Genomic DNA, 60,948 nt, shown 5'->3' with positions numbered 1-60,948 from the left:
TCGTCTCATGTTTGGAATACTGATTCCTTGGACAACATAGTACAATGTTATAAGCGAAGCTTCTCTATAAATAAGTCCTAAAAATGTAGGTACATCATTATCCCGTATTTAAGCGGTTCTGCATCCAATTGATTTACAATTTTGTTTAGACTTTTACTCCATTTATATTCTCCTTATTCAGTTCTAACTTTCTACAAGTGTTTTAATAATTTGTAAAAAAATTTAACCTAAACAGAAAAAAAACACTTTGATAGCACAAACTTTATTTATTATACATTAGAGTTATGAGTTATTTCAAATTAATTAGAAATTTATAATTTATCACAGTTTAGAGAACAAATATAATATTTTGGTGTACTCTAATCTGCCTTAAAAAGTTTCTCAAAATTTGTTGTTACAATTTTAAGATAATATTAAGATTAAAGGCAAAAATTTTATTTTGTCATTCAATTACTACTGTATATTGCCATTTTTCTGTTCATTTCATTGTTGCCAGCTAGTTGTCTGTTTGTTGTTTACTTGCCAATGCCAGCGAGGAGGTTGCCAGCGATGGAGCCAAGTGTACCAGCGCCAGCTCCGGCGGCCAGACCAAAAACAGCAGGGGCTAGAAAGAAAGAAATTTATATATGTTATCTATAGGCAGGATCCAACGCAGAACTCAATGTGGAAATATTTCAAAGTGGTAAACAATAACATTCTGATCATGCGGTAGGAAATATACAACTAGACAACTAGTTTATGTATGATGACCTATATGAGAGTTGGTGTCGCTTCGGGTTGAAGACCTCTCCACGCACCTTGAAACATACTAAGCAAAGCATGTTATAATTGCAGTGTCGAAACGATGATAAACCAAAACTTTTATTTTACGAAATTTGTTGGAAGTCCTATCTTTACAAGTTGCGCCTGTTCATGGGCCACGGCAACCCCATTACTCTTCCTATTGATGTCACGCACCAGCAGCAGTAGGTGCTCTTTTAACGTCTTGATGCTGTATGATCCAGACTTGAACCCGACACCTTCCCAAGGGCAAGCCACATGTTACCAATTATGCTAATGCAGTGTATACTGAAATATTTTAGCTGTGTATCTTGAATATAAGCCGAGAAAATCCCATCTTCTCCCCCCCCCCCAAAAAAAAATAAAAACAATCTTGATAACTTACCAAGAAGAGAGCTGAAGTCAAAAGATGGGGCGGGTGCGGGTGCAGGAGCGGAGTAGGTGGGTCTGTAGTAGTTGTAGCTGTATGAAGAAGGTCTGCCAGACCATTACATTTTTTAAGCAAAGTTTTTCTACAATTAGGGTAGGTCTGTTCGTCTGTCCATACGTCCGCCTGTCTGTATGTGAAGGTTTGCTCTTTTCATTAATTTACACATGTTATAATTGTTCTATCGATTTTAAACTTTGCATGATGATTCATGTAACAGTTAGGTACAATCTATAATCGTTACTAGAAAGTCCTTACGTCCATTTAAAACATGTTGATTTTTTAGTTTTGACAATAAATTTTATGTGATATAGTTATGCTTTTTATCTGATATCTGGAATAATGATTCCTAGAACAGCGAGGTACAATTTGTATTATAATATAATTTTAGTTAACGCCCTATGTCAGATAAAATCTCGAAAAGTGAACTAAAAATTACTAAAAAAAAACTAAGACAAAAATGATTTCCTAGAGTAAGAATAGCTTCCACCGCCACAGTATCTGTTCAGCTTGGAGAATTCCTCTCTAACTGAGGAGTTAAGTTCGATCTAAAAAATACACTAGTTTTATTTTTGGCTTGGTGTGGAAATATATAGAGGATATAGGTTATATTAAGGTTACAAATATTGAAAATTTAGTCATCATACACTATGAATGTTAGGTTTAAGCATAACACATCAATGTATCTGTTTAGCAAGGAGAATTCCTCTCTAATGGAGGAGTTTAGTTCAATCTAAAAAAATAAACTAGTTTTATTTTTGTCTTGATGTGGAAAATTTATAGAGGAAATAGGTTTCATTGAAGTAAAAAGTATAACATGAGTATCTAGTCATCATATACCATGAAAATTAGCTAAAGGAATAACACATCAATGTATCTGTTTAGCAAGGAGAATTTCTCTTTAATGGAGGAGTCAAGTTCAATCTAGGAATGCACAAGTTTTTCTTTTGTGTAGTGTAGAAATATATAGAGGAAATAGGTTACATTAAGGTTACACATATTACAGGAATATCTAGTCATCATATATTATGAAAGTTTGGTATAAGCATAACACATCAGAGTATCGGTTTAGCAAGGAGAATTTCTCTTTAATGGAGGAGTTAAGTTCAATATAAAACATACACAAGTTTTCTTTTGTTTGGTGTGGAAATATATAGAGGAAATAGGTTATATTAGTATTCAGAAGTATCTAGTTCTAGTATATGTTCAGCTTGGAGAATTCCATTAAATGTCATAATTGTCCTATAGATTTTAAACTTTGCATGATGATTCCTATAACAGTTAGGTACGATAAAGGAAGTGTAGCAACTCTATATTCGTTACCAGAACGTCCATACGTCCATTTGAACCATGCTGATTTTGACACAAAAAAAATTGTACTGCATTATTTATCCTATTTATCTCGTTTTTGGAATAATGATTCCTAGGACAACAAATGGACCCTTCCATCTGATTTTAGAGCTTTGCTTTTATGCATGTTGTGATCCTTGTTAATTTTGCTACCTGTGGAAGCATGTAGGGCTTGACTTCCAGCTTGGCCTCAGCCCCGCAGGACAGGCTAACACTGATCAGTAGAACAGATACCTGTACAAATATATGTTTATCACAAAATATCGGGACACCTATCAAAATACTACTCTATAAGTATATGTGTTTGTCCTTCTTTCTATTCTTTCAATTGTTTAATTGGGTATAGGAAAATTTGTCGTCAGTTCAGGTTAATAACACGGTCCTCATTTATTAGTCAGTTTGTTTTTTGTCGATATTTCTTGGACGGGTGGTCGTTTCCTTCCCCCAAAAAGTTATAAACCTGCCCAGAACTTATTAGAAGCTACATTGTAAAGGAGAACCGTTTCAGTTCAGCGGTTAGCAAGATCCTGCGGTACAAATAGATAGACAGATACACAGAGATCCTGTTATTTTATTATATACTAGCGGCTTCGCCCCTAGCCTAGGGGCTTTGCACTAAGAGGTTTGATTAACTTATTTTTGTGTTACTTAAATTTAAAAAGAAAAAGTTAATTTTAGTTTTAAAAAGATTTTTTTTTTTTTTGGGGTGGGGTATTTTTAATTGGATACCCCAACCCCCAAGAATATAGCTTGAATCATCACAGGACCAGTAGGTATATTTCCTGTAGAGTAGATCCTAATCGGTTCAGTGGTTACTGAGATCTTAATCTTCAGATAGGCAGACGGACAGAAAGACTGACAGACAGACAGAGAGACATAGTACTACTTTGTATTATAGATAAATATAGCTTACCAAAGATGCCAACATGTTGAAGAATGAGACAAGTTTAGTTTCATATTTCAACTCTATTTATAATATATTCAATTTTAAAGGATTCACAAACATATGTTTACTGTGCGTGCCTAGAAAGTTTGTATCCTATTATACAAAAGTAACAGAATGTCTATCTGTACCGAAGAATCTCTCCAAGGGTACCAACGCCATACACAGAGAAATCGCCTCTAGAACCCTCCCCCCCCCCCCTAAAAAAAATATATTTTAAAACTAAAATAAAAAGTGGGAGTAAGGTGGGGATCGCCCACCCTAAAAAAAAATAAAAAATAAAAAATTGAGTTATATAATTCAACTCCTCCCTCCTCAAGTGCCCCTAGAAACCTCTAGGGGGCGTAGTATATAGGGCTAGAGTATAAATATTGTACTACCGGGGGAAGTGCAGTAAAATAGCCAAATACAACGACGTCCAAGCTTTTGGCGACTTTGTTTTTATTGAATTTTTACTTAATATTTGTTGATGTTCGTTTGTCTATCCGTCTGATTAGTTCAGTTTCTCTTTGATGGTTACTGTCATCCTTGTTTATTTAAAAATTAATTTTTTTTATTGATACAAAAATTGTCAGGTAGGGAGGACACATTTGGCTGTTTATTACACTAGTTCCCAAAGTTGTCTACTAACGTTTTCATAATTGTTGGCTTAACAAATTTGTGGCCTTTTATTGGATTTTGATTGGTTTGTTCATTAGACTGAGTATTTCAATCACTAATTGTAATCATTAGAAGGGGTAATTGTATGTATCATCATTGGAGATGTACATCAGTTTATTTGTCATTATTTTATCCCTTTAGATCTCTGAAAAATTGTACTTTTTAACAGGTGTCGTCAAATAATATCGATGCATTGTCAATATTTGATTGAATTTTTAAATTGATTTCTTTTCTACTTTGATGTTGCACATATTTACTTCAGGCAAAAATAGATAAAAGAATTAAAGTAACATGATAGAGGAAGCAATAGCGTAGGGAATATTAAAACACCCAAGTCGCTATAAAAGAGCAGGAAACTATTTGCTAGCAGACGAAAAATGTCCCCAACACTAGGTTTACTGTCTGGGTTATACATCTAAACTTATACATTCACTGTCTATAATGTTTCCCTTATAATATTTGATCATTTTAAAATTGGAATTTTGGAGAATACTGTTGATGGTGGTTGACCTTATACGCCCCCCAAAAATAGCCTAAAACCAGTACAAGGACTGCAACATCGCCAGTCTAGTTAACCTGTCAAATTAAGAATCATTGTGTATGTCAACAGTTTATATTAATTATATACAGAAAGAGAGGGGACAATGAGCTGTTTATTACACTAGTCCCGAAAGTTTTACAAGGACGTTTTCTTAATCGTTAGTATAACAACGTTGGGGACTTTAACTGAATTTTGATTGGTTGGTTTATTAAGTTGAGTGTTTAAACGTTTCAATCCCTAATTTTAATCTACAGGGGTAATTTTGTGTGTCATCATTGGGGATATACATCTGTTTATAGGCCACTGTCGTATCCTTTTAGACCCCCGGATTATATGGCATTAAATGATCATAAATGACATAATGCACTGTCGAGATGTCGTTTTTTAATGAAAGTTTTAATGGTTCCTTTTTGGCATTTAATACTTTTTAAGGCATAAAATTATAAATACAGTGTTTTATTGACATAATAACATCAGAAAAGTTTTAAAATGGCATTTACATACTTTATACTAAAATCATTCTCGTTGATTAGAAAACTTTTTTTTTAATGTGGCTTATTCATTATATCCCTGAAATGCGATACCTAGATAGAGCTAGTTCTTTACGTCAATGGATATAGAAAATGAGTGGATACAATAATAGGGGAAAATTGGTCGTCAATTAAAGTCGCTAACATGGACATTATTTTTTGTTTAATTTATTTATCCAGTATGAGAGGATGGATGGGGGCATAGACGTCCAAGGGGGGGGGGGTAAAGGGATGATTACCCCCCCCCAAAAAAAAAAAAAAATAGATTTTAAATTTTTACCCCCCCCCCCCCAAATAAAAAAAAGCCTCTATGAAATAAAGATTACCCCCCCCCAAATAAAAAAAATAAAATAAAAAAGCTTGGACGCCCCTGGATGGGGGGATCGTTATTTTAGCAAGCTACAAGTTTCACTTTAATAGAATAATTGAAAATCTGATATAACATCCAAGCAATAATATTTCCAACACTATTTCTTTACGTCATATTGATGTCAATTATTCAGGGATGAAGAAAGAAAAATTAATAAAGATTAGAATAATAACTACAGTTTGTTTTTTTAAGAGAACTTTTTTGAAAGCAACTTTACCCCACTTATAATTATCACAATTTAATGATTAAAGGCTTATTTTCTTCGTTTTTTAAGACAGTTAATAGAACAACTACAAAAAAAACAGTTGATTCAGTTCTGACACTCTACAAGTGTTAATGTTCTTTTGTCCTACCGTTTCAGAGCTTTACTTTTACGGATGTTGTCATCCTTGATTTTTTCAAAAACTCGCTATGGAACCAAAGAAGATAACTTTATCTTCTTTGTATGTAACCAAACAAAGCGGCTACCAACAGGGAGGGAGGGAATATTGAGCTTTTTATTACACTAGTCCCCAAATCTTATAATAGGGTTTTCTTAATCGTCGGCATAACAACTTTGGTTTTTTTATTGAATTTTGATTGGTTGGTTCATAAATTTAGATGTCTAAACGTTTTAACCATTAATTGTAATTTACTGAAGGGGTTATTTAGTATATCATCATTGGGTAATTAGAGTAAAACGCTAGAAAGGGAAGGGCTTGAATAACTATATCTCCCCATTGCAGTGTCCATGTGCCGATTCTCAATTGGGTCATTGAAAATTAACCAATAGTGTCGGTTATATTAACACAGCTAGGTAGCAGAAAACAATTTTGTTTCTACGAAAAAGGTCATTGAAAAAGGGAGGGAGGTAGTTATCTGTATATACATCTATACTAAATGTAGATCTGTTATTGAGGATGAACATCAATTTATCATCCATTGTCTAATCCCCTTATATTCCTGGGCTACCAAGCCCAATTTTTAACCCACTCTCCCTCCTAACCCCACCCAAAAAAATTACAAGTTTATCAGTTTACTTTTCTCTAAAATGTTATTAATATTGAGATTTAAAGTGAAATTCTTGTAAATGATAAAAAATAGTAAAAAATCATTAAAATACATTTTTCACCTTGATTAATCAAAATTAAATAAAATAAATATAGAGATAAGTTTTATCATGTTGACTTAATTCTTGTTAAAACAAGAAAAATATTAAAAATATTGGCGCAACATCAATTTCTTTCTTTAAAACTTCTAAAAAGAGGGGGTTTCTTTTAAAAAGTCGTTGTTGGTGTAGCGGGTTTGAATCTTGGCCCACACCGCGTCAAAACTGCTGCCATATGTGTGCAATATAATTAGTAAGTGAAAGTGGGAATGCCTGGGCCTAAAAAAATGTGCAACTCATTTCCACGCACAGTTAGAACTTCTAGACAATGTTTGGCAATTAAAATTTGTTGCAATTTAATGCTCTGGGACCTACTTTTGTTTATCATCAAAAATTTCAGGCATAAGAGTAACAATTATAGAGAAGCTTCGTGCCTATCAACAATAATATTATCAGGGCTCGTCAGCCGCGTGTCAGTCACCTGTAAACCTCAGAGTAATCATAATCAACCTTTTACATTTTTAAAAATCAGCATGAACTCTAAACCTGACCCAATTTTGGCAATCCCACTTTTCTCTTAATTTCAAAGCATCCATATGGGTTTTAATGACGCGCAACTGCCGAGCCCCGAATTTTATAGACGTATATTTTTTATATCTTTTTTCAATGTCATTAAACACATTACGATAGTGAATTATTAGCAGAAATTAATTTAAATGTTTATTTACAAAAAAATAGTATTAATTTTAAACTTAAAAATACCTAATATTTTTGTAGCATAGCAACTCTACAATTTTTGAATTGTTCGTTATTCTTAATAATTTCAAAAAAAAGATATTTCAAATCATTTAAAGGCCACTATTTGAATATTGTATTGTATTATAGACAGCTTTCCACGGATAATAAAATGAGAAATAAAAAAGTTTTAAACAAATATTGTTATTTTAATATTCGTGGAAAAATTGTCTGCAATAAATTACAATACATAATTTTTCAGTATGGCTTGGAAACTGTTCCAATCCAGCGGATATTAATCGGTTTCAAAGCCATTCTAAAACTATATTTATTTAGTTATCTTGAGATATTTATTATTTATGACTTAATTTAATAAATTGTTATCTTTTTACAACAATTGATATATTATTGATGGATGTTGCATCAGGTGTTCATGTACTCTATACCCCCCCCCCATCCAATGCCTTTTCCCCATTCCCTCTCCTTATACTGGATGAATGAACTGACCAATAAATACGTACCATTGTAGCAACCTAAATTGACGACAAATTCTCCCCTGTCATTATATCCACGTATTCTATATCCATTTTTACAACATTATTATTTTAGCTCACAGCAATTAAAAAATAAAAATATTTTTTTTAGTAGGTTTCAGAATGTGGGGTGGACGGCTACTGGTCCTGTTTAGCTGCTTGGCTGCTGGGGCGCTGGCATCAAACAGTTTTGACGTATGTTTTATAGCTGTGGTGTAGCTGCGCTTTTTAAAAGCAAAGCTTTTTAACATAGAAGCAATTTATGTAATTTCCATATGGCTTCGAAACCGATTAATATCCGCTTCAGTAGAACTGGTTCTCAGCTATACTAAAAAATTGTATTAAAGACAATTTTCTATAAACTTTTTGTGGCTAAAAATCTTAAACATGCCACATAGTAAGGAAAATCCACACTTGAAAAATCAAACCTTTGTCTTTCATAGCCACTGAAAAATAATATTTGTGTTATATTTTGTACAGACGGACAGACTTTTATCAAAGGGGGACTGTTCTATTAGAATTAGACACCATTAAAAGTTATTCGATGACATATAGGCTATAAGGACGGGATACACCATGAGATCTTAATTGGTGAATTTCTGATTCAAATCCTGTTTAATTGCTGGTCATTATTATATTGTCACAAGCCCAAAAAACGAACCTAGCAAAAGTGTCGGACTGATTATGACGTAAAAAAATAATTAGCCAATGAAAGGCCACTATAAATTTTACCATTGGTCAATAATGGCCTCTCATTGGCTATTTTTTTCACGTCATAATCAGTCCGAGCTATTACTAGGTCCCCAAAAACAACCAACCCTATGATTGCACGACCTTTGTCTGTAGTCCTCATTGTGCATGTTAATGAAGCATTCCCCCTTTTAACTTCTTTAGCTATGACACGGCGTCGAGACGAGATTCGAACCTATCACCTTCCCGAAAACCCGCGAATTTACAATTACGGGTTTTTGAATATCATTATACGAAATTAACAATAAATTTCATTGAATAGGATAGACTCCGAGATGCAATATGGTCCATTGTCCAGAATCCAAAATCAGTTAATCTTACCACTTTCCCAGGTATATCCATATATAAAGTAACAGGATCTCTGTGAGTGTGTGTGTCTGTCTGTCTATATGTAGCAGAAACAAAGATCTCAATATCTCAATATCCATATTCTGTCTGTATGTACCAAAGGATCTCGCCAACAACTATACCGATATGGTTCTCCTTAAAAATGTAGCTTCTCATAGGTCCTGGGAAGGTTTATATCTATTTTAGGGTAGGGAACCACCACCCTCCCGAGAGAAATTGCCCCTGCCAGAAACAATACCTCCCTCCATAAAAATAAAATTTTTATTTTTTTCTCAAACTAAAATCAATAGGGGTGATTTGGGGGTCAACCTCCCAACCAAAAAATCTCCCCCCCCCCCCTAATTTTTTTCTTTTCTAAAATATAAAATTCGATTATTTAATTCAACTCCCTCTATCCTCAAATGACTTATAGGCCTCTAGGGGCGAAGCAATTAGTCCTTATATAAAAGTGACAGGATCTTTTTTACTTTTCCTTTTCAACTACAAAAGTGTAGCGGTCGTTTTTACCTGTTCTCCAACTTCACCTTAGGTGCCCCTAGCAGCCTCTATCATTGGGCAAAACCGCTATAGCCAAGTTCAAAAGCTAGAATATTAAAATAATGAACCTAGTAAAAGTGTCTGACTCTGATTATGACGTAAAAAATTTAGCCAATGAGAGGACACTATAAATTTTACCATTGGTCACTTACAGTGTATACTGGCCTCTCATTGGCTATTTTTTTTACGTCATAATCAGAGTCAGACACTTTTACTAGGTTCAAAACATAAGGAAAAAGGATAAGAGGATGAATACTCACCCCTTTTTCATGGTAAAATACTACTTCCCCATCCCTAAATTTAGAAGCAGACGAAAATCAAAAACCGCCCAGGGCTTTTTGTAAGTCAATCATAAATAATAATGTGAATAAAAAGAAAAGCGATATTTAGCAAACAGCCGTGGGCGGTCAGAATCAGCTGAATGTTCATTATGAAAAAAATTTCCCCCTTTTTAGAAATAGAAGGATTCATCTTTCATGAACAAATTTTTTTAAATAAAAATAAAATTCTATGTAATTTTTAATTAAAACATTAAAACGAAAATATCTAATCTAATATTCTTGCCCTAAATATGGAAATAGTAAAAAGTAAAAAAATATTTTTTTAAATAATTTTTAATCCTCCCATTTGAAAAGTAGTGGAATAGCAATAAATTTTAGCGCGGCAACAGGGCTAAGTAGGCCTCTAGGCCCACTGCCTATTTTCGTCTTCTAGTTGCTTCGATTCCTCTCTTTTATTTTTTTCTCTATGGTTCAAAATAATCTTAAATTTAGAGGAGTTGAATGCTTTGAAGCCTTTTGCCAGACATCTTAACATGAAGGTATTTTCTCGTTTTCATTCGAATCCGGTGGATAGGAACCGGTTCTCATCAATACGAAAAAACTATGTCTAGCATCGTATTATATCCAGCTTTCTACGAATATAAAAATGTACAATCATAAGATTAAAACCAGTTTTTTAGTCGGTGCCTTCGACACCTCGGGGCTAAAAAAAACTAGTTGTTATTGTACATTCTATATCCGCGGAAAGCCGTTTATAATACGATGCGAGAAATAACTATTATTATTATCAGGGACAAGGATTCTGTGATTCTGAAAAACAGTTTCAAGTGAAAATTTTTCCACAGCAATCTATCTCCTCCCCCCCCCACTTCTTAACTTCTTTCTTTGTAGTTACACAAAACAAGCTTTACGCCAAGTGACGTACCACAAAATATCCAAATTTTCAGCAAATGCAAATGGATATACTTTGCTGAATCATAGCCCCTGATTAAATGTTGCGAAGCTTCTCTGTTTTGCTTCAATGAATCGCTGAAAAATGTCATGTATGACGTCATAAAACCACGTCTAAATCTATTTTTAGGGGTTCCTTTACAACTTCTCATCTCATTATTCCTTTTTAGACGTATTTTTATGACGTCACACATGACACTTTCCAACGCCATGTTTCAGTCTTATATATTAAAATCTTCATTTTATAGAAGGCATTGTTTCCTTGTTCCATAAAGAATAAATGGACTGTGAATGTGGATAGTAAATAATCCCCCCCCCCCCCCCCTACACAAACTTAATTTTAAAGAATTTTATCACAAGACTTAGATAAACAAAAATAATAAATTCAATAAAAGAAACTCGCTTATGATAATGTACCTTAAAACATAAGTCCAAAAATCTGATGAAAAGGATAATTATATCATACTAAAAAAGTTAAAAAATCAGCATGTTTTCAATGAACGTACGGACAATCTGGTAACAATTATAGAGCTGCTACGCTTTCTAAATCAGTCCTTGCTGTTATAGAAATCATTATGCAAAGTTTTAAATTGATAGGACAATTCTGACATGTCTAAACTAATGAAAAGAGCTATCTGTTTCGAACAGACGGACATACCCTTCGCTTTTACCAAATCTTACAAGCAAATGAAACATTGAATGTACTTATTTAGGAGCCTAAGGAAGTCCCACGTGAAGTGAAGGACCTAATCTGCAGTGCTTGTATTGTTGGAGTTGAGGCTATTGTAGGTAACTAGTAACCCACCGTCAAGGATGTCCAATCTTTTTTATTTGTAACTATACAAAGTGTCTCAAAAATCAGCCATGTGATGTCATAAAAAATGATGGAGATGAGAGGAGAAGTGGTAAAGAAAACCCCAAAAAAAGACATGGATAACTCTTCATTTTTATGACGTCACATGGCTATTTTTGTTGAGACACATTGAAAAGATACTTTTATTTGAGGGGGGGGGGGATAAAAACTTCAATAGTAAAATGGGGTAATATTTATATCATATTGAGGTATTGATTTCACCCATTTACCCCCCCCCCCCCGGCCCCCCCCCCCTTCGACATACCTGTTTACTGTGACATTAGTGTAATTGGTCACATATCCGCAATACAGCTATCGACGAGGTGTTGGGATTAGGTATGTTAAATCAGGCACATGACATTCATAGTATGAATTGGGGAAATACCTTGGCTCTTAAACAGGCTCAAATTATTCTTATGCTTTTCAGATGGTTGGTTGTTGTCCATAGGAGCCTCATCACATTCCAGGAGTCATTTTAGAAACTATAGTTTTCATTAAATAACTTTTTACCCTTTTTCAGATTTGTTTCTTCTTGGCTACGATATTGTTTCAATTGAAGAGGTAAGACAAACGAACATTAACCCTTGTAAAGTGTCAGAACTGAATAAGCAGAACATAAATTTGTATATGTCTAAACAAAATTGTAAGTAAATTTGTTGCAAAACTGCTTAAATACAGGATAATGTTTAAGGATAAAAAATCTACCAAAATGAAACAATATCTTATGTTAAAAACCCTTTTATGATTTTATTTAATTTTAGTACATTTTTCATGCGATTTTGGAGGATTTCGAGTGAGCCAATTTTTTTTTAAAGAATCCACCTCTGGATACTGTTTAAGGACATAATTACATTTTAGGACTTGTTTATAGAGGTGCTTAGATTATAATATTTTACCTTGTTGAAATAGGAATCAGTAATCCAAAAATCAGATGAATAGGATATATACATCAAATAAAAAGTTGTTGTCAAAGTAGTCAATAATCATCATTTTTAAACAATTCTAACTTGTCTAAACTAACGAAAAAAGCTAACTGTTACGAACGAACGGACCGGCAGACCTACCCTAATTATAGAAAAAGCTTCGCCTTAAAAAATCATAATAGAAGCTTGGCTGTGGTTAAACTTGATCATTCTTATTTGATTTGTGCAGAGGTGTATTTTTTATCCATTTCTGTCGTCTTCGTTCAATCAATCAGTGACATTAAGTATTTGGAGCGTCTTCACTTAATGTCACTGATTGATTGAACAAAGACGACATTAATAGATATAAAAACGCACTGTGCTCAGGTGGCCCTGATAGTGTGTGACCTGTTCAACATCGAGGACCATGACGTGTGTGACGGAGCTATTCACAACTATGGGCCACAGCTGGAGTATATCCTAGAGAACAGACGTCTTACTGGCCAGCATGCTTGTGCTATAGGTATACTTTCAAACTGCTCTATGATAAAACAAGGATTACAACATCCTTAAAGTCGAAGCTCTAAACATCCTATCATTCCTAAATTAAAGAAAAGGTCTAACTATCATGTACGGACATACATACACTCATTTAGAAAGCTTCCTTTTTTAAACTTTGTAAAATAGCAGACGACCTACGCTTTAGATGGACATACAGACTTTGTTCTACTTTTTATTATAGGTAGATAGATAAATAATTTGTATTGTTACTTATCCAGTATTGGGAGATGGATGCGGAGATACTGAAGGAGTTAACAGCTGGACAGTTGACCTACCCAGTGATCCTAAACCAGATGTCCAGCCACCTATGCCTCCTAGCCTAGGTAAATAGCTGGATAGTTGACCTACACAGTGATCCTAAACCAGATGTCCAGCCACCTTTGCCTCCTAGCCCAGGTAAACAGCTGGATAATTGACCTACCCAGTGATCCTAAACCTGATGTATGACCACATATGCCTCCTAGCCCACGTAAACAGCTGGATAGTTGACATTTCCAGTGATCTTAAATTAGATGTACAGCCACCTATGCCTTCTAGCTCAGAAAAAAAGCTGGGTAGTTGACCTACCCAGTGATCCTAAACCAGATGTGCAGCCACCTATGCCTTAGCCCAGGTAAACAGCTGGGTAATTGACCTACCCAGTTATCCTAAACCTGATGTATGACCACGTATGCCTCCTAGCCCACGTAAACAGCTGGATAGTTGACATATCCAGTGATCTTAAATTAGATGTACAGCCACCTATGCCTCCTAGCCCAGGTAAACAGCTGGATAGTTGATCTACACAGTGATCCTAAACCAGATGTACATCCACCTATGCCTCCTATCTCAGGTAAACAGTTTGATAGTTGACCTACCCAGTGATACTAAACCAGATGTACAGCCACCTATGCCTCCTAGCTCAGGTAAACAGCTGGATAGTTGACCTACCCAGTGATCCTAAACCAGATGTCCAGCCACCTATGTATCCTAGCACAGGTAAACACCTGGATAGTTGACCTACCCAGTGATCCTAAACCTAAAATACTGTCACCTATGCCTTCTAGCCCAGGTAAACACCTGGATAGTTGATCTACACAGTGATTCTAAACCTAACATACAGCCACCTATGCTTCCTAGCCCAGGTAAACAGCTGGATAGATGACTTACCCAGTTATAATAAACCTGACATACAGCCACCTATTCTTCCTAGCCCAGGTAAACAGCTGGATAGTTGACCTAACTAGTGATATTAGTCAAATGTATTATTTTTAGATTCCCCCACAATGAAGATCCTCCAAATTTCCGATGTTCATCTTGACCTGAGCTACACCATTGGTTCCAATGCAGGTCACAGTGGGGTCAAAGCATTAAAAAATATTTTAAAAATCCAATCTTTTATTTTGTTTTAGTCCAGATATGTTGTTTAAATTGAGTTGTAATTTGAAACTTCAAAATTATTCCTACTGCTGCTATTTTTGGTGGTTGATAACATAGACTTGCATGGTTAGGACTTTAGAAAAGGTTTTGAAAATAAATCTCCATTGTCTTCTAAATAATAGACTACACATTTTCATTCTGTTTATTACACTATTGAACCCACTGTGCAGGTTGCGACCTGCCCAACTGTTGTATGAATGTTACCGGCCTCCCAGATGTTCCTGAAGATGCTGCCCAATACTGGGGGGATTACAGGTATGATAAATCTATAAATATAGATGTATAACCAGATAACTGGCTGGATTCTTCTGTTGTAGACCTGTTTCGTCTGCTAGCATATTGCTTCCTGCTCTTTTGTAGCAAATTGGCTGTGTTAGTATTCCCGACGTTATTAGTTGATTTTCAAAGAACCAATTAAAAGTTGGCACAGGGTCTTCAGGGTGGGGACATATATTAAACCCCATCCCCCTCTATTGTTTTACACTAATAAAGGTATGATTGACATTTAATTGTAAATTTTAATTTTTAAGGGGGAGTTGACACCTCTCAACAAACCCCTACAGCACGCCACTAATTCTGATCTAATTTTAGGTTTAAAACTTGACCATATTTTAGATGTGATTTACCAGCATGGACATTCAAGAAAATCGCCGCCCAGATTAAAGAAAGACACCCCGATATTGATTACATTATTATGACAGGTAAGAATTTTTCAATAGAAAAATTTATATTTTCAGTATAGCTTTTAAACCGATTGATATCCGCTGGATTAGAACCGTTTCTAAGCCATTCTGAAAAATCATTTAAATCATCGTATTACAGACATTTTCCATGAGCATCAAAATAGAAATAATAAAGATAATACTAGTTTCTTAACACGGGCCTTCGGCCCCTTAGATCTAACAAAACTGGCTTTAATCTTATGATTTGTAATTTTAATATTCGTTGACAGCTGCCAGTAATACGATGCAATAAATAACTATTCTACATAATATTATTCTCTAATGTGATTAACTCATTTGATTTTTTTGTTTATTTTAAGGAGATTATCCCGCCCATGATGTGTGGATTCAATCCAGACAGAATAATCTTGCACACACCAAGACTGTTGTTGATACAGGTCGCTTAAATAGTTTTGCGCAATTTTATCAAATCGCAGATTTTCCAGTATTGCTTAGAAATCAATTAGAACCGGTTCTGAGTCATACTGAATCAACATGTATATCATTGTATTAAACACTATTTTCCATGAATATTAAAATAAAAATCACAAAATCAGTTTTTGTTAGCCCAGGCCTTCGGCCCCTAGTGGCAAACAAAACTGGTTTAATTTTTGTAATTTTTCATTTCGATATCGGTGGAAAGCTGTCTACAATATAATGAAATTAATAACTTTTCCTACTTTTTTTTTTCAAAATTAAAGACTTTATTTTCTTGGCCATGTCCAATAAAACTTTTAAGGATGGCTGTACTTTCTATAAAATCTTTCAAGCTAACTAATTAGAATTTTTGTTAAGTAAATGAGTTTTTCTCTGGAACCCCAATCTATCCTTCCATGGGCAATCATGAATCTTTCCCCTGCAACAGTTATCCCACAAGGTAAAATATAATCTAATCATTTCCAGCATGGCTTCAAAACCGATTAATATCTTGAATAAATAACCTTGATTTTAGTAATGTGAATGGACCAGATAATCCTGAATAAATAACAATGGTTTTAGTAATGTGGATGGACCAGATAATTTTGAATAAATAACCTTGATTTTAGTAATGTGAGTGGACCAGATAATCCTGAATTAATAACCTTGAATTTAGTAATGTGAATGAACTAGATTATTCTGAATAAATAACCTTGATTTTAGTAATGTGAATGGCCCAGATAATCCTGAATAAATAACCTTGATTTTAGTAATGTGAATGGGCCAGATAATCCTGAATAAATAACCTTGATTTTAGTAATGTGAATGGATCAGATAATCCTGAATAAATAACCTTGATTTTAGAAATGTGAATGGACCAGATAATATTGTATAAATAACCTTGATTTTAATAATGTGAATGTACTTGATAATCCTGAATAAATAACCTTGACTTTAGTAATGTGAATGGACCTGATAATCCTAAATAAATAACCTTGAATTTAAATATGTGAATGGATCAGATAATCCTGAATAAATAACCTTGATTTTATTGATTTGAATGGATCAGATAATCCTGAATAAATAACTTTGATTTTAGTAATGTGAATGTACTATATAATCCTGAATAAATAACCTTGATTTTAGTGATGTTAATGGACCTGATAATCCTGAATAAATAACCTTGATTTTAGTAATGTATTGTTAATGGCCCAGATAATCTTGAATAAATAACCTTGATTTTAGTAATGTAAATGGACTAGATAATCCTGAATAAATAACCTTCATTTTAGTAATGTGAATGGACCAGATAATTCTAAATAAATAACCTTGATTTTAGTAATGTGAATGTACCAGATAATCCTGAATAAATAAACTTGATTTTAGTAACGTGAATGGCCCATATAATCCTGAATAAATAACTTTGATTTTAGTAATGTGAATGGCCCAGATAATCCTGAATAAATAACCTTGATTTTAGTAATGTTAATGGCCCAGATGATCCTGAATAAATAAACTTGATTTTAGTAATGTGAATGGCCCATATAATCCTGAATAAATAACCTTGATTTTAGTAATGTGAATGGCCCAGATAATCCTGAATAAATAACCTTGATTTTAGTAATGTTAATGGCCCAGATAATCCTGAATAGATAACCTTGATTTTAGTAATGTGAATGGCCCAGATAATCCTGAATAAATAACCTTGATTTTAGTAATGTGAATGGCCCAGATAATCCTGAATAAATAACCTTGATTTTAGTAATGTGAATGGCCCAGATAATCCTGAATGGTTGTACAACACCCTGGCTGAATATTTCTCTGATTGGCTCCCCCAAGAACAGCTTGACCAATTCAGGTGAAAATTTATTATCTTGTTGGTTGGGTCGTTTTTTATCGCTTTCTGCAGATATTTAAATGAAAAAATATAAGATTTAAACCAATTTTGTTAGCCCCGAGAATGTAAATGTAAACAAAGATCAGCTGATTGCATACATGGTACTGGTACGTGATTGCCGCGTAGACTTATGATAATTTTAAAGCAAAAAGTATCCTTATTAGATCTTTTCATGAAAATACCTATCCTCGAATTTCATTCTTCTGCTAACCTAAAAAGTTACTTTAGGGGCCTAGAAATACATGTACAAAATTTCAACTCTTTATCTCTACTGGTGACCTAGCGCCAGGCATGTAAAATATCAACAGATAACGGTAGCACGGCGGTTTTAACAATATCTCAGTAATGTGCAGGTTTTAAGCTCTTCTGCATATTTCAATTTAAACACATAAAGCCAAAGATACTATATCCAAAAAATCTTTTGTCAAAGTCTACTCTACACCTAGCGCCAGTCAGTTTTCTAAAATCATGCATTTTATACCTGTGAAAAATGAAATCGCCAGCGCTAGGTGTAGAGTAGACTTTGACAAAAGATTTTTGGGATATCATAAATTAGGCCTTACGTGTTTAAGTTGAAATATGCAGAACACCTAAATTTACCTTCCAAGCCATTCTCTATGCATTTTAATTTTTTTTATGAAATAACGGGATTTCAAAACTGCCTTTTGAAAAGGCCTAAAAAATATCTTTTTTTGTCCATTTTTTCACTGTTTATAGTTACAACTTATTAAGATATTATTCTCAGTTAAAAAAAAATTGGCGCTTCCAGCACCAAAACCAGCAAAAACAGGCAGTTAAACTTCTGTACCCCTACTTAACCCCCTAACAGACCCCCCCCTCTATCTCGGCTCCTGTTACAGATAGAGACGTAAAACTTTTTTCTGGTGGTTATGTGTATTTTTAGAGAAAATTACTTTTCTAGTCATAGCGGTCAGACCGCTCCTTATCCGCTTTTTAGCAGCCAGCCGCTAAATATTAAAACTGCTGTAGAGCAGCCAATATTAAAGCTAAGAAAACCAAATTTTATGACGAACTATTATTTTTTATAACAAAAAAATACCTTTTCTGACCATCGCCGAATAACGACAAATAACGGAAACCGCCAATTTTGGCGGTAAAATGGCGGTTGGTGGCGCTAAATAATATTTTTATCTGTTTATAGTTACAATTTATTAAGATATTATTCTCAGTTAAAAAAAATTTGCGCTTCCAGCACCAAAACCGGCAAAAACAGGCAGTTAAACTTCTGTACCCCTACTTAACCCCCTAACAGACCCCCCCCCCCCCTCTATCTTGGCTCCTGTTACAGATAGAGACGTAATACTTTTTTCTGGTGGTTCATGTTTATTTTTAGAGAAAATTACTTTTTCTAGTCATAGCGGTCAGACTGCTCCTTATCCGCTTTTTAGCAGCCAGCCACTAAATATTAAAACTGCTGTAGAGCAGCCAATTTTAAAGCTAAGAAAACCAAATTTTACGACGAACTATTATTTTTTATAATAAAAAAATACCTTTCCTGACCATCGCCAAAAAACGACAAATAACGGAAACCGCCAATTTTGGCAGTAAAATGGCGGTTGGCGGCGCTAATTAATATTTTTATCTAAGATAACCAAATTTTATGATGAACTATTATTTTTTATAACTACATAAGTTTTGTTGTCCCTCATTTTTATATTATTTGTCAAAATTTATTCAGAAGGTACCATGTGATCAATCATATATATTTATTCATACTTTTCTACACTTTTTGTGTGTCAAATCAGATTGATTCCTAGATTTTCAAGTTCTTGGGAAGGTGGTGTTACCCTCCCCCAAATTAGTTATAAACCTTCCAAGGACCTAAGAGAAGCTACCCTGTTATGGGGAACCATATCAGTTCAGCAGTTAGTGAGATCCTTCAGTACAGAGAGACATAAAAACAGACATCCTGTTATCCCCCCTAAATAAAATATCCTTCCCCCCCCCTGCCTAATAAACACATTGGACGTCCTTGAAGGGGAGAATGGTAATATTACTACAATTATTTTTTACACTATATCAATATTAAATATTTTACAAAAGTTTATATAAAGACAACCATAGACACAATTTTTCTCACTATCACTGATTATAAACTTTTTTTTGTTAGATACTATAAAAATAGGTCCTTCACTTCTTCACTTATTGTATCCACCTTTCAACTAAAATCAGAAGACATTTCTAAAATCATTTTATGCATACTAGCACATAAGAATCACCAGCAACTTCGTTTTCTGTCCATGATCCAGAATCTTTCTATCAACAGTTAAATTTTGAAAATAGATCTTGCATTTGAAAAGGAAAATAAGAAAGATAATATGTAATAGGATAGAAAAGATCATCTTGATGTTTTTAATAATTAAATTTGTATATTTTGATTTTGTTTTTAACCCTTTGTAGACAAATTAATAATGTTTCTAGGATCATGGAAAGAAAACAAAGTCATTCCTAAATTAGGACAGAAGTCACCTTCCTAGGAAGGACATAAGTAGCCTTCCTTATGTGAGAATTTGTTAGATGAAGGGAATAACATGCCTCCCTTAAAAAGATTTTGCAAGATTGAGGACATAAGCAGCCTCCCTTCACCTCACAAAACCTAGCTTTTTGATCCTTCACATAGCAAAATCTTGCATAAAATTGTTTTTTGGTCCATCACATAGCAAAATATTGGAAAACTTAGCTTTTCTGTCCTTCACATAGCTAATTCTTGCAAAACATAGCAAATTCTTACAAAACATAGCAAATTCTTGCAAAACATAGCAAATTCTTACAAAACATAGCAAATTCTTGCAAAACATAGCAAATTTTTGCAAAACTTAGAAAATTCTTGAAAAACTTAGCTTTTTTGTTCTTCACATAGCTAATTCTTGCAAAACATAGCAAATTTTTGCAAAAAAATAGCAAATTCTTACAAAACATAGCACATTCTTGCAAACATTTTGTAAGAATTTGCTATGTTTTGTAAGAATTTGCTATGTTTTGTAAGAGTTTGCTATGTTTTGCAAGAATTAGCTATGTGAAAGACAGAAAAGCTAAGTTTTCAAGAATTTTCTATGTTTTGTAAGAATTTGCTATGTTTTGCAAGAATTTGCTATGTTTTGTAAGAATTAGCTATGTTTTGCAAGAATTTGCTATGTTTTGTAAGAATTTGCTATGTTTTGAAAGAATTTGCTATGTTTTGTAAGAATTTGCTATTTTTTGCAAGAATTAGCTATGTAAAGGACAATAAAGCTGAGTTTTCCAAGAATTTGCTATGTTTTGCAAGAATTTGCTATTTTTTGCAAGAATTTGCTATGTTTTGCAAGAATTTGCTATGTTTTGCAAGAATTTGCTATGTTTTGCAAGAATTTGCAAGAATTTGCTATGTTTTGTAAGAATAATAGTTCGTCATAAAATTTGGTTTTCTTAGCTTTAAAATTGGCTGCTCTACAGCAGTTTTAATATTTAGCCGCTGGCCGCTAAAAAGCGGATAAGGAGCAATCTGACCGCTATGACTAGAAAAATAATTTTCTCTAAAAATACACATAACCACCAGAAAAAAGTTTTACGTCTCTAACTGTAACAGGAGCCGAGATAGAGGGGGGGGTCTGTTAGGGGGTTAAGTAGGGGTACAGAAGTTTAACTGCCTGTTTTTGCCGGTTTTGGTGTTGCAAGCACCAATTTTTTTTTAACTGAGAATAATATCTTAATAAGTTGTAACTATAAACAGTGAAAAAATGGACAAAAAAAGATATTTTTTAGGCCTTTTCAAAAGGCAGTTTTGAAATCCCGTTATTTCATAAAAAAATTTAAAATGCATAGAGAATGGCTTGGAAGGTGAATTGAGGTGTTCTGCATATTTCAACTTAAACACATAAGGCCTAAGATATGATATCCCAAAAATCTTTTGTCAAAGTCTACTCTACACCTAGCGCTGGCGATTTCATTTTTCACAGGTATAAAATGCATGATTTTAGAAAACTGACTGGCGCTAGGTGTAGAGTAGACTTTGACAAAAGATTTTTTGGATATAATATCTTTGGCCTTATGTGTTTAAATTGAAATATGCAGAAGAGCTTAAAACCTGCACATTACTGAGATATTGTTAAAACCGCCGTGCTACCGTTATCTGTTGATATTTTACATGCCTGGCGCTAGGTCGCCAGTAGAGATAAAGAGCTGAAATTTTGTACATGTATTTCTAGGCCCCTAAAGTAACTTTTTAGGTTAGCAGAAGAATGAAATTCGAGAAAGGGTATTTTCATGAAAAGATCTATTATATATAAGTAAGTAAGTGTTTACCGAAGAATCTTTGTAACCGCTGAATCGTTATGGATCTCCTTTTCAATGTAGCTTCTTATATATCCTGGTAAAGTTTATAACTATGTTGGGGGAGGGTACCACCACCTTCCCAAGAGAAATAGCCCCTAGAAGGAATGTACCCCCTAGAAATAATTTTAAAAAAAATGAATTAAAATTTGGAGGTCAAACTCAAAGAGAGGCCTCTAGGGGCGTAACCGCTGCTAGTATCTATATTTATGATTTTGTTTTCAGGATTGATGGATTTTACAGTATTGAAGTTAGCCCTGAGTTGAAATTGATTGGAGTAAACTCCAACATGTGTCTCACATACAACTTCTTCTTGTTTCTGGAATGGCAGGTAATAGTTATTTATTGCATCGTATTATAGAGAGCTTTCCGTAGATAGTAAGGCTGAGAACCGGTCTTAATCCAGCGGATATTAATCGGTTTCTAAGACATACTGGAAATATTATGAATTTGTCATGTTCCCCCAAACCACTCCTCAATTAAAAAAAGAAGAAATGAAATGCCAGAGAGGGAGGGGACGTTAGACAAAAGATTTGACCGGTGCCCAAAGTTATATAACCACGTTCTCTTATTCGTTGGCTTAAAAACTTTGGGTATTCTTATTGAATATTGAATGGTTGCTTTCAAACTAGAAGTGTCCAAACTTTTAATCAATAAGTTTAATCTACTACAGAAGGGGTAAATTTGTTTATCATACTTGACTTAAAAATATTTTTTTGGGGGGGGTATGGTATTTTTTTTATGTGTCTGTTTCTTACTTTGTTTCAGGTTAAGTTAGGTTAAATTGGGTACAGGATGGCCCAGCATGGCAATAGAACCGCACGAACAGATGCTGTAAGTTTAGAGCCTCCCGTAGAGGTTAGATATAGGAAACCTAACACCTCCTTTATATTTACAGATCATTTAAAAAATAAAGAGATGGCTTCTTCTGTACTCGATAGACCCCATGGAGGAAAGCATTGTTTAGCTTATTTAGTAGATGTGTTAAGAGCCCTAGCAAAATTGGGGATAGATGTCACAGCTTTTGGCCTACCCATTTTATGGACGTCATAATAAAGAGAAAGGAAAGGGGAAAGAACCCCCTTAGAAGAGAGATGGGGTATATGGTATTTCTTGACGTCAATAGAATAGGTAAGCCAAAAGCAGTGACACCTATCCCCATTTTGCTAGGGCACAATAGACAGTTACGCCTATCTATCAACATCTCAGCAGATAGGTATACCTAACTATTAACAATATAACCTGATTAATTTGCAAGGACCCTGGAGCAGAATTGGCTTGGCTGGTTCAGGAACTCTTGGCTTCAGAACAAAAAGGGCAAAAAGTTCATCTTCTTAGGTAAGTCTTTTTTTTTAAAGTAACAGGATTTCTATGAGTCAGTATCTTTGTTTGTATAGAATGATATAGTTAACCACTGGACCTATATTGTTCTTCTCTTAGAGGTTCCGGGAAGGTTTATAACTATTTTTTTGAAAGGTGAACGACCACTCTACCAACAGAAATTAAATTGAAAGTGGGGGAATGTAGGCCTCTAGGGGCGTAGATGCTAGTAAATAAATAAAAATTTAGGTTTCTTATCTACTTTTGAGTGTTTGACTTTTGTGACTGATTAGAGTATATGACCTAGATTTACTCAGCTGCCAAGTTTGGAACCGCTAGTAGGGATGAAACAGTAGTAAAATTTGGAGCCGCAGCCGCTTTTGTCCATGGCATTTACAGCCGCAGTCTTCTTAGCTAAGAAGACCCAAGCCGAAAATACCGCCAGACGGCCTAAATTTTGCAGTGCGGCTGCCAAGCCCTACAAAATTATCCCTTCTTTTGATTGAATTGATGGAAAGGTTTTGGAACTGCTATTTTGTACCAACTTCAAAATTATTAAAAGTCTCCAAAGGTTATCATAAAACTTTGGGGACCCGTATGAATTGAAGTCCATTAATATTCCCTGGTCATAATAATAGTAGTACAGATTTTGGGATCATGGAAAGAAAATTAAGTAGCAGATTTCGTCGTATTTTCATAGCTTTAATCGTTAAAAATTACCCAACCTAACCTAAAATAACCCACCAAATGCTACTGTGAAAATACGACGAAACCCGCTACTTCGTTTCTTTTCCATAATTCAAAATTTTTGTGTTTTAGCCATGTTCCTCCCGGTAACGATGATTGTCTCGGATCTTGGGGTAGAGAATTCTCCAAAATTATCAGCAGGTAAAATAAATATAGAAAGTCTATATGGACATTGGACAATTTATTATATAAACCAAAAGGAACAATTCAAACACATTGTTGGGTAGTACGTGTACACATTTTCTTACAAAAGAGTATTTATTACATTTTTGGTAACTTAAATTTTTCTCATATGTACAGATTAGATCTTTTCATGAAAATACCCTTTTTCGAATTTCAATCTTCTGCTAACCTAAAAAGTTACTTTAGGGGCCTAGAAATATATGTACAAAATTTCAGCTCTCTATCTCTTCTGGCGACCTAGCGCCAGGCATGTAAAATATCAACAGATAACGGTAGCACGGCGGTTTTAACAATATCTCAGTAATGTGCAGGTTTTCAGCTCTTCTGCATATTTCAATTTAAACACATAAGGCCAAAGATATTATATCCAAAAAATCTTTTGTCAAAGTCTACTCTAGACCTAGCGCCAGTCAGTTTTCTAAAATCATGCATTTTATACCTGTGAAAAATGAAATCGCCAGCGCTAGGTGTAGAGTAGACTTTGACAAAAGATTTTTGGGATATCATATCTCAGGCCTTATGTGTTTAAGTTGAAATATGCAGAACACCTAAATTCACCTTCCAAGCCATTCTCTAAGCATTTAAATTTTTTTTTTGAAATAACGGGATTTCAAAACTGCCTTTTGAAAAGGCCTAAAAAATATCTTTTTTTGTCCCTTTTTTCACTGTATATAGTTACAACATATTAAGATATTATTTTGAGGTAAAAAAAAATTGGCGCTTCCAGCACCAAAACCGGCAAAAACAGGCAGTTAAACTTCTGAACCCCTACTTAATCCCCTGACAGACCCCCCCTCTATCTCAGCTCCTGTTACAGATAGAGACGTAAAACTTTTTTCTGGTTGTTCATGTGTATTTTTAGAGAATTACTTTTTCTAGTCATAGCGGTCAGACCGCTCCTTATCCGCTTTTTAGCGGCCAGCCGCTAAATATTAAAAAAGCTGTAGAGCGGCCAATTTTAAAGCTAGGAAAACCAAATTTTATGACGAGCAATTATTTTTCATAACAAAAAAATGCTTTTTCTGACCATCGCCAAAAAATGACAAATAACGGAAACTGCCAATTTCGGCGGTAAAAAAGGGTTGGCGGCGCTAGTTTTATCTGTTTATGATCACAATAAAGACTACATACAAAAATTGGCTGGTCTAGAGCTGTTTTAGAATTCCGCTACTGGCAGCTTAAAAATGGCAAAACTACAGGTAGGAAATAAAAAATCAGTTAAAAATCGGTCAAGGATACTAGCACATAAGAATCTAACTTCGTTTTCTTTCAATGATCCAGAATTTGCTATGAACAGTTAAATTTTGAAAATACATCTTGTATTTGAAAAGGAAAATAAGAAAGATAATATGTAATAGGATGGAAAAGATCATATTGATGTTTTTAATAATTATGGAGATGCGACATCCAAATTTCAAAATTCTTTGAACGTACGAACAAGACTCTTAAAGAAATGCTTCGCATCTAGTCCACTTACTTATATTCTCTATAAATTTAACACCATATAAAACTTTGATCTAAATAATGATTGACAAGCCATAGTAATTATCGCGTGCACCTCAGGCACAAGACACAATTACTCTGGTCAGCCCTTTTATGTATTTTTATGCATTTATTAGTCTATTCTTACCAATATAATACCATATATGGGTAATACTAGCCTAATCATGGTAATCTGTATGTGATTGAATATTGTTATATGCTTATATAAAACATCATATCTATTGTTAAAGTAATCATGTAACCATTATGTAATACTAAGTATACCTATGGCCATAGCTTCATTTACGTCACAAGTTTAACATACAAACACTTTATTAAACAGACAAGGACAATTTTGGCGGTAAAACGGCAGTTGGTGGCGCCAATTAATATTTTTATCTGTTTATGATCACAATAAAAGACTACACACAAAAATTGGCTGGTCTAGAGCTGTTTTAGAATTCCGCTACTGGCAGCTTAAAAACAGCAAAACTACAGGTAGGAAATAAAAAATCAGTTAAAAATCGGTCAAGGATACTAGCACATAAGAATCTAACTTCGTTTTCTTTCCATGATCCAGAATTTTCTATGAACAGTTAAATTTTGAAAATACATCTTGCATTTGAAAAGGAAAATAAGAAAGATAATATGTAATAGGATGGAAAAGATTAAGGTCTGGAAAGGGTCAAGAGAGTTAATTGTTTAAACTAATGTAATAGATTTTTATTTTAGTCAGATGCTAGACGCAGACAATTAAAAAAAATTAACATTTAGAAATATTATCAATTTGTCTACAAAGGGTTAACAACAAAATCAAAATATAAAAATCTAATTGGTAGTGCTAATGGGGCGCTTGTCCAATATTATGGCATGGAGATCGCTCTTCTATGAGTACTACTTAAATCCTACTTTTACTGCAATACACATAGACATTCTCATCGTCGGCTCATTAGTGTAGAATGCTTTTCCTTTTATTCTTACAAGTATAATACGAATTTGGTTGAACCCGTGGTAGTTCAACAAATACCCACGCGAAGTATTATATTGCTTTAAGCTAAGAATAAATGGCTGGTTAGGATGTTCGATCTATATCATATAAGTATATTAAGCACTTAAGAAGGAAGATGGTTTTATAAAGTGTATTTACATTACAAGTGAATCAGTTAAGTATGAAATATTTACAGGATAGGAGATAATAAACATAAGTAGTGTAGGACATAAAAGTGCCCTAAGTCCAAAGCATTCAATTGTGCATAGTGTTGGATCTCTAACATAAGACCTAGGCACAATTCATTCTAAGTACTAAGGGACCTAAATTTAAACTACAATGCATGCTAAATTAACTAAGATCATTACCTTTCAGCCAGGAGAACTTGATAGTTCGAGAGTCAATGAATAACTGAGATATTTTAAGAGGTGCAAGTTATAACAACAACTATTTACCAGGATCTAAGTCCTTGTCTGTTTAATAAAGTGTTTGTATGTTAAACTTGTGACGTAAATGAAGCTATGGCTATAGGTATACTTAGTATTACATAATGGTTACATGATTACTTTAACAATAGATATGATGTTTTATATAAGCATATAACAATATTCAATCACATACAGATTACCATGATTAGGCTAGTATTACCCATATATGGTATTATATTGGTAAGAATAGACTAATAAATGCATAAAAATACATAAAAAGTGACTAAGGGCTGACCAGAGTAATTGTGTCTTGTGCCTGAGGTGCGCGCGATAATTACTATGGCTTGTCCAGGGATAAGGGATAAGAAACCTGGCCATAAATTAGGTCTCGGCCTGGTTTTGAAAGGGATCATGCAACTTTTACCATTTGCCTAATTTAATGACCTTACTGGCGGACGGCTCATATTGGCTGCCGCTCTAAACCAATAGTGTTCTGTGATTTGGGCTTGTTTTGTATCAACCAATCACCAACGGAAATTTTAGAAGCAGACAATTCTAGAAAAAATAATGATTTCGTCTGCTGCGAAAAAATAAATATAAATGGTGTTAGATCACATTAGTTTAATTATTAAATCTGCTTAGAGTTAAACATTAAAAAAGGGCCATATAGAAAAAAGAAAAATAACGGGATTATTTTTTTGGAAAGAAGGTAGCTACGAATTTTCATTTGGTAGTTTATAAATTAGATGTTGTATTTTGAATTTTAAAAATTTTGTACGGAATTGATACAACACCTTAACCCTAATTTTTGTACAATACAACACAGTACAGATATATCATTACATTATAGTATCCAAAGAACTTGATAGAATGTTACCCAAGTGCATATTTATTTATTTATTTTGAATTTTAATTAGCAATGAAATTTTCAAATAAAATTTTTACTCATTAATAAAAATGCTAATAATACAAACTAAAATCTGTCAAGGGAAACCCAACGATAGCTTTCTGACAGTTCAAATTACCAAAGTAAAAGATAAAAAATTTTGGGAGAAAAAAAACTTCATTTTAACAAAAGCCATTAATATATAGGTTTATAAAAAGTTATGTTTTTTACTTTAAACTAGCTACCTGAATTTGATTCTATACTTTATCTACACACACACACACAGCTTTTTTATTAGCATTTAGGACGAACCACTGCGTCATCCCAAAACTGGTTTATTAGGCCTAGGCTTGAAATAGGCCTGAAATAATATTTTCCTACGTTTTCCATCCCTTATCCCTGGGCTTGTCAATCATTATTTAGATCAAAGTTTTATATGGTGTTAAATTTATAGAGAATATAAGTAAGTGGACTAGATGCGAAGCATTTCTTTAAGAGTCTTGTTCGTACGTTCAAAGAATTTTGAAATTTGGATGTCACATCTCCATAATTATTAAAAACATCAATATGATCTTTTCCATCCTATTACATATTATCTTTCTTATTTTCCTTTTCAAATGCAAGGTGTATTTTCAAAATTTAACTGTTCATAGTAAATTCTGGATCATGGAAAGAAAACGAAGTTAGATTCTTATGTGCTAGTATCCTTGACCGATTTTTAACTGATTTTTTATTTCCTACCTGTAGTTTTGCCATTTTTACGTCTCTATCTGTAACAGGAGCCGAAATAGAGGGGGGTCTGTTATGGGGTTAAGTAGGGATACAGAAGTTTAACTGCCTGTTTTTGCCGGTTTGGGTGCTGGAAGCGCCAATTTTTTTTTAACTGAGAATAATATCTTAATAAGTTGTAACTATAAACAGATAAAAATATTATTTAGCGCCGCCAACCGCCGTTTTACTGCCAAAATTAGCGGTTTCCCTCATTTGTCGTTTTTTGGCGATGGGCCGAAAAGGTATTTTTTTATTATAAAAAATAATAGTTTGTCATAAAATTTGGTTTTCTTAGCTTTAAAATTGGCCGCTCTACAGCTGTTTTAATATTTAGCGGCTGGCTGCTAAAAATTGGATAAGTAGCGGTCAGACCGCTATGACTAGAAAAAGTAATTCTCTAAAAATACACATGAACAACCAGAAAAAAGTTTTACGCCTCTATCTGTAACAGGAGCCGAGATAGAGGGGGGGTCTGTCATGGGGTTAAGTAGGGGTTCAGAAGTTTAACTGCCTGTTTTGGTGCTGGAAGCGCCAATTTTTTTTTAACTGAGAATAATATCTTAATATGTTGTAACTATACACAGTGAAAAAAGGGACAAAAAAAGATATTTTTTATGCCTTTTCAAAAGGTAGTTTTGAAATCCCGTTATTTCAAAAAAAAATTAAAATGCTTAGAGAATGGCTTGGTAGGTGAATTTAGGTGTTCTGCATATTTCAACTTAAACACATAAGGCCTAAGATATGATATCCCAAAAATCTTTTGTCAAAGTCTACTCTACACCTAGCGCTGGCGATTTCATTTTTCACAGGTATAAAATGCATGATTTTAGAAAACTGACTGGCGCTAGGTCTAGAGTAGACTTTGACAAAAGATTTTTTGGATATAATATCTTTGGCCTTATGTGTTTAAATTGAAATATGCAGAAGAGCTGAAAACCTGCACATTACTGAGATATTGTTAAAACCGCCGTGCTACCGTTATCTGTTGATATTTTACATGCCTGGCGCTAGGTCGCCAGTAGAGATAGAGAGCTGAAATTTTGTACATATATTTCTAGGCCCCTAAAGTAACTTTTTAGGTTAGCAGAAGATTGAAATTCGAAAAAGGGTATTTTCATGAAAAGATCTAGTACAGATATTTTTGCACTATTATGTTGGCACCAATAGATGTATTATTACTTGGATCATACACTAGATTTTCACAGGGAGTATGGGAGGGGACAATGGTTCGAATATTCAATTTTTAGGAGTCTCAGACTTTGGGTATTGGTTTAAAGGGAACGTGCAAGAATTTAGAAGGTTCTGACTGACTTTGAGTACTAGCGCATCAAATGCGCTAACTCGCAACGTTAGTTTTGAATATAGCAGACGAGTATCAATAAACTTAATTTGTTATGAGATGGCTGGCTTTAACAATTTTTATTCTCCAAAAAATATAATTTCATAGATGAAAACTTTATTGTGATATTTATGTAATTAACAATCTAAGAACCATTACAATTTTTCTAGTAATTAATTACAGAATGGTTATGTCAGTCTGATGTGCTGGTAATCTAATTTTCAAATTAACTTTTTTTCTTGGAACTTTTTTCTTATTTTATAGTTTTCTAAATTTTATTAACACACCCTTTAAAATTTCCTAACATTTCCTGGATAAATCTGGATTTCATGGTCTTTCAGCAAAATCTCTTAATTGCCCATTATTCCCTCCCATACTCTCTGAGATTTTCATGTTACTTGAAATAGTGAAATACGCAGCAGGCTTAATAACGATTCAACCCTTCACCCCCTCTTACTGGATGGACAAATTGATTAATAAGTTAAATAGTAGCAACCCTGTTGTTTTAATATCTACCTATATTTTAACCCATATTTGCATCCATGTTTAGATTTGAGGGCACGGTGATGGCCCAGTTCTATGGACACACCCACAATGACGAGTTCATGGTGTTCTACGACACGGAGGACCCGAGCAGGGCCGTCAACTTTGGATTTATTGCCCCCAGTGTCACCACTTATACAAGTAACTTGCTTTTAACACCCAGCTAAACTACAAGACTGAAGAGGGTGCAGTGTCCACCGAAATATATTTCAATAAATAACTAAGAAGTATCAAAGACTTTTTCACTCAGTGAATTTATCATATTAGATTTTTAGATTATACAATAGTCCCCAAAGTTTTATAATAGCGTTTTATTATACATTAGTTTTAATAACTTTGTGGACTTTAATCGAATTTTGATTGGCTTGTTTCTTAAGTTAAGTGTCACAACGTTTTAAACACTAATTGTAATGTATAGGAGAAGAAAATTTTGTGTATCCATATTGGAGATATACATCATTCTATCAGCCATTGTCTTATCCCTTTATATCCCTGAAATTATAGTTCAACTGTTATATAATTTAGAATTGTCCAAAAGGCCGTTTGTCCGTTTCACTTAACATAAATGAAGATTTCTCAAATCTTAAAAAGGATAGATGTTTATTTTGAGAGTAACTTATTTTGCCTTTTTAAATTTGTACAACCTTTACATAGCTATTAGTCCGTTACCACTATTTTCTTACATATTAGATACTACAGATATCGGAAATATCTATTTTAGATTTGAACCCAGCCTATAGAGTTTACACAATTGATGGTGGCTATGAAGGAGCTTCTTATAGGTACAAAAACACTAAAAAAATTATCTTATCAAAATAAGTTAAAAAGTTTTTATGCTTGTCTGCACTTATAAGATCTCTTAAATACATTGAACCACTAAAGAATGTCCAAAAATTTGTAAAAGCGCAAAAATAAACTGTAGTCGTTTTTCCTTCAATTAAACTATTCAAAGTTGAACTAAATATTTACTATAGATTTCAATGAAACGCAGATGATATAAGTATACTTTACATAATGTACATTTAGAGTATTGGAAAGTGAAACATATGTTTTCAACATGGCCGCCGCAAATATGGCGGGAGAGGATTCTGATCCAGAGTGGTACAAACTGTACACTGCAACACAGGTAAAAATTCAACATGGCTGCTGCAACTATGGCGGTAGAAGATTTGGATAGTGTACAAACTGTACACTTTAACACAGGTAAAAAATTCAAAATGGCCGCTGCTAATTTGGCGGGAGAATATTCTGATCCAGAATGGCACAAACTGTACACTTCAACACAGGTACAAAATTCAAAATGGCTGCCTTAATACGAAGGGAGAAGATTTGAATAGTGGTACAAACTGTACACTGCAACACAGGTAATGGAAATTAAAATATAATTTTGGGAGGGCGGTTGCAGTCTACCCCTAAATAGTTTTAAACCTTCCCCGGACCTATGGAAAGCTCCTTTGTAAAGGGAATCTATATCGGTTCAGTTGGATGTTACAAACAGACAGGCAGACATCCTGTGCTTTAAAATCAGGATAAATAAATATGTGTAATAAAAATATACAATCAAAGGCTATTGTAAAGTCAAACCGAAAGAAATAGAAATTATTAATCCATAACTAAAGGAATTTTTTTCTTTTTACAAATTGATTATTTTTTAACATGTAATTTAAATTGATATGACTTTTTTTGTCATTTAGACTAAAGACTCTTGTTTAACTCCAGTGAATTGATAAACTTGTTATCTTTAAGGACCTTGGTATGGAAAACCTGTTTCCACAATCTTGGGACAAGGAAAGCATAACTGCTCCTGCATTAATTAATCATCTAGTATCGTAATTCTATTGTTGAAATTTTCTGGATGAATCATCTGGTGGGAAGAGACATTGGACTGTAAATTAAGCCATAGCAGCAGTTATTTTTTATTATTTCTTTTCTAGGGTTCTTTTCTTTTGGGGAGGGTGGTGGTATCCTCCCCCTAAATAGTTGTAAACCTTTACAGGACCCATGGGAAGCTATATTTTAAACATGTTGATTTGGCGTTCTCCTCTTTTTTTTATAAATATAATCATTCAGTATGGTTTTTGGAATACTGATTCCTAGGACAACAAAGTACAATGCTATAAGCGTAGCATCTCTATAAACATGTCCTAAAAATGTAAGTATGCCCTTAAACATTATCCTGTATTTAAGCAGTTTTTCAAAAAAATTGCTTAACATTTTGTTACTACTTTTATACATTTATATTCCGATTATTCAGTTCTGACACTCTACAAGTGTTAATGTTCCTTTGTCCTCCGCTTAGCTTTTATGGATGTTGTCATCCTTGTTTTCATAAAAACGACGCACGGTTATGCTTATTTGCAACAAATAGTTGGTGAGAGATATGGCCATGGATGATGAATTGTATGCCAGGTTTCTCAGGTTCTACGTACAGGTAACTAAATGACCGAAAGAACGTGTCCTAACTTTTGTGATTTTAAAAAAAGGATAGCTAGTCAGTGCTTTTAGTAATAGAATTTAGAAATGCAATCGGTATTCTTTGTAGACCATTTATTTGAGTTGGTTTTAAGAATTGAGAAAATTGCCATTATGAACAAAAATTGTAAGATCTTTGATTTGACACCTTACTTTTTGAATTCTGTTGAGTAATTATTGAAAAAATCTGTTTTGTTGAACCCCGTTTAATCAAAACTTTGGGAGCTCGTCACGAATGAATTTAAAAAAATCACTAAAGTTAGGACACGTTCTTTTATTTAAAGACGAAATTCCCAAAAAGCTTCTTTACAATCAGAGTCTGTCGAAACGACCGCTGCTGTTATGAATAAGAATGAGTTATTACAGAATTACGATTGTACAATTTTATATCCGCGGAAAGCTGTTTATAATACGATGCGATAAAAACTATCACCACACGTTCTTTACTACGCTTTATGCAAGACCGAAATATCTATAACTTCAACCGTTAAACAATAGTTTTTATGCAGGTTTTAAGCTATTTATCAGCAAATGAAAAATTGGTACAAAAGATAGTTTCATATTTTTTTATATTAATTTTTGATTAACAAGTATTGAATGTTTGAAAGAACTTCCATAAGTAATAAGTATAAACCACGTAATGAGCCTCATTTGTTTCTAGGATATGAAACAAAAGCTGAGATCTAAGTATGACATTCTATGCTCTTTGGTAAGTAAATAATCTTATTTTTATAACGATTATGATCAGTAACCCTTTTTGAAAGAAAAATTTAGCGAGAAAATAAATACAAGAGCATTTAGTTCTCTAATTGTATGGATAAAAGTTATATTACTCTACAAAAACGTGAAATATAACACATCAGCTACGCTACTTTTGTAAGTTTTATCGTCCTTGTTTAAAAATGGATATAGAATATACAAGGACATTACGACAGGGGAAAAAATTTCGTTGCTCTTAATGAAATTACTTATTGGTCAGTTCGTTTATTCAGTAGAAGGTAAAGGGGGGGGGGGGTAAAGAGGTTGGAATGGGTCGTTATTATAGCCAGCTACAAGTTTTACTTTATTAGAATAATGTGGTGTAACGTCCAAGCAATAATAAATCGACTTATTTAGGTGACAACAAGCAACTTGGACAAGTCTAAATGTGAGGAAATTCTTGGCCCCGCTCCTTAAAATGACTTTGTAATTGTTAATTTAATGCCTAATAAAATTTCGAACAGCAATTATAGTTATTGATCGCATCGTATTACAAACAGCTTTTCGCGGATGTTAAATAAAAAGTTATAGGATTAAAACCTAAGGGTCTGAAGGCCCGGGACTACAAAACTGGTACCTATTAACTTTATGATTTTTATTTTGAAATTTGTCAAGCCCTAAACCCTCTCTTTTTTGTCAAATTAAAACAAAGGGGGTTAGTTTTTTTCCCCTATATAACGTTGAAACCCTAACTTTGCATGACTACTCAATGTCCAATATAACCTAATCTGACATTTTACCATTACCTCGTAAGAGCGGGATTCTCATTCGATTTAAGTGATCATCTAGAGAATCAAGAGCATCATCCACGTGTAATGGGATGCGATACTCCAACACTCGAGGATATTATGTGAAGTAACATCCATCAGACAACCACCCCAGTGATTGCACGACCTTTGTCTAAGAAGTCATAACTGTGCATGGTAGTGAGTTACACCTGTTTATGGGCCAAGACATTCTCCCTACACTTACTATTTATGTCGCGCATCTGATATAGCAGCAGTAGGAACCAATTTTAACGTCTTTAATTTTGACGCGGTGTCGGCCCGAGATTCGAACCTCTCAACTCCCAGCGACGAGTGGCTGCGCTACGTGACCTAATCTGACATAAGGTACAATCGAAAAACTACCCAAACTGTTAAAATCTTAAATTAATCCAAATCCATTTCTGAAATCATCGGATATAATATAGTTATCGAGTAGCTATGCCTTAAAAATAAGAAGTTCATTAATTTACGAAAAAATGGTCTATTTAAAAATGAAGTGACTGTTTACAATATAATCATAATAATATAATTTAGAACTCTTAAACAAAAAGAGCCATTGGACGAATAAACCCAAAATATAAAAGCATACATATAAAATAAAAATGTTAATAATATCAAAATTACACAACTTAATTTTTTTTTATCTTTCAAGTCCTCATTTGGTCATTAAATTGTACAACATATAGAAAAGGCAGGGCTCGGCGCCCGCTTACGAGCCACCAATATTTGTTAAGCAGTCAGACTGAATTAAATTAGCGGCTGTCGAGCCCTGGAAAACGAAAGGATTTTCATGAAAAATTTTGGCAAATTTTTAAAAAATCATTAAAAGGGTATGCTTTTTTATCAGATAGGGATAAGTTATAAAAATAAACACATATAAACAGAAAGAATAAATTTTTAAATATAAAAAGGCTTGGAACGCTAAAAAAGAACTAAAACTAAACAAAAGGAAAAAGGGTGGTTAAATACAAAAATACACCTATGTCTCTATATATTTTTTGTTGTTGAATTAAAACTACATCTAGTTGCCCTAATTATAAACTAACACAAACAAATGCAGGATGAAAAATTTTATCCTAAAACTATTTTGAACGTAGAAAATAGGATCTAAAGTAGTTCATGTTAAAATGTTCCTGTTAACGATTATATACAAAAATCTAAGAACTTTAAAGGCTGCTAACGGAGGCACGTAAAGATTATGCTCGAAAAAAATTAAACAGACTAAAGAAGGCCTACAAATAATATGGAATAATCATTACTCAATAATGAACAGTTTTTTTCGTAGTGCATATAAATGCTCGAAAATCGGAAATAATCGTTACCAGGAACATTTTACAATAAGCTACACTAGATCCAAAAATAAATTAAACTGTAAAAAATTAGCTTAAGAAGAAAATACAACTATTTACTAATATAATTAAGAGTACTTTGCAGTGTGATACTGAAATACTTTTATTGCTATTCTGCTGGATAAATTACCTATTTTATTTCATCTTCAAAATTTAGCAGTTTACTTTAGCTACAAGCTATGTTTATTGTTTATATGCCTTTGGACGAGAGAGTAAGTTTGGACTAATATATATATTTTTACATTAGATAATATCTGACTTCATCTTGGTGAGACCAAACTTAAAAGGGAATATGCACGAACGAGAGCAGGTGATTTTAAGCACCTTCCAGCATTGAACCTGAGTATTTTTGGGGTGAATATAGCAGATTAACGCTTAATAAAAAATCATTAACTTAACTAAATCAAATACAAACCTAGTATATTCACCAAAAAAATGCTCAAACTCACTGCTGGAAGGTGCTTAAAATCTCTTGCTCTCGTTCGTTCATAGTCCCCTTAGAACCAACTTATATAAAAAAGATTTGGTTTTAGTTCTGAATTATCACTTGAACTTTACTATCTTACTACTAATAAATGACAATACTTAATTTTAACACAAAAAAAACTGGCTCACAGAACCATAATCTTCTAAAGTATACAAAGGATTTTTGTTGTTAAATTTTAAAATTGTAGGAGAAACAGAGCCTTTGTATATACTTACATTAAGTTGAAATAATATTAAAATCATTCTCTTTATAATATGAATATCACTATTACACAAAAATAATAATAATAATGCAAGTATTTACGTGGATTGGAGACGTGTTATGTTTTACATGATGTTTTTCTTTTATGTTTTAAGTGTAGGTACTTTTAGGGCCTTATGTAGGATAAAATTGAAGAAATAAATACAAAAACTGTTGCCAGTATTATTTTAAATGTTATTTCATACAGTTAAAGTTTACAAATTGTACAACAAACACATCGTGTGATCTACTAGAATTGACATAAAAGTACATTTTTAATGTCAAGGTCTGTGTGGACTTAAGTTTACATATACATTATTGTATTATCATAAAAAAATACAACTTATGTAATAGAAATCCTAGTAGAAAGCATGCCTGCTCTATGTTAGGTTCTCTCTGATGTAATAGAGAACCTAATAGAAAGCATGCCTGCTCTATGTTAGGTTCTCCTTGATGTATAGAGTGAACCTAAAAGAAAGCAGGCCTGCTATATGTTAGGTTCTCTCTGATTTAATACAGAGAAACTAATAGAAAGCATGCCTGCTTTACATTGATGATGCAATACAGAGAACCAAATAGAGAACAGGCCTGCTCTATGTTAGGTTCTCCTATCTCTAATGTAATATAATTGGTTGATAGTGTGCAAAGAGTATTGTTCACTGGCTGTTGCTTGAATTAGGGACAATATCACTGGGTCAACCTAAAAAAATTTATGTCATAAATATATTTATTTTACATAGCACTTGAAAAAATAAAATATTATCCCTCTACCTTATGTCAATAAAAATAACAAATATTGTTCCAAATATATAAAGCTTTTTTTTCGGTGTTACATATTCAAGTTTTATTTTTTAAATTTCAATGATTTTTAAAAATTAGTTACGCTTACCTACCTATGCAACATAAGTATAAACGTCCTTGCTATCCTTCTTTCTGTCCATGTATTCTTTCTCAATCAACACATCAATTGACTTCTTAATCTGAGGTATTTTGGGTTTGAACCTGAAAAACATTGTAAAATAATCATATAGACAACACAAATTTTGGTGAACTTTTTTTGATCAGCCGTTTGATTCAAGGTAATTTCAGCTTTGATTTAGGGTGTATATTTTCCATCGTAGATGAATTTCTTTTCCCCAATCCTCCCTATTTAATAATTTCAATTTATTTAGAAAAATAAGGAATATTTCCTTATTTTTAATTTCTTTTTGTCCATGGGTTTAAACTGACCTGCTGTCTAGCTGCTTGATAACCTCTGTCACCAGAATCTGATGGTTCAACTCCTTCCTTGTTTTCATTACCCTGTGGTTAAGAATAAATATCAATAAACATTAGTTTTCGTGAAACCTTTGAAGCTATAAAAGCGTACTGTCTATTCTTTTTTAGACGAGGCAACAAAACATGAACGATTGGAAATTAAAATTAAAGTGTATTAGCAGCAAAATTTTACATATAAACGTAAAATGGCTAAGATATTACAGTAAAAATAATCAACTACTTTTTGGGGAATAGTGTTTTAGAGTTTATTGGCCCAATACAAGGGGGGGGGGGGGGAGTTTTGACACATTTGCGTAAACAGGGAGTATAGGCTTTATCTTTGGACTGAGAGGATAGGTTATTAGGGATAAAATCATTCTTATATGATGAATTTTCCCAAGTTTTAAGATTTTTTGGATAGGCCTCCAGGTTCCGGAGCTCCAGGCCTCCAGGTCCTCTCTGTACAGGTAAAAATTAAAAAAATAATTTTTTTTTTGAAGAGTTAGAAGTCAACCTATGAAACAAAATATGCATATTTTTGAATGTTATTCACATATTTGAAGAAAAAAAACGCATATTTTGTTTCATAAGTTGACTTCTAACTCTTCAAAAAAAATTTTTTTTTTTCATTTTTACCTGTACAGAGAGGACCTGGAGGCCTGGAGCTCCGGAACCTGGAAGCCTATCCAAAAAATCTTAAAACTTGGGAAAATTCATCATATAAGAATGATTTTATCCCTAATAACCTATACTCTCAGTCCAAAGATAAAGCCTATACTCCCTGTTTACGCAAATGTGTCAAAACTCCCCCCCCCCCCTGATGTCGAGGCAAAAAAATACAAAATTTTGTAATGATGAAAAATAGACAATTTTAAGAAAAACGCAGTTTCAAACTTGTTAAAACTGAGAGATGTAAAGGGATAAGAAAATGGCGTTGGTGTACCTGACAATGGCGGCCTGAATGAGCATCTTCCTGTCCTCCTCGATGTTCTTGTGTGTGCTCTCACTCTCCTGGCGGGTCTCGTTCTTCATAGGCACGTTGATGTTCACCTTCAACTTCTTGTTCTTATACCTGAATTAACAGCTATTTCTCGCATCGTGTTATAAAAAGCTTTCCGTGGATAAAAAATGTACAATTATAAGATTTAAACCATTTTTCTTATTCGTAGAAAACTGGATATAATACGATGCTAAACATAATTTTTTCGTATGGCTGAGAACAGGTTCTAATCAACCGGATATTAATCGTTTTCGAATAAATAAAAGAATAGTTATTTCTCGCATCGTATTATAAACGGCTTTCCGCGGATATAGAATGTACAATTATAAGATTAAAACCAGTTTTTTTAGCCCCGAGGTACCGAAGGCCACGGGCTAAAAAACTGGTTTTAATCTTATAATTGTAAATTTTTATATTTGTAGAAAGCTGGATATAATACGATGCTAGACATAGTTTTATCGTATGGATGAGAACCGGTCCCTATCCACCGGATTCGAATGAATACGAGAAAATAAATCAACATTAAGCGCTTTTATAAGTTCAAAGGATATGACAATGGCCAATAAATAGATAAACATTCCCAATGTTCACCTTCAACTTCTTGTTCTTACACCTGAACATAAACTGACATTGAGCATTCTTTGTGACACAGTGAAGACTCGAACCCGCCGATAACCAAATGAAAAGACAAATCTTACCCTTTGAATATTTCAATGACGGTATCGTTGCTAAGAACAGCTGTGTCATCACTGGCCATCTGATTGTCATTAGTCTCATCCGCTAGCTTCAACAACTTGGATTTCAACAGGATCTGTATCACCTACACAAACAAAGAATGGTTTAAGGTTGTTTCCCTCAAAGTGTCTGTGTTGAGCATTAAACCCTCCCCTAATTATTTTAAAGAGTTGAATTTTTTTTATGTATATCATCAATAGGAGTGGATACAAAACCGCGACATAATTATTATTATATTATTATTAATATTATTATAGATTTTTTTGTAATGTCGCGGTTTTGTCCCTGTCGCGGTTTTGTATCCACTCCCATCAATATCAATACATATTTTTCACAAATAAAATCTATTTCCAGTATCGCTTCGAAACCGATCAATATCCGGTGGATTAGAACCGGTTTTCAGCTATACTGAAAAATAATGTCTAGCATCGTATTATATCCCGTTTTCTGCGGATATAAAAATGTACAATAATAAGAATAAAACCAGTTTTTTAGCCCGTGCCTTCGGCATCTCGATTGTACATTTCTATACCCGCAGAAACCTGTTTATAATACGATGCGAGAAATAACTATGCTTTACATTAAAAGGTAATAAAATCTGCTAATCTAAATTCCTATTTTATGTTTATGAGGAGATATATTGTATATTTTTGTATTCGTAGAAACTTTATATAATATGAAGCTGTACACAATTTGTCAGTAAGGCTGAAAACCGGTTCCAATCTACCGGATATTGATCGGTTTCGAAGCGATACTGGAAAACATGTTTGTTTTCGTACCTGTTGTAGAAAGTCATTCTTGATCTGAGTGAATTCAATAAGTTTCTCCACACTCCATTTCTCTGACTCGTTGAATGCCAACAATATTACCATCTAAAAACAAAAAAAAATATAATAGATCAGTAAATTGGACCAATAAGAACATAGTGTAGGAATAATCCGGCCTTATTATTGTTTGCCTATCTCGAATATTAGTTTCACTTTCTCTCTGTAACCACAGAACATACATAGTTCTGTGTAGCTTCTCATAGGTCCTGGGAGGGTTTAAAACTATTTTGGGGGAGTGTACCACAACCCTCACTAGACAAATAGCCCCTAGAAAAAAATACCCCTCAAAAGATTTTTTTTTATTTTCCTTTTAAAACTAAAATGCAAGTGGCCGGTCGACTCCACCCCCCTTACATCCACACACCTCAATGGCCCCTAGGGTCGTACCCACTTGTTATTTATACCTGGAAAGTGGAAGCAGTGATGGTGTAGACGCCCTTGAAGCATCCCGTGACCAGTTCTCCCTTGCTCATGTGGAGCAACCAGTTGAGCTTGCGGCCAGAGTGCTGCGTACTGTAGAAGGTTGTAAACCTGCAAAATATTCACATAAAAATCATCTAATGGATATACGGATCATTGAAAGAAAACGAAGTAGCGGGTTTCGTCGTATTATCACAATAGCTTTTTTCCTATTTCTATCCACGGCGGGAGGGGGGGGATATAACCCTGCGGGGCAATCATTAACATTTACCTAACATAACCTAAAATAATCTATCAAAAGCTACTGTGAAAATACGACGTAACCGTTTTCTTTCCATAATCCAAATATAAACTGTCTAGATGAACAATGCCTTGATTGGTCAAACACCGTGTAGGAATAATCCAACCGTATTATTATTTAGAAATTGTAGGTACACATATTGACAAGATAGGGCATTATTTTTTTTGATTTTTTTTTCTGTCTATATGTCTAGTGAAATAGATCAAGCAATCGGATGAACCGATTGTTCCACAATCTTCTAGAAAAGTTAACATTACCCAAGGCCAGATTTAGGCTAATTTACGGAGGGCGTGGGGGGTTTCGATAGCACCCACAAGGAATATGGTCCTGAGAAAAATTACAATGGCCGATAAATTCTACATCCCCAATGATGATATACAAAATTGCCCCTTTTGTAGATTACAATTAGTGGTTGAAATGTTTAGAACCTCAACCTTATGACCAATCGAAATCAATTAAATTCCCCAAGGGGGTTGTTGAGCCAACGAATAAGAAGGCGTTATTATAAAACTTTGGGGACTAGTTCAATAAACAGCTGAATACCTGCTAACACATCTCTCTAGAACAGGAGGAAGGCTGAATACGCAGCTCTGGTTGAACGGCCAGGACCCGCTGGACAATACCTGTAGCAAATAGTCCATTAATAAAAGTACCCAAAGTTTGTAAGTCAACGAATAAGAACTTGTGTTTATAATTCTTTGGGTAACATAAGTACAAATGTCCCCTCCCTCCCTGTATAGATATTTTCTTAATACAACAAAGAGTAGTCGGCAATTTCCATGAGATATAACGAACATAGAACCCCCACCCGCCCCTCTTCGTTTTGAAAAAAGGGGGTTTCTTTTATATACCCTATATTGCAAATTGGTTGGTTCCTTACGGCTAAATCACCGCACGTATAGACCCGGCTGGGGTTAGACATAGGAAAGACAACTACCTCTATTATTTTCAAATTGTTTAAAACTGGGGGGGGGGGGGGATCGGTGCTCGAAAGACACCTTTAAGGGAAAAAGCATAGATTTGTATGAAAAACATGTAATAAAATGAGAGTATCTTGACTATTCCAGCATGGCTTCGAAACCGATTCTGCTGGATGAGAACCGGTTCTCAGCCAAACTGAAAAATTATGTATAGTATCGTATTATAGACAATTTTCCGCGAATATTAAAAAATCATAATATTAAAATTAGTTTTTACTAACTACCTAAGTAGGTAGATTTAATCTTAGAATTTTTTCATATAAATAATAAATATCCGCGGAGAGCTGTTTATAATACGATGCGAGAAATAACTATTCCTACCTTGATATCAAAGTCCACACTGAGAGGAGACCCAGAGTTCTGGACATGATCACGGAATTTCTTTATCAACTCTTTAGATAAGGAGACATCCTAAAATATTATAGGTAATTGTTAAACCATTCATTCTATTCAGGGTTGGGAAAAATCTAGGTCTTTTCTAGATAAGTCCGGGTTTAACCGGTTAAATCGTGAAAAAAAACAGAATTTAAAAAAAAAACTTAGTACATGTGGTCACGGAATTTCTTTATCAACTCTTTAGATAAGGAAACAATTCGGAAATAGTCCCTTTCGTACCATCGGGGTGATTCGTCATATTTTTAAAATGGCTTTTTATAGGTTATAATGGGTTAGGTGATTGCCCCACAGGGTTAGGTAATTGGCCCCGCAGGGTTAGAGCCCCCCGCAGTGGCTAAGAATAGGAGAAAAGCTACTGTGAAAAATACGAAGAATTGCCCCCATAAGGTGCAATGTTACGAAAGGGACTATACCCAACAATTCTTGCACCACTATTACCCACTGGATTTCCAATAAATGAAGGGGGAAATGTCAACCTAAATTGACAACAATATTTCCCCTCCTCTAATATAATAACCACGTGTGCATTCTACATCCATTGGATTACTATACCTGGAACATTCTCTGGAGCTTATTGGTGTACTCGAATCCGCAGGCCTGTTTCAATTTGCTGATCATAGAGGCCTCGGCATCGTCGCTTGCAGATTGACCCTGCACAAAAATAGTTTCAACATATTTTTTGCCAAATGAACCACACTAATGGCCTACTAGCCTCCAATGAAAAGTTACATTTATCAAAAGAGTATAGGTAATATTGAGATTTTAGAAACAAAATAAAATATGCAATAAATAAGATGCAATTAAGAATAAAGTAGAAAATAAAAAGCTTGGATAGATGTTCTAAAAATAGACAAGGCACTAATAAGTATACAGGGATCTAAAGGGATAAGACAATAAACTATAAATTGATGAACAATAACATCCCTAATGATGATACATAAAATTACCCCTTCAGTAGACTAGTTGTATAAACATTTTGACGCTCAACTTAATGAACGAACCAATCAAAATTTAATACTAGTCCCCAAAGTTGTTAAAGCCACTAAATAAGAAGACGTTTAAAACTTCATCCCATTTTTCCCTTCCTCCCTGACCAGTATAAGATTTATTTGAGATAAAGAAAAAATGGGATCATGGAAAGAAAACGAAGTTGCGGGTTTCGTCGCATTTCCACAGTAGAGTTTGAAAGATTATTTTAGGTTGGGTAAGTGGTAATGATTGCCCCGCTGAGTTAGAAAATAGGCCCTTCAGGGTTAGAGCCCCCCGCAAAGGTTAGAAATAGGTGAAAAGCTACTGTGAAAATACGACGAAACCCGAAACTTCGTTTTCTTTCCAATATCCAAAAAATGTTTAAAATAAAAAATTTACCGAAACAAGACGTTTGGCCAACATCTTGCTGTAAAAGCTTTGAAAGACATCCTTCTCCTCAATATACTTGAACACTGTCATTATCTAAACAAAATTAAAATTATCTTCAATATACTTACTTAAACAAATATTTTAGGTTTTTATATTTAGGTATTAATAGTTAATTATCGCATCGTATTATAGGCAGCTTTCCGAAAATATAAAAAAAAGATAAATAAAAAATCTAAAATCAAAATTATGATCTTTATTTTAATATTCGTGGAAAATTGTCTTTAATACGATGATATACATGATATTTCAGAATTGCTGAGAACCAGTTCTAATCCGACGGATAATAATCGGTTTCGAAGCCATACTGGAAAAAGTTATTCTTAATAAGAAAGAAACAGTTTTTAATGATTTAACCCTTTATGGGAGGAAATGTCAAAGTAATTTCTATTCTTTTAACTTTAAAAATTCATGAGGTGAAGAAAGGGCTAAAGTCATAATAAATCTTAATTAATGCAACTCTTTTCTAAACTGACTAATATCCGCTGGATAAGGACTGGTTCTCAGTCATAATAAAAAATCATGTATAGCATCGTATAACAGACAACTTTCCACGAATATTAAAGTAAAAATCACAAAATTCAAACAGTTTTGTTTACAGGGCCTTCTTCCCCTTGGGGCTAACAAAAACGGTTTTAATCTTATCTATCATTTTAATATCAGCGGAAAGCTGTCTAAATACTCTTATTATCAATTCTTATAAATTAAACACATTGAATAAAATTGTTCATACCTGGTTCAAGGTTTCTTCTAATTCTGCATCCTCTGGATTTTTACTTGACTTTTTCAATAGGGAATCACAATACCTAAACAACATTATTCTTTAAAAAAATTCTGTATTTTTGATCACGGCAAATCAGATTTTCAAAAAATCGTGGAAAGGGCAAATTTTTGTCTCCTTAAAATAGTTCTCATGTGAAATAACGAAACACTACCCTTCTTACAGTGGTGTATATTCTGCAAAAGATTAATTTTTTCCCCCCCAACTAGTTTTTTCACTCAAAGAGGAATAATAATAAAATAGAAAAAGTTTTCAGTCCTCTTCTTTTTCTATATTAATTTTACCCCTCACACATAAATTACTAGTTTTTTCTCCAAGGAGTGATAAAAAATGTTTTCAGTACTCTTTATTTTCTTCACCCCCCCCCCCCCCTAACACATTTATTATTCCCCCCCCCCTCCCTTTAGCAGGGGATCCCATGCAGAATTTACACCCGGAGACATATCCAAACCAACCCTCTGATTGAACGACCTTTGTCTGGAAGTCCCAACTGAGCATAGTAATGAATCGTTCCTACTATTATTATCGCGCATCTGACATAGCAGCAGTAGGTCTTTAATTATGGCGTTGTTTGGGCAAAATTCGAAGTCACAATGACGAGCGGATGCACCAAGGGTTTGCGTTGCACTTACTTGGCAAGAAGTTCTGGGCTTTTGCTGGTGGTGCTGGCGGCCTTGTTCTTGTTGATGAACTTGGTGCAGGCACGGTCCAGGCTACCTACAAAGCCCTTCTCCTTCTTAAATGCACAGATCACCAGTTTATTAAACTTCCTACAAAAAAAATTGGTTCGATTAGGTCACTTTTCAAAATAAATCCTTAAAATAAGGTAAAAGGATCTGTCTTTGTGTACCGAAGGATCTCGCTCTCAAGGGCCCTCTAAAGGCCTTTAGGGGCGTAAAACTATAAAAAAAAAACTAGTTTATATAAAACTATCAATATCAATATGTATTTGAGCTATATGATTCTGCCTTCGATAGCGGAATAATCTTAAGCCAAGATATTAATGCCTATCGCTCCATAGAATTGATAAATGATTAGGTATAAAAATGAAAAAAAAAAATATTTACAAGTGTTACCTAAGTAATATTTATAGTGCGAGGATACAAACCTGCCCATTTATTTTTTACATAATAAAATACTGACGCTTACCTATGCACCTCAAGAATAGTTTGTACATATGTTTTAGGTTCATTCTGAGCACCCTAAAATACATAGAGATTAATAGGTAGGTAAATAACTAAAATATAACAGATGGAAGAAGGAACATTTAAACTTTTGAACAGATTTCCGGTATTGCGTCTAGACCGATAATGTTCGATAGATTAGAACCGGATCTCAGCCATACTGAAAAATCATGTATTACACTCGATCTCTTATTGATAATTATTAATTTTCCACGAATATTTAAATAAATATGATAATATTAATACCATTTTTTGTCAGCCCTGGCTTCGACCCCACGGGGATAGCAAAACTGGTTTTAATCTTATAATTTATTGCTTTACCATCCACGGAAAGCTGTCTATAATAAGAAGATATTTGTGACAATTTATGAGTGGATTTGCTTTATTTAATAGAAATAATAATAAATATTTGCTAAAAAGTACCCAAACTTTTTAAAACTAACGAATAGGTAACGTATTTATTTAATTTTGGGAACCCGAGTAATTTACAGTCCAATGTATCCTCCCTTCCTTCCTTAATCAAAGACTAAAAAAGTTTCACATTAATCAGAGGTGGATTCTTAAAAAACTTTTTGGCTCACTGCCTTACTAAACTTAGAAAGGCTCGCTAAAAATTTTTGCGAAAAATCCTCCAAAATCGCATAAAAAATCTACAAAAAAAATAAATAAAATCATAAAAGGGTTATTAACATAAGATTTTGTTTAATTTTTTGTGTATTTTTAATGAAAATTTGGAGGATTTTTATCAAAAACTTTTAGTAATGCATTAAGCTAAAAAGTTTTTTATGAATTAACCTTCGCTTTAACAATAACTTACATCTGCAGAGTTGAGAGCGCCGAGCTTCTCAATCTGTCCTAGGCCGACCTCCTCAATGTGTCTCTCTAGGAGGACCATGAACTTTGTGAGGCCGTCGGGGATCCTGGATACCAGCTCGAACATGCGGCCGAGGTCCTCGTCTTTGTCCGCTTTCAACATCAACTAAAACAAGGAAGTTTTGTCTATTTTTTTAAGAAAGACCTTCCAGTCTTAGAACCTCCCCCCCCCCCCTCTCCTCGGGCCCATACTTTTTTATTTAACTTCTTTTGTGTTCCAATCAGCCATTTTGTAAAGCCATTTGTAAGTCTATAATAGTTATTTCTCGCAAAGTATTATAAACAGCTTTCCAAACACTGGTTTTAATCTCATGATTGTACATTTTTATATTCGTAGAAAAACTGGATTATGTAAGAAGATGCTAGACATAGTTTTTAAGTATGGATTAGAACCGGTTCTAATCCACCGGATTCGAATAAATACAAGAATAAATATTTTCATGACTAACCTGGAATTCATGTTCAAAAGTCTCCAAGTGTTTTTCTATCAGCACCTAAACAACAAAAAATATTAAAAGTAGAACTTTAAATAATACACAAATAGATAGGTACCTAATTGATTTCCTTATTAAAATATAAAATCCATAACAGTTGCACGATGATTCCTGTAGTAGTTAGGTACGATTTAGAAAACGTATCAACTCTATAATCGTTACCAGAATGGCCGTACGTCCATTTTAACATGTTTATTTTTAACTTTTTTAACCATAATTTTTTATGTGATATAATCATCCGATTGATCTGATTTTTGGAGTACTGATTAATATTACAATAAGGTACAAAACTATAAGCGAAACAACTCTATAGGTAATCAAGTACTAGAAATATTTGTCGAATTTGAACAATTCGATAAGAATACTTTGAATCCGAGCATCTTAAAATCTTAAGTTAAAGGTTGAGGATAAAATCCCCTTGACCAGGGTCTACACCCCCCATATAACATTTAAGAGGGGTGTCAAGTGAAAAAGTAAATTAGCGCATTAATTTACCAGTTAGAAAACGCTTTTAGACCCCCTCTCTAGACATCCCCTCTATATTAGTTAAAGAGCGGTGTCAGAATTTTGCAAGCAAACCCCCTGGCAAAATCCTGTGCATACCACTGGTCCGTATGTAATGAAAATAGAAAAACTACCTGTTCACACGTCTTTAGTAGGGGACTGAGTGTATTTTCATGTAAATACTCCAGAACCTTCTTCTTCTCTTCCTAAAATTAGGTTTTAAACTTGTAAAAATTGGTAAATAAACAAGGAAGATAGTCGAACTCATAACATCTTGTAAACATTTATTTTTGTTTCAAAGAAAAAATACGACATGACGAAGCTTTATGCATGGCAGCTTCTCTCATAGTGCCTAGTCGAAAACATTGTGCATTACTTTTATATCAGGTTAGTTAATGTTATTTTGGGTAAAAGCTTGCGAGGCATGTATGGATCCCACAGGGTTAGGACAAGTAGAATAATATTGTCGCTTGCAGGATAAGGAAGGCCCGATTACTGTTTTTTTATTATCTACATCTTTCTTCCGTTCCCATTATTACAAGGTAAACTTTCAAAGTGGAGGGGGAGGGAATGATTTAAAAACTGTATAACCTTAAGTCTTTGTTCCGCCTTCTTCATGTATTCTGAGACTGGATTTTCCCTCAGAAATTCTTCACTCTCTCTGGCATAAAATCTACTTGTGTCCTACAAAAAGAGATTCAATAAAAATAATTAAGGAAAGAAATTCAAGAAAAGCGCCGATAAATTGTATATTCTCAATAATGATGCACAAAATTACCCCTTCTGTATATTACGAAAATGGCGGATATATTAATCGGTGTGGTGGAATAAATGTAACACGACTCACCTTTAAGAATTCGTCCTCAAAGTGTTCCTTGTAAACGGAAAGATTGGGTCCCTTACTGTTTGTATCCTCCTCATTCAAGCCAAGCTCAACATAACAATTCTTTACACTACTCACCTGGAAAAAAAAATATCAAACATTTGTAAGTTGTATAAGTGTACACTATACACCAATTCAAACACACAAAAAAAAAACAAAGGGGTAGTTGCAGGAAATGCACTTGAACTTGAATTTAGTGAACCGCATATTTTTTCCTCTTCAAAATTTTTAAAAACAGGGCATAGGAATATTTTAAATATTTTAAATTCTCTACCTACCAAGTAGTTTGAAAAATACCAAGACATGAAAATCATGTTTTTTTTTTTTTACAAAAAACAGCATTACGACTATTTTTTTGGTGTCTAATTGTGTGCTGTTAAGGTATTTCAATACAAAATCATATTCTACAAAAACTTTTAAAAAGTTCATAACTCCGAGTACCCATACTCGTTTAATGCACTTCATGCAACTATCCCTTTTATGACACCACTGTTTTGGTGTTTAGTTTATGGATACGGCCATACAAATAATAAAATATTCTTTTTACTTTAGAATTGATTGTTCTATATTTCCTAGGTAAAACTGTATCTTACCAGTCTTGTATTGATTGATTCACCCATCCTTTCCTTCTCAATAAACTTCAGCACAGCCCGAGTAACCTAAAAACAGATATTATAAATTCAAATTTTGTTTCAATGGGTTTAAGACCGAAATAATCGGATAGGCTACAACTCTTTATAGGTACTGAGTTTAAAATTAATGTTAAATGATTCATCAATCAAAACTAAGGATTTCTGATAAATGCATTGGCTTATTACAGGCACAACTCATTTCAATTGAAAATATAAACAAAGTTCATTGTGTTAGATGGGAGTAAAACTAAAGACTATTGTTTTGTTTATCCATGTACTACAGTAACAGGATCATTATACTTTATATTAATGCTAGCGACTGTACCCATAGCAATTAAGGGCTCCGTATTGAAAGGGGTTAGTGTGAAGAGGTTGTACAAATAGCCTAAAACAATATTAAGGCTTAGATGTTTAAATTAAATAGCTTAAAACCATCCAGGGATCTAGGTGAAGCTTCCTTAAAAAGGAAATCTCATTCCGTTCATAATTTATTAAAATCTACAGCTTTAGAAAAACCTAAAAGTAAAAAATTTTATTTTTCGAGGGTGATTTTTTTTTTTTTTGGGGGGGGGCAGATAGACAGAGACCCTATTTACTTTATAAGGATGATTACTAACGTACCTTTGTGTTAAGACTAACGAACAGAGTATCTCTCCAAGTGACGAGTGCAAGCTGATAGATTTCATAGATTCCTTTGCTACCCTCCTCACATTCTCGTTTTACCCAGTGTCTAAATAAAAGATGTATAAGTATTTGGATTGTTAATATTTATGACTTTTGTAGCACCTAAAGAGGGAGGTAGGTTATGCTAAAATTCCGTACAGGTGTAAGGCTTAAAAACAGTAGTAGAACGATAATATTCACTAAATATGTATATTCCTTATTGAAAAGAACTATGTACAAATTTTTTTTCAAAGTTAACATTTTTATCGTTCTACTACTACTGTTTTTAATCCTTAAAACTCACACCTTTACGGAATTTTAGCACAACCTACCTCCCCCTTTTTATATTTAAAATGTGGCAGAAAATAAAACAAAAAGTTTTATTGTTTATTAACTTCAGCTAAAATGGTGGGTAGCATACAATTTTTACATTTTATTTTCACAGTAGCTTTTCATGCTTATTTTAGGTTGGTTAGGTTAAGTAAGTTAGAAAATGGCCGCTGTTAAAGCTAGATTTTTTTTACCTATAAAAAGACCTTTAAAAATATTGCTAAAATCCACGATCCACATTCCGAAAATCTAGAATAGTTTTATTACCAAGGATCATGGAAAGAAAAAGAAGTTGAGGGTTTCATCGTATTTACACAGTAGCTTTTCTCCTATTTTCTCCTGCGGGACAATCATTAACATTTACTTAACCCAACCTAACCTAAAATAACCTTTCAAAAGCTACTGTAAAAATACGATGAAACTCGCAACTGCGTTTACTTTCCATGACCCTTTTATAAAAATGTGTGGAACCTGTTGAGGTAAGCACAGATGCCGTTGAGTACCCTGGCACTGAACTGATACTCCTCCCACTGCTGCGTGTAGAACTTCAACACGGGCTCGTCAATCAAGTTGTTGCCCTGTGCCACACGTGGAACATTCATGCATTCGTTTGGTTATTAGAGTATAACACTAGAGGGAGAAAGGGTTAAATAACTGTATCTCCCCATCGCAACTTTTCTATTGGGTCATTGAAAATCAACCAATGGTGTCGCTTATATTAACACTGCCAAGTAGCAGAAAAGGGGGGGGGGGTGTTAATGCAACCATCTCGTAATCAGTGATTAAATGGCACTTAGAATTCGAATTTCTATCTAAAATTATTCATGAGTAATCCTTGGTAGGTCTATTTTCCCTAAATTGAACAAAAAGTTGGAAAATTAACGGCTGGCGGCTCAGCCGTTTAGCCGTTTTTTGCCTATTTTCAGGGCAAATTCATCATTAATTATGTAGGAATCAACTTTTTGAAATATATTTTGGTTTAATGCATGTTAAATGATAGCAATAACCAATTTATAAATTTCTAGTACCAACAGCTACTGGCTAGAACCGTTTGATAAGGTTTTTGATGGAGAATAAGTATTATGTGAAGATAGGTTTCGTGACTTTTTTCTTTTAAAGATAGTAATAAAATGGCAAAACAGCTGAGCCGCCAGCCGTTACTTTTCCAAATTTTTGTTCGATTTAGGGAAAATACACCTACCAAGGATTACTCATGAAAAATTTTAGATAGAAATTCAAATTCTAAGTGCCATTTAATCATTGATTACGAGATGGTTGCATTAACCCCCCCCCCCCCTTATCTAGAAGCAGACGAAAATGGTCATTGAAAAGGGAGGGAGGTAGTTATCTGTATATACAATACATAAATACTGTAGATCTGTTGTTTTCTTAAAGAAAGTAGTAGCTCCACGAAAAGCATAAATTGAATCTTATAATATAATAACAAGAACAATATTTCCCCAATTAGCGCATCAACGACAAAAAACAAGTTTTATAATGTACAACACCATAGAAGTCAGCAAATTCACTAAGTGGTGTACATTATGCATTGGATCCCTGGCTAAAGGTGGGGGGGGGGGGGGGGGGGGGTTGGAGAAAATACAAAATTGAAAAAACGTTAGGTAACATACGCCGATTTTATAGTAGCTTCTCTACAATAAGTTACAACATTGATGAATGTCAGTATGCCTTGTGAAGGAGGCCCATTTGGTAGTTCTTTAGGTAATCTTTCAGTTTCTTGTACAACTCCTGGCCCACAAACTGACCACCAGTCGATTGAGAGGCCTAAAGTATAACAATTAAAATATTAAAATTAAAATAGCAATTGCGAAACATAGTAAGTATCCTTTAACTCCCTTAAAATATCTTCTTTTTATTCCAACGTGATAAAAAAAACATACAATTGTTAATATTACATTTTCAGTTTCAAAATATCAACTGTCATTCACAGTTAAAAATCTCTATAGGTAAATGTTACATCAAATGATTAAAATATACAAATAATAGCTAGCTAGGCTTTCTCATTATTTCTCATATTTGTAATACATAGGTATGAATCTCTCTCCATTCCTTCAGAAAAATCCAGGGATCTAAAGGGTTAAGACAATGACCGATAAATTAATGTACATCCCCCATGATGATACGCTATCTGTTAATGACAATTAGGGGATGAAATGTTTGTACACTCAACTTGATGTACCAACCAATCAGAATTCAATAAAAGTCCCCAAAGTTCTTAAGCCAACGAATAAGAAAGCTGTATTATAAAACTTTGGGGACTAGTGCAATAAACAGCCCAGTGTGTCCCCTTCCTCCCTGGGAAAATCTCTCTGTCTATATATCTCGTATAAAAGTTAGCGTGATTTTTAAACAAAACAGAGACTGTGTATTGTATGTGTGTAGGTATGTAAATACAATCGATATATTATAACACGTAAAGGTCATTCAACTGTAACTAACAACAAAGTGTTGTATACCCAGGGATACAGGGAGACCACATTGGATGATTAAGAATTTTTTTCCCTTCCTTAATCTTATATACCTACGAAATTCTGCTTTCGATAGATGAAAATAATTGAATAGGAGGGTGATTATTTTGAACAGAATTGTTATATCCCTCTCTGGTTATATTTTATAATGTCATTGGTTATAATTTTAATTTAATTGTTGCTAAGCGTTATGTTAAAAATAAGGACTATTTGTTCGGTCTTTAACAAGAATCGAAAGGTTAGAAAACCAAACAAACTTTTAACTCAATTCTCCCCAAGTTAAAAAGTGTTATAATAATGTTCACATACTGTGAAAATTTCAGATAAGTCGTAGTACCTACTGATGTAATTCTCCTATCATTTACCTAAACACTTTCGGTTAACATCGAACTTATTTTAAAAAATAATTCAGTTATAAATCATTCTCAACCCAATTTACAAGTGAAAAATCTACTTGATCATTCCGAAATATAATTCAAGTAAAAATGGCTCATTTTCCATTACACATGAAAAAAAACCAACAAAAGAATAATTTGATAAAACATTCTTTAAAGGTACCTAATAAACCCCGAACCACTTCATTATGCAATCTACATTTTCCTGGATATTTTGTCTACGGTAGTCCATAAGTGTAAATCTTTACAGTACATTGTTTCTATTTGTTAAAGCAACACGTATGATAAAAGAAAAAGATTCTGTTTAAAGTAAAATGCTTATATTTCAATCAAAATCTATATTTTTGTATTTTTTACCGATCCACTTCATTATGCAAATCAAAAGAAAATCAATGAGAAAACGTTTGTTTTGCCCTTTTCTCCACTTTTTAAAATTAATTCTGATAAAATAACAATTTTTAAAGAGATTTATGCATTAATTATAATGAAAAACAGTTTAAGGTAGATTTTATTGATTTTTCTAAATAAGAAATAATTGAAAAAAAGAAATTCCATCCCTATCACTTTAGAGGACAGCTGCCGACCCCCAGTCTTATGGATGAAGCTAAATACATGTTAAGATGAAAATTTGTCTGAAAAGTATAAAAAAATGTTTTTTGATGTGTTAAAATAATCCATTTTAAAATCTTGATTTTGAGGATGATGGCCTTTAAGATGCTCTTACTGGTGGTGATGGTGAGCTAAATGTTATCAAAGTGCATGCCCTTGAAGAAAACTTATATATTGAACTATGGTCCAATTTTTGTAGTCATAGCAGCCTCCAGCCAAGCAATATTAAAAAAGAAAAAAATTGCAATTTTAATTACTAAAATTCATAAAGTAAATAATGTAGTTTTTAGATAATGGTTATATTTCATGTCAAGAGGCTCCGCTGGAGGCTGCTATGACTACAAAAAATAAAACATAGGTTAATAGACAAGTTGTTGTAATGGTCATGTACTTAGATAACATTTAGCTCACCTTCACCACCAGTAAGAGCATCTTAAAGGCCATCATCCTCAAAATCAAGATTTTAAAATGGATTTTTTTATCACATCAAAAAACATTTTTGTATACTTTTCAGGGTAATTTTTATATTTAACATGTATTTAGCTTCATCCATAAGACTGGGGGTCAGCAGCTGTCCTCTAAAGTGATAAGGATAGAATTTCTTTTTTTCAATTATTTCTTATTTAGAAAAATCATTAAAATCTACCTAAAACTGTTTTTCATTATAATTAATGCATAAATCCCTTAAAAAATTGTTATTTTATCAGAATCATTTTTTAAAAGTGGAGAAAAGTGCAAAACCAACGTTTTCTCATTGATTTTCTTTTGATTTGCATAATGACGTGGATCGGTAAAAAATACAAAAATATAGATTTTGATTGAAATATAAGCATTTTACTTTAAAAAGAATCTTTTTCTTTTATCATACGTGTTGCTTTAACAAATAGAAACAATGTACTGTAAAGCTGTACACTACCGTAGACAAAATATCCAGGAAAATGTAGATTGCATAATGAAGTGGTTCGGGGTTTATATTTAAACATAACTTTTCTAAAATAATCTTCTACCTTTTTATTCTTTGAGCTGGTCGGTCGTTGGGCAGCCGAGTTAGAATTGTTCTGCTGTGTAACACTGGTACAATAATTGTACACATAGGTGTACAACTCCACATAACGGGCTTTGGTCATCTGCCGCCGTTCAAACACCTCGTCGATGCCTTTCTTTAGGTCTACCCAAATCTAAAGGAAAAGGGTTTAAAATTATAAAAAAAAACAATCAATTGAGTCTCTTAAAATCATTATTAGGTAGCCACTTTATGTCTTTTTTGTTAAATAGCTTCTTACAAAAGAAACATTTGTAATTATTTAAAATCGACCATTGTAATTATACAAAAAAATATCTAGTTAAGAGCAGGCAATCAAACAAACCAGACCTTTTTATTAAATAGTAACTTCGCAAGTTTAAGAAGACGAATAAAATGTAGAAATTAGCCAAATAGGTCTAGTAGGAAGGATGATTTTTTAAATTCAAATTAGGCGCAGATTTTTTTTCTACATCTAATCTTGTTCAATCTGTATTTGACGAAAATAGTTCTGAGCTTCGTTATTTATGTTTAGTTGTATCCTAGTTTTGTAGGGATCTAAGGGGATAAGACAATGACCGATTAATTGATATACATACTCTATTGTACCCTTCTGTAGATTGAAATAGTGGTTGAAACGTTTCGATACTCTAGTTGAGTGACTTAACATAATGAACCAGCCAATCAAAACTCAATTAAAGTCCCCAAAGTTGTTAACCCAACGAATAAGAAAACATTATGATTAAACGACTTTGGGAACTGGTGTAATAAACAGGTCAATATTCCCTCCCTCTCTGAGTACTCTACCTGTTCCAGATCATGGTTCTGGTTGGAACTTGCGTTCTGTCCTCTAGCCGCCATTTTATATGACACTATCCTCTCTTACAGTCAAATATGTATAGAAGTAGTAAGTATAATATTGATAATAGTCCCCGCTAGGTGAGATAACACATTCAAGCACTCTACCAAATAATATCACAGATAATTGAACTCTTTTAGTGTATTTAATTTCTACAACTCGTCGTCACACGTGGCATCCGAGATTTGTAACCAAACTCTAGGGTAACATTGTTGATTGTAATTCTGAAATAGTTAATAATAATATAATCTCTGTATGAATATTTAATAAAAGCTTCTACTACAAATTGAAATGGTTTAATTCATTTAGTTTTATTCACTGGTGTCTACGTACAAAGAGAAACCAATTTATGGACACTTTTTCATCTTAATGAATGCCTTTTTACTGAAATTTTTGTTATGATACAATTTGACCTCATCAAATGTTTGATGCAAAACCTCATTTTAATTAAGATTAAGTTTAAGTTAACAATTTTATCGGTCATAATTGAACAATATTATTTAACATAATTACGGTATGACTAACAAAAACAATTTTATAAAAAATAAAGTTTAGACTTGATATCCAATGACAGATCCTTTGCCAATGCATTCGCCAATAAAGAACCAACAAGCAACCTAAAAACAAATAATAATTAGGTAGGTACCTTATGTTAAAACATATTTTATAATTATTAATATTGATGTTTTAACGAATATGACTTAACTTCGGAATTGTGTGATAGTAGTTTAGTATTAATAAGTTAAGTTTTCATATAAGCCCATACACAAAGAAAAAAAATGTTCAAAGAACTTTTCTTACTATTTTTCAGGGTCACCCAGACATACCCTAATTGCAGAGTTACTAGTACTACGATACTCTAGTATTATAGATACTAGCAGCTGTGCCCCTAGCATCCAAAGGCTTCGTACTCGAATAAATGAAAACAGCCTAAAACCATCTTAGGTGTAAAATCTAAAGATTAAATATGAGGCTTTCTTAAAAAGGACAACTTAAAGGTTTAATAGTTCTTAAAATCTAAATCTTCGGGAAAAAAAACCTTACTACTTTATATATTGAAATATACAATACAAACCTCAGCAACGATAACGGCATTAACAGCAGCCTCGCCAACAGAAACGGTGGCCCATTTAAAGGTCAAGGTACTCTAAAATAACATTAATCAGTAATATATTTTAAGTATGGCTTCTAAACCGTTTAATATCCGCTGGATTACAACTAGTTCTCAGTCATTATAAAAAATCGCGTATAGCATCGTATTACAGATAATTTGCCACGAATATTAAAATAAATAAGAATCATAAAACCAATACAAGTTTTGATTAGCCTAGACATTTTTATTTTAATATCCGAGGAAAGCTGTCCATAATACGATCCGTTAAATACCTACCTAACTATTAAGTATTCGATTCACAGAAATATTATAAAAAGAACTTTTGTCAATTTTAATAGGTATAGCTAATGCTTTACAAATTCACAAAATAAAATATTTAAGAAATAAAAACAATACATTTTGCCGCAGAATATTTAAGACATATAAACTTTGAAAACTCCACATTTTACCCCTCCTCCACCAAAAAAAAAATTTCAAAAATACATTATATTACTACTCCAAACCTTTGAAACCTAATCATTTTACCCTCTCAAAAAATACCTTTTGACCTGTGATAATCCCTACAAATGTGTTGATTAAAATACTTACTGCAAGCAATCTGGCGGAGCTCTTAACAACTTGTCCCAACTCGTTTGGCATAGGTGGGGTCAGCTCCACCTAAAAAAAATAAAAGATTAATTGCATAGATGGGGTCAGCTCCACCTAAAAAAAATAAAAGATTAATATCATAGGTGGGGTCAGCTCCACCTTAAAAAAAGTATTAGAATATTTCCATTTATGAAAAAGGGTTAAATATATACTATTTCATAATCAATATGTACAGTACAGTGAGTTTTTTTATGGTTTGAGATTATTTTAAGCACTTTTTTCAGCCCATTTACCATAGAGAGCTCGTAGATGCTAGGGGCGCAGCCGCTAGTGTTTTATAAGCAAACTAATATCTTTTCCGTGTCGAGGGTAGCTTTAATTATAGTACAATTTCTTTCATATAATGTGAGCCAGTGTTTTCTTAATTCTAAGAGTAATAAACAGAATCGTAGATTATATTCTTAATATAAAAACCTTTAAATTAGATAATTTTAAATAATTAAAACATTATTTTATATAAACTATACGCTAAGTTTTATAAAAAAGGGGTAAGGGGCGCAGAAAAATAGCCTTATACCATATTGGGATCTTAAGTACGTACAGCTAGCTTTTAGGAGAACTAAATCGGTGCAGCTAAACGATCCGGACGTACAAACCACGCCTTAACAGGATAAAAGCTTCACTTTAAAGAACCTTACCTTAGCATATCTGCCAAAAGTGGCGAGCCTGGGCTGGGTGAAGCGCAAAAAGTTTGCTGGGGCCTTGGCAATAAAGTTCAGAGCCATTTTTTTTTATCAAAAAGGTATCTGAAATTGATAAAAATTAAATATTTTTCACAAAATATACTATATTTGATTAGAAAACGCTTAAAACTTAAATTTTATTTATATAATAATAAGAAAAACAGAGGCCATGACAACTTTTTTGTCTGGAGAGATGTTGGAATTGGCTGAAATGATGATCAGCTGAAGGCCAAGCAACTGATCGGGGCAGTTTTTCGCTTTTTAACAGTCAACAATTCGGAAACAGCTTTCACACAAAACAACAAATTTGAATAAATTTCATTCAAAATTTTTAATTCTTTGATTTAATATTAAAAAATTTTTGTATTCAAAAAGCTAGCTTTTTAAATCTAAAAGAAAAAATACATATTCTGACGAATGGATGAAAATGGCTGCGCTTTGTAAGTTCTAATTCTAACAAAAGAAAAAAAATATAAAGGCTTTATACAAAATTTGCTTAATGTAAGTTTAAACGAAATTATGGCTAGAAATTGTTGGATTTGTATAAGATTAAGATATTTATTAAAAATTCGTAGCATATTTAGAGATAAAAGGAGAAATAACTCTTTTAGTTAACAAATAAAGTTTCAAGATTATTTTTATGTTTTACAAATGTCGTCTTTTAGGTTTCGGATAAGGAAAAGATACTTTAATGATAGGGATCTTAGGTGAGAAGACAAATTTAGACAATGGATGATATTAATTGATCTACATACCAAATTATGATATTATAAATTAAGATTTCTCAAAACTAATATTATTTGTTGAACAAAGATGGATTCTTGAAAAAAAAAATGGATTGCTGCTCGCTGCATAGTGAGGCAAAATTGTTTTTGTGAAAAATCCTCCAAAATCACATAAAAAAATCTACAAAAATGAAATCAAATCATAGAAGGGTCGTTGACATTTTATTTGATTTTTGTAGATTTTTTTTATGTGATTTTAGAGGAGTTTTCATAAAATCAATTTTGCCTTACCAGCGAGAAGAGACCCAAATTTTTTTAAGAATCCACCTCAGATTAGGAACTAATGTAAAAGTACCTGACAAATAAGTGCTTGAAAAAGTTTGAATAACACTTTGTGTACTAGCTTATAATTTACAGTCCAATGTCCCCTCCCTCCCTGTTTTAATGATCCTTCAAATCAATTTATTATTATATAACCAAATTTTCGCTAAAAATCCTCGCCTTTAATCTGGGGGTCTAAAATCTCGTTATCTTAATCTGGTTAAATAAAAGTCATTTTCTTTTATTAATCCATGAATCAAATCATCTTATTCATAATCAAATTTATGCAAATAATAACAAAGATGACAACATCCATAAAAGCGAAGCACTGAAACAGTAGGACAGACGGACTTTAACACTTGTACAGTGTCAGAACTGAATAATCAGAATACAAATGTATAGGAGTCGAAGCAAAATTGTAAGTAAATTTGTTGAAAAACTGCTTGATACGAGATAATGTTTATGGACTACAAGGACTTATTATAGAGTTGCTTCGCTTAAAATATTGTACTTTGTTGTTCCAGGAATCAATACCAAAAATTTTGATCAATCGGATAATTTTATCACATGAAAATTTGTTGCTAAAAAAGTAAAAAAATCCACATGTTTAAAATGGACGTACGGACATTCGGGTAATGATTATAGAGTTGCTGCGCTTTCTAAATCGTACCTAATTGCTACAGGTAACAGGAATTACCATGCAAAGTTTGAAAGCGATATGACAATCCTAACATGCCTAAATTAACGCAAAAAGCTATCCGTTTCGGACGGACGTACGTATATACGGATGTACCGACCCTAATTATAGAAAAGCTTCGCTTTTAAAAATATATTTTGACCCTCCAAATATTAAAATTGTATGTAATTAGTATTTTCTAGAATAACAATGATGAAATGAGATACTCAGGGATCTAAAGGGATAAGACAAAGGCCAATAAATTGATGTAAATTCCCATTGATGATGCACAAAATTAACCCTGCAAAACAACCAATCTTTATTCAATAGTAGTCACAAAATATGTTGAGCAAATAAATAAGAAAACGTTATTATAAATTGTTTAGGACAAGCATAATAAATAGTCCAATGTTTCACTTATAATATTGCACCTTGTTTTTCCTAAGAATCATAACTCCTTAAATCTAAATCTAAAATCTATGGACGTACAGACTATCTAATAATAATCATACAGTGTCGACGCTTTCTAAAGTAATGATAAGAGCTATCCGTTACAGAATTACAAATCGTAATTATAGAAATGCTTCGTCTATAAAAATGTATGTTGTAAATATTAAAATAAGTTTTATAGAACATGTTATGCATATCAAAATAATAAGATAAGCTGTTTATAATTGGAAAGATAAGAAAAGTTATTCATCACATCGTATTATAGACAGCTTTCCGCGGATAGAAATAAAAATTATAAGATTAAAACTAGTTTTGTTAGCCCCAAAGGCCGAAGGCTCGGGCTAACAAAACTATTATTGCTTATTAATATTAGTTGAAAATTATCTGTAATACGATGCTATACATTACTTTTCAGAATAGCTAAGAACCGGTTCTAATCCAACGGATATCAATCGGTTTCGAATCCATACTCGAAAATGATATTCATAAAGACAAACAGTTGGTTAGGTGAAATTACTTTTCTTCCCTTTAAAAAGAAAATTTAACATTTTTGGTGGACTAGCCAGGGATTTAAAGGGATAAGAAATTGACCAAAAAA

At 33.3% G+C, this 60,948-nt stretch overlaps 4 protein-coding genes across 4 annotated transcripts; 1 reads left to right on the top strand and 3 right to left on the bottom strand.

The window, feature by feature from the left end:
• Nucleotides 1-246: 246 nt before the first annotated feature.
• Nucleotides 247-3,532, bottom strand: LOC145330111 (uncharacterized). Its single transcript, XM_080174699.1, has 5 exons — nt 3,471-3,532; nt 2,711-2,791; nt 1,678-1,755; nt 1,166-1,259; nt 247-604 (listed from the first exon to the last, which is right to left on the bottom strand). Exons 1-5 carry the CDS (start codon nt 3,483-3,485, stop codon nt 516-518), a joined length of 357 nt encoding a protein of 118 aa, XP_080030825.1. The 5' UTR covers nt 3,486-3,532; the 3' UTR covers nt 247-515.
• Nucleotides 3,533-8,050: 4,518 nt separating this feature from the next.
• LOC145330115 (sphingomyelin phosphodiesterase-like) lies at nt 8,051-34,308 on the top strand. Its single transcript, XM_080174704.1, has 23 exons — nt 8,051-8,151; nt 8,969-9,038; nt 10,365-10,411; nt 11,537-11,612; nt 12,197-12,237; nt 12,966-13,101; nt 13,358-13,462; nt 14,394-14,468; nt 14,729-14,813; nt 15,174-15,259; nt 15,601-15,678; nt 16,076-16,157; nt 17,460-17,555; nt 22,149-22,254; nt 23,182-23,261; nt 24,063-24,131; nt 30,618-30,751; nt 31,332-31,392; nt 31,637-31,736; nt 32,357-32,398; nt 32,979-33,041; nt 33,744-33,791; nt 34,199-34,308. Exons 1-23 carry the CDS (start codon nt 8,080-8,082, stop codon nt 34,256-34,258), a joined length of 1,812 nt encoding a protein of 603 aa, XP_080030830.1. The 5' UTR covers nt 8,051-8,079; the 3' UTR covers nt 34,259-34,308.
• A 2,327-nt stretch (nt 34,309-36,635) lies between these two features.
• Nucleotides 36,636-55,959, bottom strand: Cul1 (cullin 1). The gene is made up of 26 exons (XM_080174702.1): nt 55,682-55,959; nt 54,861-55,031; nt 52,050-52,145; nt 50,832-50,938; nt 49,989-50,097; nt 49,329-49,394; nt 48,700-48,813; nt 48,444-48,536; nt 47,987-48,058; nt 47,304-47,348; nt 46,799-46,960; nt 45,947-45,999; nt 45,430-45,567; nt 44,750-44,822; nt 43,969-44,052; nt 43,153-43,251; nt 42,526-42,615; nt 41,768-41,847; nt 40,908-41,034; nt 40,456-40,548; nt 39,640-39,761; nt 38,885-39,013; nt 37,915-37,986; nt 37,578-37,686; nt 37,273-37,384; nt 36,636-37,043 (listed from the first exon to the last, which is right to left on the bottom strand). Exons 1-24 carry the CDS (start codon nt 55,733-55,735, stop codon nt 37,578-37,580), a joined length of 2,358 nt encoding a protein of 785 aa, XP_080030828.1. The 5' UTR covers nt 55,736-55,959; the 3' UTR covers nt 36,636-37,043; nt 37,273-37,384.
• LOC145330114 (ATP synthase F(0) complex subunit g, mitochondrial-like) lies at nt 55,956-58,382 on the bottom strand. Its single transcript, XM_080174703.1, has 4 exons — nt 58,134-58,382; nt 57,436-57,504; nt 56,809-56,880; nt 55,956-56,350 (listed from the first exon to the last, which is right to left on the bottom strand). Exons 1-4 carry the CDS (start codon nt 58,218-58,220, stop codon nt 56,285-56,287), a joined length of 294 nt encoding a protein of 97 aa, XP_080030829.1. The 5' UTR covers nt 58,221-58,382; the 3' UTR covers nt 55,956-56,284.
• Nucleotides 58,383-60,948: the final 2,566 nt, after the last annotated feature.

The sequence above is a fragment of the Acartia tonsa genome, chromosome 10 (assembly GCF_053477335.1).
Source record: "Acartia tonsa isolate MP-2025a chromosome 10, ASM5347733v1, whole genome shotgun sequence".
In the NCBI taxonomy this organism is placed as follows: domain Eukaryota; kingdom Metazoa; phylum Arthropoda; class Copepoda; order Calanoida; family Acartiidae; genus Acartia; species Acartia tonsa.
This window is presented reverse-complemented; position numbering and strand designations above follow the sequence as displayed.

What these genes read in the sequence shown, in the direction of transcription:
- LOC145330111 (XM_080174699.1), bottom strand. An exon ending in GTGGAAGCTATTCTTACTCT is followed by an intron (nt 1,260 to 1,677) that starts AGGAAATCATTT and finishes TAATGGTCTGGC; the next exon opens with AGACCTTCTTCATACAGCTA. An exon ending in TGACTTCAGCTCTCTTCTTG is followed by an intron (nt 605 to 1,165) that starts GTAAGTTATCAA and finishes CTTTCTTTCTAG; the next exon opens with CCCCTGCTGTTTTTGGTCTG.
- LOC145330115 (XM_080174704.1), top strand. Translation starts at nt 8,080, where the DNA reads ATGTGGGGTGGACGGCTACTGGTCCTGTTTAGCTGCTTGGCTGCTGGG. An exon ending in TGGCATCAAACAGTTTTGAC is followed by an intron (nt 8,152 to 8,968) that starts GTATGTTTTATA and finishes TTCATTGAATAG; the next exon opens with GATAGACTCCGAGATGCAAT. An exon ending in CAATACTGGGGGGATTACAG is followed by an intron (nt 14,814 to 15,173) that starts GTATGATAAATC and finishes ACCATATTTTAG; the next exon opens with ATGTGATTTACCAGCATGGA.
- LOC145330114 (XM_080174703.1), bottom strand. Translation starts at nt 58,220, where the DNA reads ATGGCTCTGAACTTTATTGCCAAGGCCCCAGCAAACTTTTTGCGCTTC. An exon ending in GCTCCGCCAGATTGCTTGCA is followed by an intron (nt 56,881 to 57,435) that starts GTAAGTATTTTA and finishes ATGTTATTTTAG; the next exon opens with AGTACCTTGACCTTTAAATG. An exon ending in ATGCCGTTATCGTTGCTGAG is followed by an intron (nt 56,351 to 56,808) that starts GTTTGTATTGTA and finishes ATTTGTTTTTAG; the next exon opens with GTTGCTTGTTGGTTCTTTAT.
- Cul1 (XM_080174702.1), bottom strand. Translation starts at nt 55,735, where the DNA reads ATGGCGGCTAGAGGACAGAACGCAAGTTCCAACCAGAACCATGATCTG. An exon ending in ACTATTCTTGAGGTGCATAG is followed by an intron (nt 45,568 to 45,946) that starts GTAAGCGTCAGT and finishes TTTTTTTTGTAG; the next exon opens with GAAGTTTAATAAACTGGTGA. An exon ending in CTAGAGAGATGTGTTAGCAG is followed by an intron (nt 41,035 to 41,767) that starts GTATTCAGCTGT and finishes AATATTTTGCAG; the next exon opens with GTTTACAACCTTCTACAGTA.